Consider the following 72,089-nt stretch of genomic DNA (forward strand, 5'->3'; position numbering starts at 1 on the left):
GGTCTATCCTTGATCCTATTGGAGATTGGCATGTCATATTGTTCTCCATTCCTCATTTTTACATGCTTAGACATGCGCCCACCAATCGTTCAATAAAATGCCTTAATGACCATTTCATGTATTGTTGTGGAATTTAAGTGTGAAATGAGTTTACGCATGTATAGCCATCATTTAGAATGATTGAGCAACTTAGGTTGTTAGATCAAAATGCCAAGAGCATGAGCTAGGCTTAGAAATCTAGACCTTGTTTTGAATGCAAAATACATGAATTACATAAATATGTGAAAGTGATTGGGTGGAATTAGCCTAATTTTTGGTTGAGCTTGCTACACTATGATAGGCACTTTGCATCTAAGTAGCTGTAGAATGTTTTTTTTTTTTTAAATAATAATATGCACCAATGTGTGATTTGTTTTAATTAGTTGCTTGGTAACACTTGCAATTAGCAAAATAAACACACGCCGCCCAAAATTGACTGGCCTTTGCTTGCTTAAGATAAATGAAATAATGGTTGTGTGTTTCGTGCAAACTAACTTTTTATGGATGTGTCTTTGCAGGCAATGGCTCCAAAGAAGCTTCTCTCTAAGAGGGCAAGGAAGGATGCCGCGAGAAAAGGATCTAGTGCGACTCCACAAGCGGACATAGAATTTGACGGACACCGGTTCCGAAGTGAGTAACACCAACGCCACTTTGAAGCGATCAAGAGTTGGCCTTTCCTCAAGGAGAGACGGGTCTAACTAAGAGTGGGAGAATACATTGAGTTCCAGGAGGAAGTTTCTAGGAGGAAATGAACTCAACTTATAGGACCTATGACTAAATATTACTCGAAAATAGTCATGGAATTCTACACTAATGCATGGCCACAGAGGAAGGAGTCGGGGATAAGCGCTTCTAGGTGCGGGGCCAATGGGTCCCCTTTGATGAAGATGCCATTAATCAGTTCTTGGGGCATCCGTTGGTCCTGGAAGAGGGGTAATGTTACGAGTTCAGTGAGAGGAGGAGCTAGGCTTCAGGATTTGATGAGGAGGCCATAGGTCAACTGTTGTGCATTCCGGGACAGGACTTCCCACGAAGTGTGACGGGAAGACGGGTGCGGATCATGCGCACTAGCATGACCACCTTGACATAGATCTGGATGACACTGCTTCTCAACAACATCCTCCCCAGCGATCATAATTCTGATCTTCCCCTGCCGAAATGTCAGTTGGTCTATGCCATCTTGACCCAGGTTAGTATCAATGTGGCCCAGCTAATCTCGAATGCCATTTACCAATTTGTAGGGATCGCACCTCCAAGACACCCAGTGGGCCCAGAAAAGTCCAATAGAGCATTGAGATTTCCAGCCTTGATCATGGGTCTCTGCCAGTTCTATAGGGTGCCAGTTATGCCCACAAAGCTCATCAGACCTCCCATTAACAAGCCCTTCATAGAAAAGTACTGCATGCCAAGGCAGGCACAATAGCAGGGGCAGGACCATCAACAACAACTAGCCATAGATGCCACCATCCCTAGAGTCCATATCTGCTCACATGCAAAGGATGGAACTCTACATGTAGCATGTGGCTGACCAGCAGGTGACCAATCATAGGGGCCAGGTGCAGTTGAATGAGAACTTTTATCAGTATACCCTGCATCAGCAGCGCTAGAATCCCAGTCCTTACTCGTGGCCTACTTCCGAGTAGTTCGGGGCCACAGTTGCATCGCCTGGAGATAGGCCCAGTTTTCAAGTAGGGGCAGGACCCGCAGGTGCCCCAGGAGATGAAGATGGAGCTCAGGAAGATGATGACATGGCCGTTGTGATGAACTTTTTCCTTTAAGGAGGCTGAGCTGCTTGACCAGGATCGCTTAAAATTGTGAATTCGTCTTTATTTTATTTTCTTTCATTTTCAGTAGTTTGTTTGTTATTTCATTGTGATGGAACTTGTTTTTATTTTATCGCTTCCAGTATGTTGACATGTTATTTCATTGTGATGGAACTCATCTTTATTTTATCGCTTCCAGTATGTTGTCGTGTTATTTCATTGTGATGGTTTGTTTGAAATAAGAAAAAACTAAACAAAAAAAGGAATTTGTGTATGGTTTCTTTTCTTTCACGCGCCCTTTGTCCCTTTGATAGGTGTAATCTTGGGTGATAACTTTGCCTAGGTTGCAAACGTTTTTCTAAAAAAAAAAAAACAAACAAAAACTAGCATGCTTTTTAAAAAAGAAGTGATCGCCATTTTTCTTCGGAAAGTTCATAGATCAAAACACGAAAGGTTTTTTTTTGAAAAAAAGCAAATGTGCACCTAGAGGGTGAAAACAACGAAAGACTTTCCTGAATGCCAAAATGGACTCGGATGTTTGTATGACTTGATAAAAGGAGCAATCGTTGAAACACTGGTTTGGCCTGGATGTGGAAACGAACCCTAAACCTTAGTGTTTGTGTGGCCACAAAGCCTTATATTTGAGTGCCCGCATGGATGTGTGCTATGGTTAATTTTGCTTGAATTTCTAATTATCATAATAAGTGTTTCCTGGAAATGATTTGGGCATTCCTTTCTTTCTGAGCCATTGGCCAAACAGATATCCCGACATACATTATGTCCTGCCATTTGCAAGCCTTTTGAGCCAAACATCGACTTTTTGCCATAACCTTGACTTAGGATGGAAATTTCCAACCTTACCCTAGGATGAGAGAGCAGGAGCTACTTCCAAGTGAAGCTTCTATTATCTTAGGTTAGAGGTGTTCGTCAAAATGAAAAAAGAAAAGCAAAAGAAAAAAACAAAGAACAAAAACAACATGGAAAGAAAGCAAAAGAAAAAAAACAAGAAAGAGAGAGAGAGAGAGAGAGAGAGAGAGAAAGAATCAATCAATCAAAGATGGAAGAAGAGAGAAGGAAAATAGAAAAGAAAAACAAGTTCTTTGGACCAGACAATGTCTAAAAAATGTGCAGAATTGTCGGAAAGAAAAAAATAAAAGAGAAGAGCAATAGTTATCACATGCTTTAGTTACAAACCAAATCTTTGTGTCTGCCCTCCTGTTCCACACCAAACAAAAGAGAAAGGGAAACAGAAAGAGAAAAGGCCGAAACAACCAAAGCCAAATTTCCTACCAAAGTCCAACCTTATAAAGACCTATTGATCCATGATGATTATGCATATTATCTATGATTTGATGGGAAATGACTTGCAAAGTCAATTTATGACATATCTGTGGTTTGGAATTAAGATGAAACACTTGCTTGTGTGAGACTTTATACACCTTGAGTGGTTTTCCTCTATTCGGTTGGACCCAATGTTTCTTCTAATGTTTATTTAGGAAAAAAAATGCTAATGTCTTAAATCTCATTTTTGGTTATGAGAAATTCTATCTGCATGCTTCCATTTCCCATTAGTCACATTGTTTTTCTTCAGAAAAAAATGTATGTTGTTCTAATTGGTTTAGGGATTTGTTTCTTTGCTAAGCGTGTTCACGTTTTAGTGAAAGATTTCAAAGACTATCAAAGCCTTTTGTTTTGCAGAAACTTCAATGTCTTTTGCCTTTACATTTCAAAGACTATCAAAGTCTTTTGTCTTACAAAGACTTCAATGTCTTCTGCCCTTTACATTTCAAAGACTATCAAAGTCTTTTATCTTGCAGAGGCTTCAATGTCTTCTGCCTTTACATTTCAAAGACTATCAAAGTCTTTTGTCTTGCAGAGACTTCAATATTTTCTGCCCTTTACATTTCAAAAACTATCAATGTCTTTGGTCAAGACTTCAACATTTTCTTTACATTTTAAAGACTTTAATGTCTTTTGTCAAGACTTCAACGTCTTCTTTACATCTCAAAGACTCGAATGTCTTTTGTCAAGACTTTAACATCTTCTTTACATTTCAAAGACTTCAATGTCTTTTGTCAAGATTTCAATGTCTTCTTTACATTTCAAAGACTTCAATGTCTTTTGTTAAGACTTCAACGTCTTCTTTACATTTCAAGACTTCAAAGTCTTTTGTTTGGTGCTCTTGATACTTCATACATTTATTCTTTTGACAAGTTTCACTGCTTTGGTTTTCGCCAGTTGCCGGTTGGATAGCAAGATCGTTGGGATGAAATTAGCGTCCTTATCTTTACTTACCTTTTCATTTTCAATAACAGATAAGTAAAGAGGGGCAATTGTCAGACCCTAATTTCGTCTGGGCACTATCATTTGCTAAAGTTTTAATTCTCGCTAGCTGAATTGAGCTGTTCGACACCAGTTGCCACACAAGACAAAATATTATTCGACGTTTCGGTAAAGAATGTGGAAAATACCCAAAAGGGAGGGCAAAAGGGTCATTTTAAGCTTTTTCTAACCCCTGGCTTGCCTAGGCCCCCAAATAGCTTAGGGTTGAAGTAACCAGCTCGCCTGGGTGAGCAAGGTTACTTCAGATTGAAGCAACAGCTCGCCTGAGCGAGTTGCAGATCCACCAAACACCCTTATTTCCTATAAATAAGTGAGGGGGGCTGAAAAAGGGGTTCAACTTTCAAACATTGAAAGGTTTCAGTGAAATTTAAAGAGATGAAGAAGAAAGAAGAGAAAAATGAGGCTGAGGTGCTACTGAATTGCGATCATAATCGACTTCTACATCGTTCGGTGTTATTCGTTCGTCATTCAATTAGTATTTATTTTAAGGATTTGGATACAATCTATGCACCCTAAGGGGTCCTCTTTGTTGCTTTGCACATCGTCATCTCATTCTTCTACCATCAGTAATCTCTTTTCTTCTTGTAAAGTGAGTTTTGACCGATCATTTACATCACAAATCGTCTTTTAATGAGATTGAAAGTAAATAAGTGAGACCAAGATGAATACACATGAATTGAGTTTTTATCCATAAAAGTCGCTTGAATCCGTTCAAGGTCCAATGCCTTAACGGTCTCTTTTATTTTTGTTGGTTAAAATGAACCTTTCAAAAGTTTAAAATCAACTCAACACATGACTTTTTTTTTTCTTGTAAAGAACTACGTAGGTCTGAGTTCCTCATCGCACTTGAGGATACGTAGGAGCAAGGGCAACGCTCTTGTCGACCCCAAAAAAGGTAAAAACATAAAAAAGGGAAAATAAATAAATATTGAAGTCATGATTTTTCACATTCAATTAAAAGTTGTCGTCCCTCGTGACGGACGCGTGTGGGGTGCTAATACCTTCCTCGCACGTAAACAACTCCCAAACTCTTATTTTTAAAATTTGCAGACCCCTTTTTGGTTTTTCTAACGTTTTCCTCGAATAAACGTTGGTGGCGACTCCCACGTGTTTTTATTTTTTGGAAGATGCACCCTTGAATCTCGCCTCGCCCTCCCGCCGAAGGGTAGGTTGCGACAACACAAAAATCAAATGACCATGATTAGTAAGAAAAAATTAACAAATATCACAATCATACACAAACATCCATTAGTCCAACATACACTCAACAAGTACTCATCATCCGTCCATAATTTCAATCAATCATGCTCAATATGATATATGCACCTGACCTCAACTCTCAAATGCAATGTGGTACCTTTTGTTAGGAAATAGCCTAAGTGTGTCCACACAACACTCTCTCTTATGAAAACTAGGTAGTAAATGTCGAGGTCACCCTGTCATGCACAAGCAACTCCCTCCCAATTGGTGATCAACTTGTGTCTCAAGGGAGTTCCAAACCAAGTGACATGCCCCAAAGAACAAGTACTCCCTTTCATCAGAAACTACAAGTACTTACCGACAAAGTTTATATGCAATATGAAGTATGAAACCATTAATGCATTGATCGTGAATAATTTAAGATTTTAAACCATTCCCCTCTAGAGATGATTAAAACACTTTAATCACTCTATTTCCTCCACCAAGGATATACATCATGGTCATTGCACCCTGTCGCAACCTACCCTTTTGCGGGTGAGCGAGGCGAGGCTCACGGGTGCGTCTTCCAAAGGAGGAAAATGCGTGGAGTCGCCACCAACGTTTATTTGTGGAAAACATCGGAAAAACCGAAGGAAACCAGTCATGAAGAATATTCCAGATTCGGGAGTTGTATTTACGTTTGAGGAAGGTATTAGCACCTCTCACGTTTGTCCCAAAGGACAACAACCTTAAATTAGAATTCTGTGAAATTGTGTACCTAAACTTTTATTTCTTTTTTATTTTTGAGGTCGACAAAAGTGGGGCTCTTGCTCCTACGTACCCTCCATCGAAGAGGAAATCAGACCTATGTAGTTGTTTCTTTTTAAGGGTGAATCAAGCGATTCTCTTTACTTGGAAGGTGGACATTTTAAGGCGTTGGACCTTAAAAATGATCCATTTTACTTGGTAAGAAAAAGTGAGGTATTGAACCTTAAAATCCTTTTTAGTGATTTTTTTTTTGCGGACGAGCTTGACTTTGCGAGTTGATTTTAGCCTTAGTTCCACTTTAGTTATTAGTCAATTCAATTAAGAAAGAGAAATCCCAAAGAGAAACGTCCGATTGATTTTTTTTGCTTTATTTTACTAAAATATATTTTTTGATTATTATAATATTATTTTTACCTCTTTTTGGTTTCCAACGTGGTTACGGCATGACCGAACGGTCGGATTCCATTTTAACAGAAATTAATGGATATACAAATCAAATGATCGGTGGAAATTTATTTTATTTTTTGATTAGGCGAGAAAACGACTTAAGTAAATGACTAAAGCACGCCAAAAGGGGGTATGAAAAGTAAATGAAACGAGAATAAAAGTACACGAAACAAATGGGGACCACCACAGGTACATAGAATGAATTGAAAAGTTCGATTTCGGGAACTTACCGGTTGAAGACCAAAGAACGACAAAGAACGAACGTCGAACGACGAAGAACGGTTGAAAATCTTCGCGAAATCACCCACGGAAACGTTACGGAAGCGCCTCGGCTTGGATTTTCTTCACGGAAACAATTTTCCCCACTAATTTCAAGTGAATACGAAGTGCCAAGAAGGCTGAACCCCTTCCTTCTTCACTCCTCCCTCTATTTATAGCAAAATATGGGAGGAGCTTGCCACCCAGCTCGCCCAGGCGAGCCAGGTTGCTTCCTCCAGAAGCAACCGCCTTCTGGAGGAAGAATCTGGAAGGCCCAAGTGGGCTTGGTTGCTATTTGCACCCCCTATTTTACAAAATACACCCCCTTTGCTTTTTTGGTGATTCTTTTTCCGTAACGTTACGAAACTTTGCAAATTTCGTAATGATACTTGTTTTCTTTCCGCAAGGTTATGGAACCTTATGGGTCATGTAATTACTCCTTTTTTAGCTTTCAGAATGTTACGGAAACTCACGGATTGCGCAACAACACTTCCTTTTGATTTCCGACACGTTATGGAATTTCACAGATTGCGTAACAATGCTCCCTTTTGATTTCCGGCATGTCTCGGAACTTCACGTAATGTGCAACAAAGGGTGCCAAGTACCTCAAAGCGGTCAATTAAAGGTTGCATGCCATCAAACAATAGTCCCCGAACGAAATTAGGGTTTGACAGTTGCCCCATATTTCCCGGTCACCGGAGGCTCCGCGCTTGATAACGGAGGACACATGAACAGCGCTAGGCAATCAATTCATGGGTCTCCAAACAAGATTTGAGGGTGGAGGATAGGCGAATAGTGCTAGGCAATCAATTCGCGGGGCTCCAGACTCGATGGTGGAGGACACATGAACAGCGCTAGGCAATCAATTCATGGGTCTCCGAACAAGATTTGAGGGTGGAGGATAGGTGAATAGTGCTTGGTAATCAATTCGCGGGACTCCTGACTTGATGGTGGAGGACACATGAACAGCGCTAGGCAATCAATTCATGGGTCTCCGAATAAGATTTGAGGGTGGAGGATAGGCGAACAGCGGTAGGTAATCAATTCGTAGGGCTCCAGACTCGATGGTGGAAGACACATGAGCAGCGCTGGGAAATCAATTCATGGGTCTCCGAATAAGATTTGAGGGTGGAGGATAGGCGAACAGCGCTAGGCAATCAATTCGCGGGGCTCCAGACTCGATGGTGGAGGACACATGAACAACGCTAGGCAATCAATTCATGGGTCTCCGAATAAGATTTGTTGGCAGGACCGAATTGTCCACCGGGTTTTTTCCACCTAAAAAGGCAAACATGCTTTTAGCAAAGAAAAATAAATCATTCACGAGAGCACCATATCTTAGAGAAACAATATACCCATGCCAAAGGTAATTTTCCACGTAACCGAAAATGAAAGGCAGGATGTCAGCATTTAGCTTTTAAATGAACATTCAGGGGAAACGTCGGGTCAAACTAAAACTGGGAATAAATCACCCATAGTGTATAAAAACTCACACAGGCAAGTGTTTTACCCTAATCCCAAACCATAACTGCACCATGACTTTATTTTGCACACGATTTCCTATCGAACCAAAAGATCACACGCACGATCACGGATCGATAGGATTTTCTCGAGGGTAGTGTTTTTGGAGAGGAAGCTGGGTGTTTCGGTCTTTCCCTCTTTGTTTATGTGGGGCGGGATACCGCCAGTCGGGAACGATCTCGAATGGCAATCCCAAAGGAAGAACCACTAAAAAAATGGGTTTTCCTTTTGTCGGCGGTCTTTTACCTCGCCGAAAATTTATCTGGTCTGAAGATCCTCTGTTCTCTTTCTTTTATTGACCGGGAGTTATTCTGTTTTTCCTCCGATCTTTTCCTCTTTACTTTCTTCCGATCTTTGATCGGGAATCCTTCTTTTCCTTTCTTCTCATTTCTTCCTTTTCTTTCTTTTCATTTCTTCCTTTGGGAATTCGGGTTTTAGCATCCGTTATTTGCTCTCCCTTGAGGAGATTATACTGTCCTTTTCTTCGGGGGAAAGGATGAGGATTCTTTTCATAGGCCAAGGTTCAAAGTAGCCTAAGGTTGTGTCTCAACATGGTCTTTTCATCATGCGAGCCCGATCTTGATATCTGGGGCAAAACAAATTCGTGTGTCAAGGTGTCGGTCCCGGGTTGAATTTCCATATCATTTCCACGAGGTACGCGTAACAATGATGATTTGGGAACAACGTGCAAAATTAGTCATGGCTACAGCTAGGTGGATACCCAAGCATCCAGTTTATGGCATTGTGATACTAAGGCTTGGGATTTACACAAGTAGACCCAATATTTCCAAATTATGTTCTTTCATCGGTTCAATGAATCCATTCACTCTTATCTCGGTTATTCTGGAAAATGAACTCTTAGCGTCAGTCTCTTGTTTCCAAAAGATATGTTTGCTCTCTACAAATGATTTATGCTTCCTATGACCATAACATGCCGACCCTCGAGGTCTTTCTTTCTTTTTCTTTTTGTTTCATTTTTTTATGTTTACAAAAAACTATACATCCATTGCCATCTATGAGAAAAGCTTTTCTTTGTACACCTACATTCCTATACATGATGAACTTTTTTCTGTATACACACGCATTAAAACTCTTTCTCTTTACATCAACACGGTCTATATACAAACTATATTCCTGTTCAAAGATGTCTTTTTCATTTTTTCCAACACACACTCGTAGTTTATACAAAAAATTTCTTTATATACACTCGTTGCTCACACACAAGAATTCCTTTTCACACATTATTTACACAAAAAAAAATCCTTCTATACATTTTTTTCTTTTACATATAAAAAACTCTTTTCTTTTCTTTATATATATAAACACAACATTTGTTCACAACGCTCCTTTCTTTTTATCTTTTTTTTTTGGCATTATCATGATTTTTGTTCATTTTATTTTTGGGACGACGTTCCTAAATGAAAACTCTACACGGTTCCGGAATTTCAAAAAACACTATCGACAATAACGAAGTAAGCACTAACGCAACAGTCCAAACAACATGTATGCACAAAACAAGAGACAATCGAAAAAACAAAACAAACGTTAGTCCCCCAAGTCATAGAAACAAGATAACATACAAATGATAAATGATGGAACATGCGGATTTGGGGATCCCACGGTCATGTGGCTCCGCATGCCACCGGACTATTGGGTCACGGTAACAAAAGGTGGGGTGGTTGACAAAAGCAGGGCTTTTGCTCCAACGTATCCTCAATTTGTGATGAGGAACTCAGACCTACGTAGTTCTTGATAACTGTGAGACTAAAAATAGTCTCAGTGTTTTCTTCACTAAAATGCGAACATGCTTTAGTAAAGAGACAAAAAACTTCCAACTGATCAGAGCAACATATGCTTTTTGGATGAAAAACAATGTGTCTATCGGGGAAGGAGAGTATGCTGATGAAATTTTCTCATAACCGTAAATGAGATTTTGGATGTTAGCATTTTGTTTCTAAATGACCATTTAGAGGAAGCACTGGGTTCAACAAAAATAGAAGAAAAATCACTCAAAGTGTATCAACCTCACACAGATAAGTGTTTTATCCTAATTCTGAACCATAGATATGTCATGACTTGATTTTGGAAATCATTTCCTATCAAATCAAAGATTACATGCGTGATCATGGATCAATAGGACTTTTTCTTGGGAATAGTTTGTAGGTGGGGAATTTGGCTTTGAGTGTTTTTGCCTTTTCCTCTTCTGTTTTGTTTAGTGCGTGGCGAGAAAGTCACTAGCGCACAAGATTTTGTTGGCAATCAAAGGGAGAGGACCACTTTAGGTCGTGGTTTCCTTTTTCTTGTTTACTTGGTGACAATTCTGTATTGTTCAGATATTGTCTGGTCCAAAGACCTCTCTGGATGTTTCTTCTATTTTCTTCCGATCCTTGATCGGGAATTTTCTTTCCTTTTTTGCTTTCTCCCACTCTTTTGATTGGGAATTTTCCTTTTCTTTTTTTTTTGTTGTTTTCCGAGGGCAAGGATTGACATTCTCACCCTGGGTCAAGGTTTATGATAAGTTAGGATTTTGGCTCAAGGCTTGTAGAACGGCTAGTCATGATATATGTCAGGGTTTGGCCAGTGGTTCGGGGATAAAGGGGATGTCCTACATTATTTCCATGATACACATGCAACAATGATGATTAGGAAATTTTATGCAAAACTGGTCATGCATGCACCCATGTGGACACTCAAGCATCAAGTTTTTATGGTCATGTGACACTAGGGCTCAGGATTCATTTTCCCTATTTTAAGTCAACCCAGTGTTTCCAAAATATGTTCTTTTATCAAATCATTCATTCATTCGAGTCCACTTTGGGCGTTCGGGAAAATTTTCACAGCATTCACCCTTCAGGTGTATACACATTTTTTCAAAAATTGGTTAAGATCAGTAAAATCTTTCAAAGAAAAGTTGGAAATTATCTCTTTTCACAAGCATGTTGTTTTTTAGCTAGACAACTTTTTATTTTTATTTTTTTATTTTCTTTTTTCCTTCCTTCTTTTTCTTTTCTTGCTCGCTCTTTTTGCTCTCTTTTTTTTCCATGAGGTATTTTGCTACCTAAACATACGTATATTTTTGTGAGGTATTTTGCTATATACATGCGTGTCCAAGGTATCTTGCTACCTAAACATACATATATATGTTTTGTGAGATATTTTTGCTATATACATGCATATCCAAGGTATCTTGCTACCTAAACATACATTATATATATATATATATATATATATATATATATATATATATATATATATATATATATATTTACATACATGCATATCTAAGGTATTTTCACTACCTAAACATACATACATATATATATATATATATATATATATATATATATATATATATATATATATATATATATATATATATATATATATATATTGTGAGGTATGACTACCTTCCGAGCTTGTGCTTGTTTTATTTAAATTCCTAGGATCATGAGCAACTAGGTGTGTCCAGCTATGACTTGAGAAACAAAAGTGATCAAATAACAAGTGGAGATTTAAAAGGTACTAGGTTACCTCCTAGTAGCGCTTCTTTAACGTCTTGAGCTGGACGCCTTATTACTTGTCGGTCACAGACCTAGTACTTTGCTTACCTTTGGCTTTGGACTTGGTCGCCTGTTGGATCGAGTGGCCTCAGAATAATTAAGAAGGGGGGGGGGGGGGTTGACTTAATTATTCCTAAACCTTTACTAATTAAAAAATTATTCTTTTAAGGCTTTTACTAATTTGTTAAGAGAATGAGGAGTAGAAGAGAAACTTAACAGAAAGTAAAAGCGAAAATTAAATGCACAGCGGAAAGTAAAAGAGTAGGGAAGAAGGAAACAAACACACAAGAGTTTTTATACTGGTTCAGCAACAACCCGTGCCTACATCCAGTCCCCAAGCGACCTGAGGTCCTTGAGATTTCTTTCAACCTTGTAAAAATCCTTTTACAAGCAAAGATCCACAAGGGATGTACCCTCCACTAGAACTGATCCACAAGAGATGTACCCTCTCTTGTTCTCAGTCAAACCCAAGTAGATGTACCCTCTACTTGTGCCACAAAGGATGCCAATGTGTTGAGACAAAGATCTTAGGCTGTTAAACCTTTGATACTTTGTGAATGGGGATACAAAAGAATTCTCAGGCGGTTAGTCCTTTGAACACTTTTGTATTAGGGAAAGGGAAGAATCAAAAGAATTCTCAGACTGTGTCATTTTGAATTCTTTGACAAGGGAGAAGTGAGACACAAAAGAATTCAGGCGGTTAGTCCTTCGTTCTTTTGGAAAAGGGAGAAGAGAGACACAAAAAGAATTCAGGCGATTAGTCCTTGGCGAATTCTTTTTGGCAAAGGGAGAAGAGAATGAAAAGGATGAATAGCACAAGTTTTCAAGGTTTAGAAAAACCAGAAAACTTCAGAAAGCTTTTGGTACAAAGAAGAAGAAGAAGTTCAAAGAGTCAAGGCTTGTAAAGGATTGATTGGAAAAGTAAAGTATTCAAGATTGTTGAAATTCAAAACAAAGCCTTGCTTTTATAGACTCTCCATGTCTGGTCAAGAAGACCATTCAGAAGAGTTATAACTTTTAGAAAAACTTAAAACCCATTTGAAAAAGTCAAAACCTTTTTGAAGAGTTACACCTTTTGATTTTTTCAGAAATAGTCACTGGTAATCGATTACCAAATTAGTGTAATCGATTACACAAAGCTTTTAAGTGAAAGGATGTGACTCTTCACCTTTGAATTTGAATTTCAACGTTCAACGGCACTGGTAATCGATTACCAAAACATTGTAATCGATTACAGCCTTTTGAAAATAATTTGAACGTTGTAAATTCAGTTTTGAAAACTTTTTCAAACTCATTTTGCTACTGGTAATCGATTACACCAATATGGTAATCGATTACCAGAGAGTAAAAACTCTTAGGTAAAGGTTTTGTCAAAAACTCATGTGCTATTCAAAGTTTTGAAAAAACTTTTTAATACTTATCTTGATTGAGTCTTTTCTTCATTCTTGAATCTTGAGTCTTGAATCTTGATCTTGATTCTTGAGATCTTGAATCTTGAATCTTGATTCTTGATTCTAGGCTTTCTTCTTGAGTCTTGATTCTAGGCTTTCTTCTTGAGTCTTGAATTCTTCATGATTCTTGAACTTTTGACTTGTTCTTGATTCACTTGCGTTGTTCTTTGATCTTTGAGATTTTTGTTCATCACCTTTGTCATCATCTTTTATTGTCATCATTGTTATCATCAAAACACCTTTGAATCACATTCACCATGAAGCTTTGCTTCTACATCGCCTATTGGTCGGCCATGTGACGTAGGCAATGCTCTAACCTTTTTGTGGATGAGCTGAGGTGAACTCTAGAGGTCGTGGTGGTGCGTCTGTTGCCCGTTGTAGGCCATCCCCAGGCTACTGGGGTGTTTCGCCCTGCACTTGCCTGGGGGTGCTGTACTTCTTGATGAAAGCTCGATTAGTAGGGGGCCTGATGACCTTGCTGGGGGCAACAGGCACCCCGTAGAATCGACAGAGGCCCGTAATCAGAGCTGGCAACTCCAAGACCCTGTTGGACTTCTCCGGGTCCACAGGGTGTCTTGCGGGCGTGATCCCTACAAACAATAGATGACATCAGAAATCAGTTGAGAGATGTGCCTACTTACCTATGTCACGATGGCATGAACTTGCTGGGGGGGACAGGCACCCTGTAGGACTGAAAGAGGCCCGTAACCAGAGCTGGAAACCCCAGGGCCCTGTTGGACTTCTTCGGGTACACTGGGTGTCTTGCAGGCGCGATCCCTGCAAACAATAGATGACATTAGAAATTAGTTTAGCCGCATGCATACTTACCTATGTCGGAACGACACAGACCAACTGATACTTCCACAGGGGGAGATCAACATTGCGGTCGTTGGGCAGAATGTTGCTAAGTAGCAACGTCATCTATATCTTGTGTAAGAGTGGTCATGTTGGCACGCATGATCCACACTCGTCTCTTTGCAGCAGCACGGGTGAAATCTTGCCCCAGTATGTATAGTAGCTGCGTGATAGCCTTCCTCTCTGGTTGTGCTCGCACAGTTGGTCGCCCTCCAATATCAGGGGGTGGCTCAGGAACTAATAAAAGGAAACTACTGGCCCCTTAACCGGGAGCGCAAGTCTCGGTTAAGCATCTAAGGGCAAAGGACCCTAAATTCTCTTAAGGTGTGGATATGGAACACACTGAAAATGAGGATGCATAGCCCTCTCAAGGCGAGGGCGTGCAGCCCTTTGAAGGCGAGGGCGTGTAGCCCTCTGAAAGGGAGGACGTGTGGTCCTCTAAAGGCGAGGACGCATAGTCCTCTGAAAGTGAGGATGTGCAGTCCTCTGAAGGTGAGGGTACTAGTACCCAAGGGTCCGCCCTTATGAGAAAGCAAGAGATTGACTCATTGAGAGGGCCGGTCATTCCAAATTCAAAAGATTGGACATTAGATGTAGGAAATCTATGCAGTTAACATGAATTTTAGGGATGCAGATGCATGCAACCTTTGTCGTGAAATTTGTTAAATGTGGACTTTATATGAAACAATGCAATGTAATGGAAAGTTGTACAATGTACATGACATTCTTTCCCTATTTTGTGAATTTGATTTTGGTTTTTTTTTTTTGGAAAACACAGATTGATTGTCCTTTTGAAAGAGGCGATAATTCATGCAACCTTATCCTATCTTTGCAAATCTCTCCGGGAACTCCCTTAGAGTGTTTGTTTTGTTTGATTTAGTCACTTGACCATTTTGGAGTGACGGCAATGGAGCCATTTGACATTTAATCAATCCATTGAAATTCCAGGGTTTGTCCCCCCCTTTTTTTGTTTAAAAAAAACATCGACGGGTGAGAACTTTTGATCTGCCCCTATGTTCACTTGAGGCTCATGCACGATGCCCCTCATTGCCCCAGTGTAGGGCTTTGAGGTACCAATCGTTGCCTTTCGTCATGACCTTGTAGCAGGGAACCTATTGGGTGAGAACTTTTAATCTGCCTCTAGGTTTGCTTGAGGTTCATGCACGGTGCCCTTCATTTCCCCAGTGTAAGGCTTTGAGGTAACCATCATTGTCTTGTTTTCACAACCTCGTAGTGGGGAAGAACGAAAGAAGTAGTTGATTCTTGCAAAAAGAATTTTCCAAGAACGAGAAATAGTTGAAGGATTTTTTTCAGTTGATGGATTAAGTCAAATGACTCCTATGTAGAAGCAAGATGTTTTGATGATGCTAAAGGATCAAGTGCTTCTAAGACAAGAATCCAAGAATCCAAGAAAATCAAGATATATGATCAAGTTGATCTCTAGAATCTTAGAAAGAAGTTTCCAAAGCAAAAGGTTTGGCCAAAGAATTCTATCTAAATCATTTTAAATTGAGATTCACTCTCTGGTAATCGATTACCAGCACCTGAAAATGTTTATCACAGTCACTAGAAATTTGAATTCAAAATTTATAGTGTGTAATTGATTACGCATGGATGGTAATTGATTACTAGCAGTTTATTGAATGTTTTAATTCAAATTTTAAAGCCTGTGATCGATTACACAAGTCTTGTAATCGATTACCAGAGGGGATTTTCAGAAAATAATTTCCAAGAGCCACATCTATTCAAATGTTTTATGAATGGCCATCAAAGGTGACTTGGAAACACGAATTTAAAGTGAGTTTTCATTGCCCAAAAAGTTTTATCCTCTCAAAAGATTAAGAGTTTTTCTGAACTGAAATGTCTTATCCTCTCAAAAAGATTCCTTGGTCAACCACTTGCATATTCAATAAGGAATTTTGATTGATCTTCATTGTACAATCTATCTCTTTTAAGAGAGATTTCTTCTTCTATTCTTCTTATTTCTGAAAAGGGATTAAGAGGCCATGGGTCTCTTGTTGTAGAGGATTCCTGAACACAAAGGAAGGGTTGTCCCTGTGTGGTTCAGACTTTGTAAAAGGAGTTTTACAAAGAGAGTGGAAAATCTCAAGTGGGTTGCTTGAGGACTGGAAGCAGGCACAAGAAGTGGCCGAACTAGTATAAATCAAGTTTACATTCCTCTCTTCCCTTAAACTTGTTTTATTTATTGCTATTTATCTTTTGCTTTAAAGAAGTTTATTTTGAATTGTCTTTTGAGTAATTCATGTTAAGGGTGCATTGTTAATCCGAAAAGAGAGAGTGAAAGTTTAATTGGGGAATAGTCTTTGTATCTTAATTCAACCCCCCTTTTCTTAAGGTAACTGAGGCCATTTGTCCAACATCCTATTCTTGATAACTCACTTCTCTCTAAAAAGACAAACTTTCCAGAATGATAAAATGAGGTCACATGAACGTGTTGAAAACAAAGTCAATCAAATGCTTTTTTTCTTTTTGAACTCTTTTTTTTATTTTTATTTTGAAACATATTTGTTTTGAACTTTACTCGTTGTTTTACGGCACCCCCACCAACGTGCAAGACGAGTAATCTCTAATTGAATGGTCTTGGAAGTCCAAACTCAGGAGCACAGGTCGCTTGAGCAAACAGACCAATGGCTTGCACCCACATTCCGGTAAAAGTTGAATAAGCAAAGATACGTTTGTGAGAGGATGAGGGACAAAGATATCAACTTTATCTATTTCATTTAACATTGTAACTTTGGTTTACAATAATGGTACAAACTTGAAAATCTTGATGAGTCATTAGAGACATCTAACAACAGCTTTCAAAATTGCCCCATGTGTGGCATCTCTTGTCAATGTCAGGATTTACATGTGATTCTCCTCAAATTTCAGCCTGCCCGCATCAATTAGACCTTGCACCTTATGCTTCAGGGCCCTACAATGCTCAATGGAACGCCCCGGGGCTTCTCCATGACAAGCACGCGTTGCGTTCGAGTCGTATTCTCGGAGAAATGGAGGTTGATGAACCTTGGCTGGGGTTATGGCTACCATTGAATTATCAAGTAGATATGGGAGCAAGTTAGCATAGGACACTGGAATTGGGGTGAATTCTACAGGCTTTCTCGCTGCAAAATTCATTTCTTGGTTGGTGTTTTTGGTTTGTGCTAAAGGTGGTGTTCGTCATTGGAAGTGCGGTAGACAGACTTTGTGGTTGATTTAGGGATGGCCTTTGTGGATAACTGGGCGGCGGGTAAGGAGAAGGTTTGTTATTGGCTGAGTAATGACATTGTTGGGTTGGTGGGAAACTTGGCTGTATAGGAATGGCAGTCACAGCATGGGCTTCTCCCTCATTCTCACCCTCTTCATTTGCCCTTATTTTTTTTGGCATTTATCAAAGCATGATGATCAGATTTGCCTCTTTTTAGACCCACTTTGATCCTTTCGTCGGTGAAGACCATATCATCAAAGCTTGAAGGTGTGTAGCCCCCCATCTTTTCATAGTAGAATACTGGTAATGTGTCTACTATCATTGTCATCATTTTTTCTCCGTCATTGAGGTGCCACTTGAGCTACCAGGTCTCTCCACCTTTGGGCGTATTCTTTTGAAAGATCCGTGCCCCCTTTTTGCACATGTTCTGTAGTTACATCCTACCCGAAGACATTATACTGACACTGCCTAACAAAGGCAACCACTAGGTCCTTCCAAGAATGGACTCGGGAAGGTTCCAAGTTAGTGTACCAGGTAACAGCTACCCCAGTAAGACTTTCTTGGAAGACTTGTTGTAGAATGCAAGAGGTGTAGCTGGGGGTGATACTGAGGGCCCTCCAAAGGGTTTTGTAGGGGTATACCACCAACTGCTTGCCCTTCAGTGGCATATCCGAGGCAAGGCTCGAAGTCGGCTAGATTGTGGTGGGGAATTTCATGTGTCTCCCCCGCGGTTTAAGAGACATGTGCATGATCAGTTTGGGGTTGTTGGCTCTCAATGGGTATAGGAGTGGAGTTATTGACATTCTTATTGGGAGTGTACGCCACATTGGGTGGCGTATAGTTGAGAGGCAAGCCATATGGCGGGAAGGCGTGCTCGTTTTGAATTTGCACGTCATGGGGGCCGCCCGTACTTCCCAAATCTTTGACTACCATAGCTGAGGTTGGATGATTCATTTGGTTGAGGCCAGATGGGGGCATCGGGTTCACCTTAGCAACAGTGCTGGTAGCGGCAACTGCAATCGCATTGGCTTCCATTATCTTCTTCATGATCATCATGGCCTCCATCATCGTGGCCATTTGCTCTTTCACAGCCTCCATGTTGGCCTTCATCTTCTCTTGTACCTTCTCTACTTCACCCATTACTCTAGCTCTAGCACAGGTTCGGTGAGGGCATCGTAAAGCATGTTTTTTTTATAACAATGATTAAGTTCATTTTATTTTTTAAGGAAAGAATGTAATGAGCAATGCAACCAATGAAAGCATGGATGTATGCGAATGATGCATAGTTGAAGTATTGCGAATTTTTACGCAGGACATGGGGTCGAATCAATTCAGATTTTCAACATGGTCCATGACATCTTTGTCAAGGTGAAGCTGGAAGTAACAAGGATATCAACAATCCTAAACGTGTTTGGCAGTAGACGAAGCAATGATGTAACACGATCCATCTTTTGCCCCAAATTTTGCAAGATGGTTACTTCCATACTTCAACTTGAGTCGATGAACATTTTCGTAAAAGCACGAGCTTGGTTCAACCCCATAACCCAGGGAATGGCAATGTTGATCGCCAATACTTTAACAACATTTCATAGGGATGAAAGACTCAGGAATACGCATGCTATGCATGGAAAATGTAATTATGAGATTGAGATGCCCGAAGAGACATCCTTTCTTAGTTAACCACGCATTAGGTACCATGCTCAATCATTTTGTTTTGTTGTTTGTGTTTTTTTATTTTAGAAATGGGTTTATGATCCCAACATGGTTGGCTCATGGTACCTAACACATGCAACTAAGAATGCATCATGAATTTTCATGCTTCCTTTTTTTTTGTTTTTGTTTTGTAGAGGAAAACACAAGGATCATGTATGAGCAAACATGTAGAACAAAAAGTATGTTGAACGCATATGCATGATGATGCAATGACTCATGCAAAATGTGAGGTTGGAATGTGATAACGGACAAATGCAGGAATGATATGTTCATTATGATGCTGAAGAGATGTTCATGCGATGCATGATATGAATGCATTTACGGACACGAGAGCCCGGAAAATCATCTTTCCTTACTTGCGCATTTGGGGGCGCAGTGCCCCATGTGTGCAATTAAGAAGACGATATGGATCTTCCAACTTCCCATGACAAAAGATGAGACCAATATACAACGCGTGCGTGACGACATGATGTAAACGCGCAAAAGAATAACACGGGGATGCACATAGTACGACAATATCCACAAATAATTACAAGCAAAGGCGTACATGACATTTAGGACTACATGCATGGCAGTGTTCAAAATGGTACGCAGCGTGTTTGCTCTGTGCCCCTTTTGGGGACCTATAGGATAATATCTAGGGGTCTCTAATAACTACTCCCAACGATCCATATCGCACGTGGCTATTTTCAAGAGGTATCATCACTCAAGATAATAATATTGCGGCGGTATGGAATACCAGCGACAACACATTATAAAGAGAGAAAGCTCTAGACGAGGTTTCACTATTATCAAGCAAGTCGGAGACCTAGCATGACCATAGATTCACCTCCACTCCTTAGATTTCCATGAACCCGGGTATAGGGCCCCTTTTTTACTCAAACCCGTGGGTGCCTAGAATGCGGTGTAAAAATGTGGAAAAGAAAACATTTATTATTTTTACACAGTTCAAGAAAAAATGCACACACAAACTTTCATAATTCCACACTTTCCTAAAGTAGGCCTAACTCACAAAAACAGTCCCCAGTGGAGTCGCCAACTGTCGCAACCTACCCTTTTGCGGGCGAGCGAGGCGAGGCTCACGGGTGCGTCTTCCATAGGAGGAAAATGCGCGGAGTTGCCACCAACGTTTATTTGTGGAAAACGTCGGAAAAACCGAAGGTCATGAAGAATATTCCAGATTCGGGAGTTGTATTTCCATTTGAGGAAGGTATTAGCACCTCTCACGTTTGTCCCAAAGGACAACAACCTTAAATTAGAATTCTGTGAAATTGTGTACCTAAACTTTTATTTCTTTTTTATTTTTGAGGTCGAAAAAAGCGGGGCTCTTGCTCCTACGTACCCTCCATCGAAGAGGAAATCAGACCTACGTAGTTCTTTCTTTTTAAGGGTGAATCAAGCGATTCTCTTTACTTGGAAGGTGGACATTTTAAGGCGCTGGACCTTAAAAATGATCCATTTTACTTGGTAAGAAAAAGTGAGGTATTGAACCTTAAAATCCTTTTTAGTGATTTTTTTTAGGACGAGCTTGACTTTGCGAGTTGATTTTAGCCTTAGTTCCACTTTAGTTATTAGTCAATTCAATTAAGAAAGAGAAATCCCAAAGAGAAACGTCCGATTGATTTTTTTTGCTTTATTTTACTAAAAGATATTTTTGATTATTATATTATTATTTTTACCTCTTTTTGGTTTCCAACGTGGTTACGACATGACCGAACGGTCGGATTTCATTTTAACAGAAATTAACGGATATACAAATCAAATGATCGGTGGAAATTTATTTTATTTTTTGATTAGGCGAGAAAACGACTTAAGTAAATGACTAAAGCACGTCAAAAGGGGGTACGAAAAGTAAATGAAACGAGAATAAAAGTACACGAAACAAATGGGGACCACCACGGGTACATAGAATGAATTGAAAAGTTTGATTTCGGGAACTTACCAGTTGAAGACCGAAGAAAGACGAAGAACGAACGACGAAGAACGGTTGAAAATCTTCGCGAAATCACCCACGGAAACGTTACGGAAGTGCCTCGGCTTGGATTTTCTTCACGGAAACAATTTTCCCCACTAATTTCAAGTGAATACGAAGTGCCAAGAAGGCTGAACCCCTTCCTTCTTCACTCCTCCCTCTATTTATAGCAAAATAGGGGAGGAGCTTGCCACCCAGCTCACCCAGGCGAGCCAGGTTGCTTCCTCCAGAAGCAACCGCCTTCTGGAGGAAGAATCTGGAAGGCCCAAGTGGGCCTGGTTGCTATTTGCACCCCCTATTTGACTAAATACACCCCTTTTGCTTTTTTTGGTGATTCTTTTTCCGTAACGTTACGAAGCTTTGCGAATTTCGTAACGATACTTGTTTTCTTTCTGCAAGGTTACGGAACCTTACGGGTCATGTAATTACTCCCTTTTTAGCTTTCGGAATGTTACGGAAACTCACGGATTGCGCAACAACACTTCCTTTTGATTTCCGGCACGTTACGGAATTTCACGGATTGCGTAGCAATGCTCCCTTTTGATTTCCGGCATGTCTCAAAACTTCACGTATTGTGCAACAAAGGGTGCCAAGTACCTCGAATCGGTCAATTAAAGGTTGCATGCCATCAAACAATAGTCCCAGACGAAATTAGGGTATGACACACCCCTATGTACATACACAACATAGATCATCACAATGACATTTTCAACATCATTAACATCTCAGCTCAATGTCATTCTCAACATCAACATCATCTCATCTCAATGACATTATCAACAACAACAACAACAACAACATCATCTCATATCTACATAATCATCAATAACAACATCATCTCATATCAATATTATCATAAACACCATCATCGTTTCATATGAATTATTATTAATATCATCTTCAATAACAACATCATTCTTTATCAACATTATCATAAACGTCAACGTCACCTCATATCAATTAATATCATCAATAACAATATCATCAGTAAATCACATTCCGCACATACATACATATATAGTTCATGCCTGATATTCACACTCCCCAGGTCTTCAGACAACACAAGTCTAATAAAAACAATAATGTCATTTATCAATGACAGATGTATCACATCCCATTAGTCAAAAACATTGTTTTTCTTGAAAACCAAAATGCAATAGGGATAGACATACATCCCCAGAGTTAGGTTCCCTGACCCCAACTATGGTATCAAAGGTCGTAAATTATAATATATTCCCCTCACATATCATGAGCTCTCTGTCAGTTCCTCTTTGCGTCACTCAAAGGCCTATCTTGTTCACGTTCTTCAGTCCAAACACAAGGTTCTATATACCAAATTGAAGGAAATTTGGTATAGATTTAAAAAACAATGTTAATAAAAAACATTCGGGGTCAATTACCCCTGTCAAAACATAGAGGGTTAAGGGGTGTTTCAAATTCTACTAAAAGGAGACATCCTTTTGAAATTCTGATCAAGCCAATGTGACCGGGGTTCAGCGAAGGTCATGAAAATAACATCAATTTTATAAAAAGATAACTTTTACAACATCTCATATTAAAGGGTTTTTCAAAGGAAGTGTGAAAACATCCTATTACACTACCCAAAACACAAGAGACACTAAGAGACACTCAAACTAACTAGGAGAAAGGCTTAGAAGTCAAGATTACCTCAGAAGCTACGAAAGAAAGGATTGAGGAATTGTTCACCACTGAATCCTTGAGGTGGATTATGAGGATTCCGATCTGATTAAAATATTCCTCTCGGTGTGGTGGAAGAGGAGTTTCTAGGGTGGTTTCGACAGATTTTAGAGAGAAAGAGGCGTGAAATCGTATTTTTCATGCTGAAAAACATTTATAATCTGCAGATTTCGCTTAGCGAGCTCGTTTCGCTAAGCGGGAATCCACTTTTGGTGCTAAGCATGACTTTTCGCACTTAGCCCAATTCTTCTCGGGTTTGGATTTGTGCTGAGTGAAAAAATTCACGCTGAGCACAATTCCTCTTGCACTAAGCACGACAATTCGCACTCAGCGCAATTCCCCCTTGGGTTGGGATTGCGCTTAGCACGCTTCTCGCGCTAAATGAGAAATAAAAAATTGTATTTTGTAAATCGCAACGGTCAAACTTTGCAGAAATTTGTTAAAAACCTACAGTCAAAATTTGAAGATGATCCAACGGTTAACAAATCGAAGATCGTGGTTTTACCGGAATAGGTTTAGGTAAAATTTGAAATCTCATAATATCAACTTAGGTCAATAAAACTCCACACAACTTAGCATCCACATCAAGCAAATCACACATGACTAATTCACATCATACTCAACCCATTCAAGTCAAACATATAATCAAATAACATGATAAATACAATTAAACATCAATTTATAGTTAATGAAATTTCAGGGCGTTACAGAAATTGTCTTTACTCTCATTTTGTCATGGATTATATCCATTCCGGTTGCAGGCAACATTTCAGCTAAAAGAAAAATGAGAGAAGATACGTTACTATTTGATGTTTCTAATTTGTTTCTAATTATTTACCACTTAAGAAAATCACATTACAGAATTGTTGTATACTTTTTAATCTGTATTATTTGGTGTTCACAAGTCACTTCGGTATATATATATATATATATATATATGAGGAGAGATCAACTTACACCAAGAGTAAATCGACCAGGTTGATTTTCATAACACTGATTGCAAGACTTGTAACATGTTTGATAAAGTTTATTAGCCGAATTAATCACTTCCTTTTTAAAATTCCTATAAATTTGATCAATACAAGCCTTTTTTTCCTTCAAAATATGCTAAACCAAACATTCAAGTATAATAACAATTTGGTTTTCAAATTTCAATGTTGTCCAGTATCTACATGTTTCACGCTTTATGCCTAAGAAAGATCATCACAAAAACCTGGCAGAAATAAATTTTGCAATTGCCATTCTTTATGTTAAACTAGGTGACTCAATTCCAAACCAGGAACCCCATAAATGTCTTCTCCCTGCATAAATGAAACAACACTTAGACCAAATATTCTAATGCTTAATTAAAATGTAGAAAGCCATCAGATTCAGGGTGATATGATGTACACATTCAAAGTTTCATTCCACTCAGGCAAAAAAGTTCTTGCCAGAACTTGCTTATGAATAAAGGATCCCAGTTTGACACGATTTTGCATGGGAATCCTTGGAGCTTATAAACCATGTCTAAGAACAATAGGGCAACTTTGAAATCGATATGCTTCTGCGACAGGCACCGAAATGAGCCCCCTTGGAATATCTGTCCACAACGACCAAGATGGTGGTGAAACTGTGTGATTGGATAAGGCCATTGATGAAGTCTAATGAAAGGTCTTCCCAAACTATTGACAATGTTGGAAGAGGTTGAAGTAAGCTGATGGGCTTCTTGGTCTCATATTTCATCTGTTGACAAACAGAGAATTGAGAACGACACACATCCTTTTGCATACCATTCCAAAAAAATTCTCTTGACGACGGTGGAGAGTTTTCGCGACACCCATGTGTCCACCCAAAGGAGTGGTGTGGAATTCGTCCAATAGAGATGTGGTTAAAAGATTATCTAATGGCAGCCAAATCTTCCCCAAAAAGAAAATGAGGTCTCTGTTAATGGTAAAGCTTGGGTAAGCGTTAGGATGAAGACGAATGTTATGGAGAAGTTCGCCGAACTCCGTGCTATCTTGAAGGGATTTACGAATTGTGTCCAAAAAAAGGTAACGTAAAGAAAAACATTGACCCTCAAGTCGGGAGATGCGTAATAAAGCTTCCGCCGCGAAGTTTTCGGAGTCGGGATGATATTGCATGGAATAATCGTACCCCTATAACTTGGAAAGGTGTGTTTGTTGTTTGGGAGCGCAAATGATTTGAGACATAAGTTCTTTCAGGCTTCTATGATCGGTGATGATAATGAAAGGATGTCCCAGAAGGTAATATAACAACTTGTTCCTTTGTTTTTTTTAAATAAATAAATAAATAAAAGAATAAGAATTAGGTCATCATATTTCCCACTATATAAAGCAACTTTTAGCCCCAAAATAGTTTTACAAAACATTAATGTTCCTTTTTCTCTGGAAGTGCGATGAGTTAAAATGATTTTGAAAGTAATTGAAATTTTGAAAACAATTAAGCAGTTGTGTGTATTGCATAGTTCATGGGTAGAGGTTGTGTGTTAAAATGATTTTTGGGTTGGACCTGAATCAGGAGGGAGAGGTCCTGACAAACACCTCAGAGTCTAGGCTTGGAGGTAAATACACTCAGTTTGAGTGCTCCTTTAATCTTGTGATGATCCCACATGATTGGAGCATTCTTGCAAAATATAGTGACCCTGACTGGTCTCCCTATGATTTCACTTGGTGAGAGTTACCTGACTTACCCATTGTGAGGCATGTCTTGTCATGTACTCCTAAGCGCTTGACGAGGTTTCTCACTGAAAATGCTATCACATTGCATGTAGGCTTGAATCTAGTGTATCTGTTGCATAATGCTTGTGTTTGACTTTTATTGAGTTAACGATTGAGGTTTTGGTGTTATTTTTTGGAGTATGTGAACTTGAATAAGTGTGAATAATATGTATGATTTTGTGAAGTGATGTTGTTTATGTAAATTCAACACTAAGTATTATATGTTTCACATGCTCTAGTGTTTTATTATATATGAATGTGAAAAAAAGATAACTCATTCCCAGTGTGTGTTTGTGTTTGGGCTGAATGCCATTTTGTTTTAGGTGAGCCAACATATGATGAGTTCCATGTTAGAGATGGAGAGGCTTAGTCCTTGCCAGGGAAATGCTTTGATAATTATGACATCGGGGCATGGGGTTTTATTTCATATGTTACAATTCCATGAACAGTATAGTTCTTTTATGTTTTCCGCTATCAGTTTGACTTATTTTCATTCAGAATGGACGACCTTGTTTTGGGTTTATTATGTAACTGGACAAGTTCTATTATGATGTTAGAAAAGTAAGTGTGGATGTTTTACCCATTTGAAATGCTTTTATTTAAATTTGTTTTAAAATTTTTAATTAATTTCGCATTCTTAATCCTTTTATTATTAGTACATATATGTGTGGGGTAGAGGGTGTCACATTTAGTGGTATTAGAGCAGGTCGGACCTTTCGACCATGTGTGTTATGAGATTTCTATGTTTCCTTACTTTGATGTATTATTGTGCTTTGTTTTGTTATGTTCAAAGGTTTACTCTATTGTGTTGGTACATTTCTCAAAGTTTTTGCTTCTTGCTTGACATAAGAAGTAATGGCTGTGAGAAATGAGCGAGAGTGACTTCTTATCGAGGCCCTGAACAACTTGGCGCAAGTTATGGCCAATTAGGGAGGTGGTGGAGGAGTAATTGCTTACTAGGGTTTGGACCACTTTTAGAGGAATGACCCACCAACCTTCAAGGGGGGTATGATCCTTAGGGTGTTGAGGCTTGGTTGAAGGAGATTGAGAATATTTTCCAGGTGATGGATGTAGAAGCAAGCTTCATGATGATGAATCAAGTTGATTCAAGTAGTTTTGATGATGACAAGGATGATGACAAAAAGCCCAAAGAATGATTTCAAGATTGAGTCAACAAGTTCAAGATCAAGATTAATTTCAAGTTTCATGAGAAGAAATCAAGAAGATCCAAGAATCAAGAGAGGAAATCAATAAGACTTCACAAGGGAAGTATTGAAAAGATTTTTCAAAAAACAAACATAGCACAGTTTTCTTTTTCAACAGAGTTTTTCTCAAAATTTTCTAAGTTACCAGAGTTTTTACTCTCTGGTAATCGAATACCAGTTTCCTGTAATCGATTACCTGTGGCAAAGTTTGATTTCAAAAGCTTTTAACTGAATTTGCAATGTTCCAATAGTTTTTTAAATGGTGTAATCGATTACAATATATTGGTAATCGATTACCAGTGTATCTGAACGTTGAAATTCAAATTCAATTGTGAAGAGTCACATCTTTTCATAAAATGCTTTGTGTAATCGATTACATGGTTTTGGTAATCGATTACCAGTGACAAGTTTTGAATAAAAATCAAGAGATGTAACTCTTCCAATAGTTTTCTCAAGATTTTCTCAAGGTTATAACTCTTCCAATGGTTTTCTTGACCAGACACGAAGAGTCTATAAAAGCAAGACCTTGACTTGCATTTTAAGAACTTGATATAACTTTTTACACAACTTTTTGAACATCTTCTTGAACTTCTTCTTCTTCTTCTTCTTCCTTTGCCAAAATCTTTCTAAATTTTTCTGGTTTCCAAACCTTGAAAACAAAAGTGTGCTATTCATCTTTTTCATTCTCTTCTCCCTTTTCCAAAAAGAATTCGACAAGGACTAACCGCCTGAATTCTTTTTGTGTCTCTCTTCTCCCTTTTCCAAAAGAACAAAGGACTAACCGCCTGAATTCTTTTGTGTCTCCCTTCTCCCTTTTCAAAGAATTCAAAACGACACAGTCTGAGAATTCTTTTGATTCTTCCCTTTCCCTTAAACAAAAGATTTCAAAGGACTAATCGCCTGAGATATCTTTTGTTTCCCCTTCACAAAGTTTCAAAGGACTAACCACCTGAGAACTTTGTCTTAACACATTGGAGGGTACATCCTTTGTGGTACAAGTAGAGGGTACATCTACTTGGGTTGTTGTAACTGAGAACAAGAGATGGTACATCCACTTGGTTGTTCAAAGAGAACAAGGGAGGGTACATCCCTTGTGGATCTTTGCTTGTAAAGGCTTTTACAAGATTGAAAAGAAATCTCAAGGACCGTAGGTCACTTGAGGACTGGATGTAGGCACGAGTTGTTGTTGAACCAATATAAAATTTTTGTGTTTGTCTTCTTCTTCCCTACACTCTTTAATTTCTGTTGTGCACTTTAATTATCGCTTTTACTTTTGGTTAAGTTTCTATTTTTGTTCTTTACTTTCTTAACTTTGTAGTAAAAGCCTAATTGAATCTAGTAACATTAAGAAGGATAAGTTTTTTTTTATTAGTAAAGGTTCACTAATAATTAATTCAACCCCCCCTTCTTAATTATTCTGAGGCCACTTGATTCAACAACAGAGTATTAGGACCAACAAAAGGTGTTGTTTGATACTCACATGATGGACGATAAGGTAGGGGAGAACACTCGCCCACGTTTGGAGGGAGCATGTGGTGTTGTTGTCCCATGGGGGACTTTCAGACAGACTTTTCTAGAGATGTATTTTTCAGAAGATGTGAATCACAGGAAGGATATGGAGTTCCTCAAGCTGAAACAGGGGAGCATGACAGTGGAAAAGCATGCAGCAAGGTTTGAGAACCTGGTCCAAATGTGTGAAGTTCATAAATGGTCTCCGATCAGAAGTGAAGATGATGGTGGATAGTCACAACATCCAAAACTTCGCATAGCTAACCAACATGTGTAAGATCTTTGACGAGGATCACCGGGAGTAGGTCGCATTCTATAGGAATGCCAATGCCAATCATGGGAAAGAGAAGAAGCCTATGACTCACAGTCATGTTAAGTCGTATTCTACCCTTCCTGGGCAATATGGCAACCATTTTGGGGGACAGAGGACCAATGGATTCCAACTCGCCAGTGGAGGACTTCACTCAGCTAGTGGGAGTTCCCAGCCAGTTAAAAGGGTGTCTCAGCCTACTAGTAGAAGTTGCGGTGGTAGTGGTGCTCCTGCTGCACTTGCTATGCCATCCTAATGTGCTAAGTGTGGTAAGATTGGTCATTTTTCTCGTGAGTGCCTAGATAGTAACATGACTTGTTTCAATTGCTGAGGTAAGGGCCACATCAGTCGTAGTTGCTTGCATCCTAGGAGGGAGAAAAGTAGTGAGAGTCTGAATAACCAAAATGGATGATTGAGGACCACAATGATGCAATCCTACCCCCCAAGGGTATTGGATAGAAGACTCCAAGAAGATTGGATAGAGATGCAGGAGAAGGCCTTAGGGTTCTCATGAGCCTTAGGGTAGATTTAGGGCCTATGGGCTAAGTATGAGCCCACTTTTCTTTGTAAATATCAAAATAGGTTGTCCTTCTTTTGCGCCTTGTATTTTGGCCATTTTAGGTTTGTAAGGTACCCTACAAATTAAGTGCACCCTACCCTACAAATAAAGGGCACCCTAGTAGTATAGGGTTTTAGCCTCGTATTTTAGGGCATTTTGAGTAGTCTTTGTAGTAAGGATTTTTTTTTTGTATTTTGGCATGAGGGTGAGCTTAGCTATTGTAGGGGTGTGAGTAGCCCCCCTCTAGCTTCTCAAGGAAGCTTTCTTCCTTGCTTTCCAATAAAGCTACCTTCCTTGCTTCTCAAGGAAGCTTCCCATTGTATTTTCATGTATTTTTACATGGAGTGAGCTTTAGCTATTGCAGGGGTGTGAGTAGCCCCCCTCTAGCTTCTCAAGGAAGCTTTCTTCCTCTAGCTTCCTAAGGAAGCTACCTTCCTTGCTTCTCAAGGAAGCTTCCCATTTGCTAGGCTATAAATAGAAACATGTGTAACACTTGTCATAACTTTGATGAATGAGAAACTTGTGAGACACACTTCAAAGTTCAACCTCTCTCCCTATTCTCCTTCAATTTCCACGCCCCCCTTCTCTCTCTCATTCTCTTCCTCTATGGAAGCTTCCACTCTAAGCTTCTTATCCAAGGCACTCTTTTGGTGATGAAGCTTCTCCTTCCATGGCTTATTCTTTAGTGGATGACACCTCCTCTCACCTCTTATCCTTTATCTTCCGCTGCAACTCCATGGCTAAAAATCACCATTGAAGGACCTTATTGAAGCTCAAAGATCCAGCCTCTATAGAAGATTCTCAAGCAAGCTTCTATCACACAAGGAGAGTGTATGCTCTTAGTGGTGCTGATGTCGCACAGTCTGATGATCTTATCCAAGGTATGTGTTTCATAAGTCAAGCTCCCTTGGTTGTATTGTATGATTCAGGTGCGACACATTTGTTTATTTCTCGTGTCTGTGTTGAAAAGATGGCTTTGCCTGTGTCTCCTTTGAAATTTGACTTAATTGTGGATACACCTACTAGTGGGTCTGTTTTAACTTCTGATGTGTGCTTGCAATGTCCTATCTTAATTTCTGAAGATAATTTCTTATTGATTTGGTTGTTACCTTTGAGTCAAATCGATGCTATTCTTGGTATGGACTGATTATCTTCCAACCACATCTTATTAAACTATTTTGAGAAATGTGTTTTCTTTCCCGAGTCTGGTGTGACTGAAGGTGATATATTTTTGCCTGCTAACTAGGTTGAGGCATCTTTGAGGGAGGATGCATAGGTATACATGATCTTAGCTAGTATGAGTGTTGAGACCAAAACCCTTGTGAGTGATATACCCTTAGAAGGGAGTTTCCAAAGGTGTTTAAGGAGGTGCTTGGATTACCACCTGAGAGAGAGGTTGAGTTTTCCATAGACCTAGTGCCCGGTACTGGACCTATACCCATAGCACTTTATATGATGTCCCCTGTAGAGCTGAGCGAGCTTAAGAAATAGTTAGATGAGCTCTTAGAGAAATAGTTTGTGAGGCCTAGTGTGTCACCCTAGGGAGCGCCAGTGTTGTTAGTTAAGTATAAGGATAGGACAATGAGGCTATGTGTAGACTATCGTCAACTGAACAAGGAGACAATTAAGAATAGGTACCCTTTACCTAGGATAGATGACCATAGACCAATTAGTGGGGGCTTGTGTGTTTAGTAAGATAGATCTCAGGTCAGGTTACCACCAGATTAGAGTGAAGTCTGAGGATATTCCGATGATTGCCTTTAGGACCCGTTACGACCATTATGAGTACTTGGTTATGCCTTTTGGTGTGACCAACGCCCCTGGTGTGTTTATGGACTACATGAATAAGATCTTTCATCCCTACCTAGATAGTTTTGTGGTGGTCTTCATCGATGATATCTTGGTGTATTCCAAGACTAGGGAGGAACATGAGGAGCATCTAAGGGTTGTGTTGCAAACCCTCAAGGATAACATACTGTATGCTAAGTGTCATACCCTAATTTCGTCCGGGGATTATTACTTGATGACATGCAACCTTTGGTTAGCCGCTTTGAGATACTTGGCGAACTTTGTTGCACAATAAATGAAGTCCCGAGACGTCTCAGAAATCAAAAGGAAGCAGGCTTGCGCGATCCGTGAAATTCCGTAATGTGGCGGAAATCGAAAAGAGGTGTTTTTGCACAATCCGTGAGTTTTTGTAACTTCTTCGAAAGCTAAAAAAGAGTAAATACATAATTCGTAAGGATTCGTAACCTTGCGGAAGGAAAATAAGTATCGTTACGAAATTCGTAAAGTTTCATAACGTTACGGAAAAAGAATTACCAAAAAAATAGAAGGGGGTGCATTTAGTAAAAAGGGGGTGCAAATAGAAATCTGGCCCACTTGGGCCTTCCAGATTCTTCCTCCAGAAGGCTGTTGCTTCTGGAGGAAGCAACCTTGCTCGCTCGGGCGAGCTGGGTGGCAAGCTTCTCCCCTATTTTGCTATAAATAGGGGGAGAAGTGAAGAAGAAAAGGGTTCAGCCCCTTAGGCACTTCTCTCTCTCTCGAAATTGCTGAGGAAAATTATTTCCGTGAACAAAATCCAAGCCGAGGCGCTTCCGTAACATTTCCGTAACGTTTCCGTGAGTAATTACGCGAAGATTCTCAACCGTTCTTCAAGATTCATCGTTCGTTCTTCGTTTTCTTCAGTCTTCAACGGGTAAGTACCTCAAACCAAGCTTTTCAATTCATTCTATGTACCCGTGGTGGTCCACATTTTGTTTCATGTATTTTTATTCCCGTTTTCATTTGCTTTTTATACCCCCTTTTGACGTGCTTAAGCCATTTATTTAAGTCATTTCTCGCTTAATCTAAAAATAAAATAAATTTCCACCGATCGTTTGAATTGTATCATCCGTTAATTTTGGTTAAAATGAATTCCGACCGTTCGGTCATGCCGTAACCACGTTGGAAATAAAAAAAAGAGGTAAAATAATAATATAATAATAAAAAAATACCTTTTAGTAAAGTAAAGCGAAAAATCAATCGGACGTTTTCTCTTTGGGATTTCTCATTCTTAATTGAATTGACTAATAACTAAAGTGAAATTAAGGCTAAAATCAACTCGCCTAGTCAAGCTCGTCCACAAAAATAGGGTTTTGAAAGTTTATCATTTCAGTTTCTTACCAAGTAAAATGGATCATTTTTAAGGTCCAACGCCTTAAAATGATCACCTTTCAAAGTAAAAAAGTCACTTGATTCACGCGTAAGAAAGAACTACGTAGGTCTGATTTCCTCTCCAAAGGAGGGTACGTAGGAGGAAAAGCCCCGCTTTTGTCGACCTCAAAAAATAAAAAGAAATAAAAGTTAAGGTAACACGATTTCCACAATTCTAAAAATAGGTTGTTGTCCTTCGAGACAAATGTGAGAGGTGCTAATACCTTCCTCAAGTGTAAATACAACTCCCGAACTTAGAATTTTCATTTTGACCGGTTTCCTTCAGTTTTCCCAACATTTTCCACAAATAAACGTTGGTGGCGACTCCGCGCATCTTTCCTCCTTTGGAAAGCGCACCCGTGAACCTCGCCCTCGCTCGCCCGCGAAGGGCACGTGGCGGCAGTTGGCGACTCCACTGGGGACGATTTTTGTGAGTTAGGCCTATTTTAAGGAATTGTGGATTTGTGAAACTTCGTGTGTGCATTTGTTGAACTGTGTAAAATGTAAATAACTATTGTCTATTTCGCATTCTTTACGCTGCATTCTAAGCACCCACGGGTTTGAGTAAAAAAGGGGCCCTATACCCGGGTTCATGGGAATTTAAGGAGTGGAGGTGAATCTATTATCATGTTAGGTCTCCGACTTGCTTGATAATAGTGAAACCTCATCTAGAGCTTTCTCTCTTTATAATGTGTTGTCGCTGGTATTCCATACCGCCACAATATTGTTATCTTGAGTGATGATACCTCTAGAAAATAGCCGTGTGAGTTATGAATTGTTGGGGAATAGTTATTAGAGACCCCTAGATATTGTCCTATAGGTTCCCAAATAGGGGCAAAGAGCAAACACGCTCCGTGCCATTCGTTCTCATGCATTTTTTTGGTAAATAGCACCAGTTTATAGTTTTGCTAGTGATGTTTGGTTTCTTTAGAGTAATACGTAACCTTTTTAATACTACGTTGAGGCGCCATCATGCCCAAAACGTAGCATTAAAGTTGGATCTCTGCAGTCTCGTATGTGTGAATTACCCTTTTGTGTTGTTTTCTTTCCGTTTCATGCATGTGCATCTGCATCATACCATCACACATGCGTTGTATGTGGGTCTCGTCTTTTGTCATGGGAAGCCGGAAGATCCATATCGTCTTCTTAACTGCACACATGGGGCACTGCGCCCCCCAAATGCGCAATAAGGAGAGATAATTTTTCGAGATCTCATGTCCGTAAATGTATTCATATCATGCACCGCATAAACATCTCTTGTCCGTTATCACATTCCCATTTTGCATGAGTCATTGCATCATCATGCATATGCGTTCAACATACTTTTTGTTCTACATGTTTGCTCATACATGATCCTAGTATTTTCCTCTACAAAACAAAAACAAAAAAAGGGAAGCATGAAAATTCATGATGCATTCTTAGTTGCATGTGTTAGGTACCATGAGCCGACCATGTTGGGATCATAAACCCATTTCTAAAATTAAAAGAAAACACACAAACAACAAAACAAAATGATTGAGCATGGTACCTAATGCGTGGTTAATTAAGAAAGGATGTTTCTTCGGGCATCTCGATCTCATAATTACATTTTCCATGCATAGCATGCATATTCCCGAGTCTTTCATCCCTATGAATTGTTGATGAAGTATTGGCGATCAAAATTGCCATTCCCTGGGTTATGGGGTTAAACCAAGCTCGTGCTTTTACGAAAAGGTTCATCGAGTCAAGTTGAAGTATGGAAGTAACCATCTTGAAAAAATTGGGGCAAAAGATCGTGTTACATCGCTGCTTCGTCTACTGCCAAACACATTTAGGGCTGCTGATGTCCCTGTTACTTCTAGTTTCACCTTGACGAAGATGTCATGGACCATGTTGAAAATCTAAATTGATTCAACCCCATATCCAGTGTACAAATTCGCAATACTTCAACTATGCATCATTCGCATACATCCATGTTGTTCATTGGTTGCATTGCTCATTGCATTCTTTCCCTGAAAAAAAAGAACTTAATCATTGTTATAAAAAAGAAAAAAAAACATGCTTTACGGTGCCCTCACCGAACTTGTGCTAGAGCTAGAGTAATGGGTGAAGTAGAGGAGATACAAGAGAAGATGAAGGCCGACATGGAGGCCATTAAAGAGAAAATGGCCACAATGATGGAGGCCATGATGAGCGTGAAGAAGATAATGGAAGCCAATGCGGTTGCAATTGGCGCTACCAGTGTTGTTGCTAAGGTGAACCCGACGTCCCCATCCGGCATCAATGAATCATCCAACCTCAGATATGGTAGGCAAAGATTTGGGAAGTATGGGCGGCCCCCATGATGTGCAAATTCAAAACGAGCATGCCTTCCCGCCATATGGCTTGCCTCTCAACTATACGCCACCCAATGTGGCGTACACTCCCAATAAGAATGTCAATAACTCCACTCCTATACCCATTGAGAGCCAGCAACCCCAAACTGATCATGCACATGTCTCTTAAACCGTGGAGGAGACACATGAAATTCCCCATCACAATCTAGCCGACTTCGAGCATTGGCTCGGATATGCCACTGAAGGGCAAGCAATTGGTGGTATACCCCTACAAAACCCTTTGGAGGGCCCTCAGTATCACCCACAACTACACCTCTTGCATTCCACGAAAAGTAAAAACCCTCATGCTATGGCAGAAATGGGAAAGCTGGATCATCTAGAGGAAAGGCTTAGGGCCATTGAAGGATGTGAAGATTATTCCTTTGCTAACCTAGAAGAGTTGTTCCCAATACCCAATATCATCACCCCTCTCAAGTTCAAGGTGCTGGACTTTGACAAGTACAAGGGGATTACTTGCCCCAAGAACCATCTAAAGATGTGTTGTCGGAAGATGGGGGCATACGCAAAAGATGAGGAATTGTTGATACATTCCTTCCAAGAAAGTCTTACTGGGGTAGTTGTTACCTGGTACACTAACTTGGAACCTTCCCGAGTCCATTCCTGGGAGGACCTAATGGTTGCCTTCGTTAGGCAGTGTCAGTATAATGGCTTCGGATAGGATGCAACTACAAAATATGTGCAAAAAAGGGGGCACGGATCTTTCAAAGAATACGCCCAAAGGTGGAGAACCTGGCAGCTCAAGTGGCACCTCAATGACGGAAAAAACGATGACAATGATAGTAGACACATTGCCAGTATTCTACTATGGAAAATGGTGGGTTACGCACCTTCAAAGCTTTGCGGATTTGGTCTTTGCCAGTGAAAGGATCGATGTGGGTCTGAAAAAAAGGCAAATTTAGTCATCCTGCTTGGACGAATGAGAAAACTGGGGCAAATGAAGAGGGTGAGGATGAAGGAGAAGCCCGTGCTGTGACTGCTATTCCAATACAGCCAAGTTTCCCACCAACCCAATAATGTCATTACTCAGCCAATAACAAACCTTCTCCTTACCCACCGCCCAGTTGTCCACAAAGGCCATCCCTAAAACAACCACAAAGTCTACCTACCGCACTTCCAATGACAAACACCACCTTTAGCATAAACCAAAACACCAACCAAGAAATGAATTTTGCAGCGAGAAAGCCTGTAGAATTCACCCCAATTCAAGTGTCCTATGCTGACTTGCTCCCATATCTACTTGATAATTCAATGGTAGCCATAACCCCAACCAAGGTTCATCAACCTCCATTTCTCTGAGAATACGACTCGAACGCAACGTGTGCTTGTCATGGAGAAGCCCCGGGGCATTCCATTGAGCATTGTAGGGGCCTGAAGCGTAAGGTGCAAGGTCTAATTGATGCGGGCTGGCTGAAATTTGAGGAGAATCGCGTGTAAATCCTGACATTGACAAGAGATGCCACACATGGGGCAATTTTGAAAGTTGTTGTTAGATGTCTCTAATAACCCATCAGGATTTTCAAGTTTGTACCATTATTGTAAACCACAGTTACAATGTTAAAAGAAATGGATAAAGTTGATATCTTTGTCCCTCATCCTCTCGCAAACGCATCTTTGCTTATTCAACTTTCACCAGAATGTGGGTGCAAGCCATTGGTCTGTTTGCTCAAGCGACCTGTTCTCCTGAGTTTGGATTTCCAAGACCGTTCAATCAGAGATTACTCGTCTTGCACGTTGGTGGGGGCGCCATAAATCAACAAGTAAAGTTCAAAACAAATAAGTTTCAAAATAAAAATAAAAAAGGGAGTTCAAAAAGAAAAAAAAAAGCATTTGATTGACTGTGTTTTCAAGACATTCATGTGACCTCATTTTATCATTCCGGAAAGTTTGTCTTTTTAGAGAGAAGTGAGCTATCAAGAATAGGATGTTGGATAAATGGCCTTAGTTACCTTAAGAAAAAGGGGGGTTGAATTAAGATACGAAGATTATTCCCCAATTAAACTTTCACTCTCTCTTTTCGGATTAACAATGCACACAAGGACAACCCTTCCCTTGTGTTCAAGAATCCCCTACAACAAGAGACCCACGGTCTCTTAATCCCTTTTTAGAAATAAGAAGAAGAGAAGAAGAAATCTCTCTTAAAAGAGATAGATTATACAATGAAGATCAATCAAAAGTCCTTATTGAATATGCAAGTGGTTGACCAAGGAATCTTTTTGAGAGGATAAGACATTTTAGTTCAGAAAAACTCTTAATCTTTTGAGAGAATAAAACTGTTTGGGCAATGAAAACTCTCTTTAAATTTGTGTTTCCAAGTCACCTTTGATGGCCATTCATAAACCATTTGAATAGATGTGACTCTTGGGAATTATATTCTGAAAATCCCCTCTGGTAATCGATTACAAGACTTGTGTAATCGATTACATGCTTTAAAATTTGAATTAAAACGTTCAATAAACTGTGGGTAATCAATTACCATCCATGCGTAATCAATTACACATTATAAATTTTGAATTCAAATTTCTAGTGACTGTTGTAAACATCTTCAGCTGCTGGTAATCGATTACCAGAGAGAAAATCTCAATTTGAAATGATAGAATTCTTTGGTCAAACCTTTTGTTTGTTTTCAATTTGGAAACTTCTTCCTAAAGATTCTGGAGATCAACTTGATCACATATCTAGATTCTTGTCTTAAATAAAACTTAGAAGCACTTGATCCTTTAGCATCATCAAGACATCAAAACATCTTGCTTCTACATAGGAGTCATTTGACTTAATCCATCAACTGAAAAATCCTTCAACTATTTCTCGTCCTTGGAAAATTATTTTTGCAAGAATCAACTGCTTCTTTCATTCTTCCTCACTATGAGGTTGTGAAAACAAGACAACAATTGGTACCTCTAAGCCCTACACTGGGGCAATGAAAGGCACCATGTAAAAACCTCAAGCGAACCTAGGGGCAGATTAGAAGTTCTCACCGAATAGGTTCCCAGCTACAAGGTCATGATGAAAGATAACAATTGGTACCTCAAAGCCTTACACTGGGGCAATGAGGGGCATCGTGCATGAGCCTCAAGTGAACATAGGGGCAGATCAAAAGTTCTCACCCATCGATGTTTTTAAACAAAAAAGGGGGGAGACAAGCCCTGGAATTTCAATAGATTGATTAAACGTCAAACGGCTCCATCCCCGTCACTCCAAAATGGTCAAGTGACTAAATCAAACAGAACATACACTCTAAGGGAGTTCCCTGAGAGATTTGCAAAAGATAGGATAAGGTTGCATGAATTATCACCTTTTTCAAAAGGACAGTCAATCTGTGTTTTCCAAAAAGATTAAATCAAAATCAAAATGACAAAATAGGGAAAGAATGTCATGAACATTGTACAACTTTCCATTGCATTGCATTGTTTCATATGAGGTCAGCATTACCAAATTTCACGACAAAGGTTGCATGAGTCTGAATCCCTAAAAATCATGTTAACTGAATAGATTTCCTACATCTCGTGTCCAATCTTGGTGGATGACCGGCCCTCTCGATGAGTCAATCTCTTGCTTTCTCATAAAGGTGGACCCTTGGGTACTAGTACCTATCACCTTTAGAGGACTATATGTCCTCACCATTAGAGGACTACACATCCTCGCCTGCAGAGGGCTGCACGCCCTCGCCTTTAGAGGGCTACGCGTCCTCATTTTCAATGTGCTCCATATCCACACCTTAGGAGAATATAAGGTCCTTTGCCCTTAGATGCTTCACCGAGACTTGCGCTATCGGTTAAGGGGCCAGTAGTTTCCTTTTATCAGTTCCTGGGCCACCCCTTGATATTAGAGGGCGACCAACTGTGCGAGCACATCCAGAGAGGGAGGCTATCACGCATCTACTATGCATACCGGGGCATGATTTCACCCGTGCCGCTGCAAAAAGACGAGTGTGGATCATGCGCACCAACATGACCACTTTTACATGGATATGGATGACGTTGCTATTTAGTAACATTCTGCCCGGCGACCACAATGCCAATCTCCCCCTGCAGATGTATCGGTTGGTCTGTGCCGTCATGACATAGGTAAGTATGCACATGGTTCAATTTATTTCTGATGTCATCTATTGTTTGCAGGGATCGCGCCCACAAGACGCCCAGTGGGCTCGAAGAAGTCCAACAGGGCCATGTGGTTTCCAGCTCTGGTTACGGGCCTCTGTCAGTCCTACAGGGTGTCCGTTCCCCCAGCGAGGTCATGCCATCGTGACATAGGCAAGTATACAGATCTATCAACTGCTTTCTGATACCATCTATTGTTTGCAGGAATCGCACCCACAAAGACACCCAGTGGACCCGGAGAAGTCCAACAGGGCCCTGGGGTTTCCAGCTCTGGTTACGGGCCTCTGTAGTCCTACAGGGTGCCCGTTCCCCCCGGCAAGGTCACGTCATCATAGGTAAGTATGCACATCGCTCGACTGATTTCTGATTTCATCTATTGTTTGCAGGGATCGCGCCTGCAAAACTCCCAGTGGACCCGAAGAAGTCCAACAAGGTCTTGGAATTGTCAAGCTCTAATTACGGGTCTCTGTCAGTTCTACGGAGTGCCTGTCACCTCCAGCAAGGGCATCAGGTCCCCTACTAATCGAGCTTTCATCAAGAAGTATTGCGTCTCCAGGCAGGTGCAGGGCGAAACACCACAGCAGCCTGGGGATGGCCGGCAGCGGGCAGTAGACGCACCGCCATCACCTCTAGAGTTCACCTCAGCTCATCCACAAAAAGGTTAGAGCGTTGCTTACGACCCATGGCCGACCAATAGGCGACCAAGTCCAAAGCCAAAGGTAAGCAAAGTACTAGGTCCGTGAACGACAAGCCATCAAGCGTCCAGCTCAAGACGTTAAAGAAGCACTACTAGGAGGCAACCTAGTACCTTTTAAATCTCTGCTTGTTATTTGATCACTTTTTGTTTCTCAAGTCATAGTAGGACATACCTAGTTGCTCATGATCCTAGGAATTTAAATAAAACAAGCACAAGCTCGGAAGGTAGTCATACCTCACAAAAAATATATATATGTATGTTTAGGTAGAAAGATACCTTGGATATGCATGTATGTAGCAAAAATACTTCACAATATATATATATATGTATGTTTAGGTAGCAAGATACCTTGGATATGCATGTATATAGCAAAAATATCACACAAAACATATATATGTATGTTTAGGTAGCAAGATACCTTGGATATGCATGTATATAGCAAAAATATTATACGTATGTTTAGGTAGCAAAATACCTCATGGAAAAAAAAGAGAGTAAAAAGAGAGCGAGCAAGAAAAGAATAAGAAGAAGAAAAAATATAAAAAATATATATATATAATAAAGGTTGTCTAGCTAAAAAAACAACATGCTTTTGAAAAGAGATGACTTCCAACTTTTCTTTGAAAAAATTTGTTGATCATAACTAGTTTTTGAAAGAATGTGTATACACCTGAAGGGTGAATGCTGTGAAAATTTTCTTGGACGCCCAAAATGGACTCGAATGAATGCACAAATTGATAAAAGAATGTATTTTGGAAACACTGGGTTAACTTAAAATAGGGAAAATGAATCCTGAGCCCTAGTGTCACATGACCATAAAAACTTGATTCTTGAGTGTCTACATGGGTGCATGCGTGACCAGTTTTGCATAAAATTTCCTAATCATCATTGTTGCATGTGTATCATGGAAATAATGTAGGACATCCCCTTTATCCCTGAACCGCTGGCCAAATCCTGACATGTATCATGACCAGCCGTTCTACAAGCCTTGAGCCAAAATCCTAACTCACCATAATCCTTACCCTTGGAAGAAAACACAAAGAGAAGGAAAATTTCCAATCCAAGAAAGGGAGAAGACACAAAAAAAATAAGAGAGAATTCCCAATCCAAGAAAGGGAGAAGACACAAAACAGAATGAAAATTCCCAATGAAAGAGTGGGAGAAAGCAAAAAAAAAAAAAGAAAGGAAAATTCTCGATCAAGGATCGGAAGAAAACAGAAGAAGATATGCAGAAAGGTCTTCGGACCAGATAATATCTGAACAATAAAGAATTGTCACCAAGTAAACAAAAAAGAAAGGAAACCACGACCCAAAGTGGCCCTCTCCCTTTGATTGCCAACCAAAATCCTGTGCGCTAGCAACTTTCTCGCCACGCACTAAACAAAAACAGAAAAGGAAAAGGCAAAAACACTCAAAGCCAAATTCCCCACCTAAAAACCATTCCCAAAATAAGTCCTATTGATCCATGATCACGCATGTAATCTTTTATTTGATAGGAAATGATTTGCAAAATCAAGTCATGACATATCTATGGTTCGGAATTAGGATAAAACACTTACCTGTGTGAGATTGATACATTTTGAGTGATTTTTTCCTATCTTTGTTGGACCCAGTGTTTCCTCTAAATGGTCGTTTAGAAATGAAATGCTAACATCCAAAATCTCATTTACGGTTATGAGAAAATTTCATCAGCATACTCTCCTTCCCCGGCAGACACATTGTTTTTCATCCAAAAGCATATGTTGCTCTAATCAGTTGGAAGTTTTGTCTCTTTACTAAAGCATGTTAGCATTTTAGTAAAGAAAACAACGAGACTATTTTTAGTCTCACAATTATCAAGAACTACGTAGGTCTGAGTTCCTCATCACAAATTAAGGATACGTAAGAGCAAAAGCCCTGCTTTTGTCGACCACCCCACTTTTTGTTACCGTGACCCAAGAGTCTGGGGGCATGCGGAGCCACATGACCGTGGGATCCCCAAATTCGTATGTTCCATCATTTATCATTTGTATGCTATCTTTTGGACTAATGTTTGTTTCGTTTTGATTGAATTTTGTTTTGTACATACATATCGTTTGAGTTGTTACGTCGGTACTTGTTTCGTTGTTGTCAATAATGTTTGTAGAAATTCCTGAATCGCGTAGAATTTTTTATTATTTTAGGAATGTCGTCCTAAAAATAAAATGAACCAAAATCATGATAAAAAAGGAGAGAAGTGTAGTGAATAAATGTCTGCGTATATAAAGAAAAAGGAAAATGTGCATAGAAGGGTTTTTATAAAAAAAAAATGCGTGGAAAGGAATTCTTGTGTGTGTGAGCAACGAGTGTATATGAAGAAACTTTTGTATGAACCATAAGTGTGTGTGGGGAAAAATGAAAAAATATTTGAACGTAAATAGGGTTTGTATATAGACCGTGTGGCGTAAAGAGAAGAGTTCTAATGCGTGTACAGAAACAGTTTGTCATGTATAAAAATATAGATGTACAAAGAAGGTTTTCCTCATAAAGGACCACATGTGTATAGTTTTAGTGAACATATATAAAAATAAAACAAAAAGTAAAGAGAAAGAAAGACCGCGAAGGTCGACATGTTATAAATCATTCGTAAAGAGCAAACGCATCTTCTGGAAACAAGGGACTGATGCTAAGAGTTTATTTTCCGGAATGAACCGAGATAAGGATGGATGAATTCATTGAACTGATGAAAGAACATAACTTGGAAACATTGGGTCTGTCTGTGTAAATTCCCAACCGTAGTATCACAATGCCATAAATGGGATGCTTGAGGGCCCACCTGGCTGTAGCCATGACTAATTTTGCACGTTGTTTTCAAATTATCATTATCACGCGTGCCTTATGGAATAATGTGGAAGTTCGACCCGAAATCGATGCCTTGACACTCAAATTTGTCTCACCCCAGATATCAAGATTGGGGTTCCCACGATAAAAGATCCCATTGAGACACAACCTTAGACCTCTTTGAACCTTGGCCTATCAAAAGAATCCTCCTCCTTTTCCCAAAAGCAAAGGACAGCGGAATCTCCTCAAGGGAGAGCAAATAGAATGCTAAACCCGATTTCCCAAAAGAAAGGGATGGGGAAGGAAAAGTGAAAAGAAAGAAAAGGAAGAAATGGAAAGAAAGAAAAAGAAAAAGATGAAAATAAAGAAAAGAACAAAAGAAAGAGAAGGAAGGATTCCCGATCAAAGATCGAAAAGAAGTGAAAAGGGAAAATAAGCAATTCTCGATCAATGAAAGAAAGAGGACAGAAATTCCTCAAGCCAGATTGCCACTCAAAATCATTCTCGACTGGCAATATCCCACCCCACATGAACAAAGAGGAAAAGACCGAAACACCCCGCTTCCTCTCCAAAAACACCACCTTCAAGAAAATTCTATTGGTCCGTGATCGTACGTTTGATCTTTGATTCGATAGGAAGTCGTGTGCAAAATAGAGTCATGGTGCAGTTATGGTTTGGGAATAGGATAAAACACTTGCCTTGTGAGTTTTATACACTATGAGTGATTTATTTTTAGCTTAGCCCGATGTTTCCCCTGCATATTCATTTGAAAGCTAAAAGTTGGCATCCTGCCCTTCACTCTCGGTTACAAGGAAGATTACCTGTGGCACAAGTATATTGTTTCTCTAAGATATGGTGCTCTCGCGAATGATTTATTTTTCTTTATAAAAAGCATGTTTGCCTTTCAGGTGGAAGAACCCGGTAGACCGTTTGCTCCTGCCAACCACCCTTTTTCGGAGCCACATGAATGTTATTGCTTAGGGCTGTTCAGGTGTCCTCCACTTCCGAGTTTGGAGCTGTGTTTCATGATTGCCTAAGTGAGGACCCTCAAGGCAATCCTCCATTATCACCCTTTTTCGGAGCCACATGAATGTTATTGCTTAGGGCTGTTCATGTGTCCTCCACTTTCGAGTTTGGAGCTGAGTTTCATGATTGCCTAAGTGAGGACCCTCAAGGCAATCCTCCATCCTCACCCTTTTTCGGAGCCACATGAATGTTATTGCTTAGCGCTGTTCATGTGTCCTCCACTTTCGAGTTTGGAGCTGTGTTTCATGATTGCCTAAGTGCGGACCCTCAAGGCAATCCTCCATTCTCCACCTTTTTTCGGAGCCCCATGAATGGCATTGCCTAGTGCTGTTCATGTGTCCTCCATTATCAAGCGCGAAGCCTCTGGTGACTGGGAAACACGTTATTCTGTTGTTTTCCGGATCGGTTCCTTCGCCAAATATGTGTATATGTATATTATATTCGTTGTTCTTGTTGTTGTTTGTATTTTGTTTTATGCAGAAGAAAAGAAAGAAGGAGTAGAGATGAGAGTCGTCATCACGGAAAGGGCAAGACAGACGAAATCAGTGTCCTATCTTTGCTTTCCTATTATCTCCGATGAGAGGTAAGTAAAGAGGGGCAACTGTCATACCCTAATTTCGTCCGGGGATTATTACTTGATGACATGCAACCTTTGGTTAGCCGCTTTGAGATACTTGGCATCCTTTGTTGCACAATAAATGAAGTCCCGAGACGTCTCAAAAATCAAAAGGAAGCAGGCTTGCGCGATCCGTGAAATTCCGTAATGTGGCGGAAATCGAAAAGAGGTGTTTTTGCGCAATCCGTGAGTTTCCGTAACTTCTTCGAAAGCTAAAAAAGAGTAAATACATAATCCGTAAGGATTCATAACCTTGCGGAAGGAAAATAAGTATCGTTACGAAATTCGTAAAGTTTCGTAACATTACGGAAAAAGAATTACCAAAAAAATAGAAGGGGGTGCATTTAGTAAAAAGGGGGGTGCAAATAGCAATCTGGCCCACTTGTGCCTTCCAGATCCTTCCTCCAGAAGGCTATTGCTTCTGGAGGAAGCAACCTTGCTCGCCTGGGCGAGCTGGGTGGCAAGCTTCTCCCCTATTTTGCTATAAATAGGGGGAGAAGTGAAGAAGAAAAGGGTTCAGCCCCTTAGGCACTTCTCTCTCTCTTGAAATTGCTGAGGAAAATTATTTCCGTGAAGAAAATCCAAGCCGAGGCGCTTCCGTAACGTTTCCATGAGTAATTACGCGAAGATTCTCGACCGTTCTTCAAGATTCATCGTTCGTTCTTCGTTTTCTTCAGTCTTCAACGGGTAAGTACCTCAAACCAAGCTTTTCAATTCATTCTATGTACCCGTGGTGGTCCACATTTTGTTTCATGTATTTTTATTCCCGTTTTCATTTGCTTTTTATACCCCCTTTTGACATGCTTAAGCCATTTATTTAAGTCATTTCTCGCTTAATCTAAAAATAAAATAAATTTCCACCGATCATTTGAATTGTATCATCCGTTAATTTTGGTTAAAATGAATTCCGACCGTTCGGTCGTGCCGTAACCACGTTGGAAATCAAAAAAAGAGGTAAAATAATAATATAATAATAAAAAAATACCTTTTAGTAAAGTAAAGCGAAAAATCAATCGGACGTTTTCTCTTTGGGATTTCTCATTCTTAATTGAATTGACTAATAACTAAAGTGAAATTAAGGCTAAAATCAACTCGCCTAGTCAAGCTCGTCCACAAAAATAGGATTTTGAAAGTTTATCATTTCAGTTTCTTACCAAGTTAAATGGATCATTTTTAAGGTCCAACGCCTTAAAATGATCACCTTTCAAAGTAAAAAAGTCACTTGATTCACGTGTAAGAAAGAACTACGTAGGTCTGATTTCCTCTCCAAAGAAGGGTACGTAGGAGCAAAAGCCCCGCTTTTGTCGACCTCAAAAAATAAAAAGAAATAAATGTTAAGGTAACACGATTTCCACAATTCTAAAAATAGACTGTTGTCCTTCGAGACAAACGTGAGAGGTGCTAATACCTTCCTCAAGCGTAAATACAACTCCCGAACTTAGAATTTTCATTTTGACCGGTTTCCAGGTAGTGGCCTATGCTTCCCAAAAACTCAAGATTCATGAGAGGAATTATCCCACGCACGATCTCGAGCTGGCAGCTATAGTGTTTTCTCTTAAGCTTTGGAGGCATTATCTTTATGGATCTAAATTTGAGGTGTTTAGTGACCATAAAAGCCTTAGATACCTATTTGATCATAAAAAGCTTAACATAAAACAGTGGAGATGGTTAAAGTTCCTTAAGGATTATGATTTTGAACTTAGCTATTACCCAGGTAAAGCCAATGTACTAGCTGATGCCTTGAGTAGGAAATCCCTTCATATGTCTACTTTGATGGTTAAAGAGTTAGACCTCCAAGAAAAGTTTAGAGACACGAGTTAAGCATGTGAGATCACTTCTGGTAGCATTATGTTGGGTATGTTAAGAATCACCAGTGAGCTCTTGAGCGAGATCCGTGAGGGTCAGAAATCTGACCCATTCTTGTCAGCCCAGTTAGAGTACATAGTTGTAGGGAGAGTGAGTATTTTTAGAGTGGGGCCTGATGGAGTCTTGAGATTCCAGGATAGGGTGTGTGTTCCTAGTGTACCCGAGCTTAGGAGAGCGATCTTGGAGGAGGGCCATAGAAGTAGTCTGAGTATCCACCCGGGAGCGACTAAGATGTACCAGGACCCTATGCAGATGTTTTGGTGGCTGGGTGTCATACCCTAATTTCGTCCGGGGACCTTTGCTTGGTGGCATGCAACTTGTGTTTGGTCATTTTGAGGTGCTTGGCACCCATCATTAGGCAATTCGTGAAGTTCCGTGACGTGCCGGAAATCAAAAGAAAGTATTGATGCTCAATCCGTAAGGTTCCGTGACACACGGGAAGTCAAAAGGAAGCATCGTTGCACAATTAGTGAGGTTCTGTAACATTCCGTAAGTCAAAAAAGGGATGATTATGTAATCCGCAAGGTTCTGTAACATTACGGAAAGAAAACAAGTATCATTACGAAATTCGTAAATTTTCGTAACTTTACGAAAAAAAGAATCACCAAAAAAAAGGCAGGGGCGTATTTAGTAAAAATGGGGGTGCAAATAGCAACCAAGCCCACTTGGGCCCTCCAGAAGATTCCTCCAGAAGGCGGTTGCTTCTGGAGGAAGCCACCTTGCTCGCCTGGGCGAGCTGGGTTGCAAGCTTCTCCCCCATTTTCTTATAAATAGGAGGAGAAGTGAAGAGGAATTTCGTTTAGCCCTCCTGGTAATTCAGAATCACTTAAAATTAGTGAAAAAAATTGGTTCCGTGAAGAAAATCCAAGCCGAGGCGCTTCCGTAACGTTTCCGTGGGTGATTTCGTGAAGGTTTTCGGCCGTTTTTCGACGTTCTTCATTCGTTCTTCGTCGTTCTTCGGTCTTCAACCGGTAAGTTCCCTAAATCGAACTTTTCAATTCATTCTATGTACCCTTAGTGGTCCTCATTTGCTTTTACGTGCTTTCATTTACATTTCCTTTACTTTTCGTACCCCCTTTTGACGTGCTTTAGTAATTTGCTTAAGTTATTTTCTCGCCTAATCAAAAAATAAAATAAATTTCCACCAATCATTTGAATTGTAATATCTGTTAATTTCTGTTACAATGAATTCCGACCGTTCGGTCATGCCGTAACTGCGTTGGAAACCAAAAAGAGGTAAAATAATAGTATAATAATCAAAAATATCTTTTAGTAAAATAAATCAAAAAGAATCAATCGGACGTTTTTCTTTGGGATTTCTCCTTCTTAATCGAATCGATTAATAACCAAAGTGAAACTAAGGCTAAAATCAATTCATAAACTAAACTTTTGACATTGCCTAAAAAAGCCATTTTCAAAGGTCCAACACCTTGAAATGGTCTTTCTCACTTCTATTGGTTTAAATGTGGATTTCTAAAAACCCTAAATCAATATGTAACTTTATCACTTCCTTCAAAAATAGAGAAATCATTAAATGGTCCAAAGCCTTAATGTTTTTCTCATCTTTTCAAAAGAATCGAAAGATTGTTTAATGGTCCAACGCCTTAAATGGTTTTTCATTCAATAAAAACATGTTTTGCAAAAAGGGTAAAAACAACTTAACCCAAACACTTTGTTCCGAAAGAACGACGTAGGTCTGATTTCCTCATCACAATTGAGGAATACGTAGGAGCAAAGGGAAACACCCATGTCGACCACAAAAAGAGAAAAAATATAAAAAGGGTATAAAGGATATAAGGACATAAAAGGGAACGTAAAAATCAAAGTCATGTTTGCACATTCGATTAAGGGCTGCCGTCCCTTGTGACGAACGTGTGGGGTGCTAATACCTTCCCCGGGCGTAAATACAACTCCCGAGCCTTTCACTTAAAAGTTCGTAGATCGCGTCTTTTCTGGTTTTTGCGACGTTTTCCTCAAATAAACGTTGGTGGCGACTCCGCGCGTATTCCTTTCATGGAACACGCATCTCGCAAGTCTCGCGTCGCCCTCCCGCCGAAGGGTAGGTTGCGACAATTGGCGACTCCACTGGGGACTGTTTTTAGAGAGTTAGGCCATTTAATCTAGTGCAATGTTTTACCATGACTTACTCCTTTGTTGGTTTCCCTTCATTATGTTCTTGTATATATAACTCTTTGATGCTTTTAGTGCATTTTTTGTATGCTTGAGGTAAATATTTATTCATTTGATGCACACAAACACTAACACTATTTGCACACACGGTGAGTTGAAAAAGGGCCCTATACCCGGGTTCGTGGGAACATAAGGAGTGGAGGTGAATCTGTGATCATGCTAGGTCTTCGACTTGCTTGATTACAGTGAACCCTCATCTAGAGTTTTTCTCTTTGAAAACATATTATTGCTAGTAGTCCCTACTGCTGCAGTATGTTCTTCGAAGGGGATGATACCTCTAGAAACCATCAAGAGAGATATGACTACCTTGGGGGTTATCACTAAAAGCCTAGTTAGCTCTCTCCCTTATAGGTCCCTTAAATAGGGGCACGGAGCAAACACGCTGCGTGCCATTTTTCACACTGCCATGCATAAGTATCATATACCCTTTTGCTTATATTCAGTGAGTATTGTCATACTATGTACATTCCTGTGTTGCGCCTTTCGCATATGCATCGCACACGGGTTCTGTCTTGATCCCCTCTGTAGACAAATCAACGGAGGGTCCATGTCACCTTCTTAAATACATACATTGGGCACTTTGTTACCCCGAGACGTTGTATCTAAAAAGGAGACAATTTCCCGGGCTCCCGCATTCATAAATTGCATTTGTGTCATATGCATCTCTTCATGCATTCATCCATTCCACCCATGATAGATGTCGGAGTTTTGATTCGCACCGATTTTGTTTTACTTTAGTAAAACATAGGATCAAGTCAAACACCTTTGCTTAAAAATAGGTTCTATCAAGTCAAGGTCAAGAGCCTAGGGACCACTAGTCTAAAGGAGTTAGGGTAGTTAATGGGTCAACTCCAGCGGCAAGCTTTTCGCAAAGCTTACGGTAAAATCTGGGACCTAGCCATGGTAGAAGTCTCCACCGAGTCCATTGCCTCCCTCGCCCAGTATTATGATCAGCCGTTGAGGTGCTTCACTTTTTGGGCACTTCCAGCTATCACCTATGGTAGAAGAATTTGAAGAGATCCTAGGATGCCCTCTAGGGGGGAGGAAACCATACCTCTTCGCAGGGTTCTATCCCTCATTAGCTAGAATTTCCAAGATTGTCCAAATCTCGACGCAGGAATTAGACCACAGGAAGCAAGTTGAAAATGGGGTGGTTGGAATACCAAGAAAATATTTGGAGGAAAAAGCAAGAATCTTGGAAGGTAAAGGCGAGTAGGCCCCGTTCATAGATATTCTCGCACTGTTGATTTTCGGAGGAGTCCTCTTTCCAAATGTGGATGGGTTGGTGGACCTGGCAGCGATCGACGTTTTTCTCGCCTATCATAACCACAAGGAAAGTCCGGTTGTCGCTATGCTAGCCGACCTATATGACACCTTTGACCGAAGATGTGAAAAGAACAATACAAGGATTGTTTGCTGTACTCCAGCTCTTTATGTATGGTTAGTCTCGCACCTTTTTCGCCAAGAAGTGAGGCATGCTTGCCCATTAGAAAGCCACCGTTCATGCACAGAGAAAGGAAGGGCGAATTGGGATCAACTCTTAGCAAGCAAAGAAGGAGCATCTGTCAACTGTTTCCCTCGATGGAAGGAATGAAGAACCGAAGTTCTTATTTCATGCGGAGGATTTCCAAATGTTCCCTTGATGGGGACAAGGGGTTGCATCAGCTACAATCCCGTTCTTGCTATAAGACAACTTGGCTATCCTATGAGAGGAGCACCACTAGAGGAAGAGATCGTGCCTGTCATTTCATGAGGTCAATAAGACCAATGTGGAGACACTTCAGAAGGTCTGCAAGGCATGGGAGGTGTTGCAAAAGAAAGACAAGGAACTCAGAGGCAGTAACAATGGGCCCATCGGTGGCTACCGTGAGGGGTTGAAAGCCCACGTGCAAGGTTTGGATTGGCTCCCAAGTCTGAGAGCCACTAAAAGGGAGGAAGACGAGGCACCGGAGGAAGACGAAGGGGTGTAGGCCCTTGGGACAGAACTCAAGCAAGCTCAAACAGTCAAAGAAAGGTTCAAATCTGCAGCTCTTAAGATTCGAAAGGAGAATGCCGAACTGAGAGATGTAAATATAGCTACCACCGAGGCTTTGGAACAAGAGACCAAAAGGGCCCGTAGGGAAGAACATAGCCAAAACAAGTTCCGAGGGGCTCTGTGGGGCAGTAACAGCGAACTTAAACTCCAAAGAGAAGAAAGGGACCAATCACGGGTAGACAGGATGAGTTGAAGGCTTGCTCGAGGTCCAAGAGAAGTTTGTCTTAGCGTTTATGCGAGACAGAGACCAACATGTTAGCCATCATCAGCAAGTACCAAGAGGAACTAAGTCTAGCCACGGCCCACGAGCATAGGGTGGCGGACGAGTATGCCCAAGTGTACGCGGAAAAGGAAACTAGAGGAAGGGTGATCGACTCGTTACACCAAGAGGCAACCATATGGATGGACCGATTTGCTCTTACCTTGAGCGGGAGTCAAGAACTTCCCCGATTGCAAACCAAGGCCAAAGCGATGGCGGACACCTACTCCGCTCCCGAGGAGATCCACGGACTTCTCAGCTATTGTCAGCATATGATAGACTTAATGGCCCATATATTTAGAAACCGCTAGGAAGTTTGTATTGTCGCTCAAATCTTGACTAGTTATAACCTTCTGAATAAAATGAGTGTATCCCGCGTTTTTTTTACTCCAAAGATCAGTGTGAATAAAATCACTCCCGCATTTTATCTCTAGCACGCATGCATATCATGCATCACATCAGCATCTCTTCATGGCATCATAATGAACATATCGTTCCTGCATTTGTCCGTTATCATATTCCAGCATCACATTTTGCATGAGTCATTGCATCATCATGCATATGCGTTCAACATACTTTTTGTTCTACAAACTGCATACCTTTTGTTTTCATGTTTGCTCATGCGTGATCCTTGCATTTTCCTCTACAAAACAAAAACAAAAAAGGAAGCATGAAAATTCTTGATGCATTCTTGGTTGCATATATTCGGTACCATGAGCCAACCATGTTGGGATCATAAACCCGTTTCACTTAAAAATAAAATGAGTGAACATGGTACGTAATGCATGGTTAACTAAGAAAAGATGTTTCTTCGGGCATCTCAATTTCATAATTACATTCTCCATGCATAGTATGCGTATTCCCGAGTCTTTCATCCATATGAAATGTTGTTGAAGTATTGGCGATCAAAATTGCCATTCCCTGGGTTATGGGGTTGAACCAAGCTCATGCTTTTTCGAAAAAAGTTCATCAAGTCAAGTTATGGAAGTAACCATCGTGCAAAAATTGGGGCAAAAGATGAATTGAGTTACATCACTGCTTCGTTTACTGCCAAACACATTTAGGACTGTTGATGTCCTTGTTACTTCCAGTTTCACCTTGACCAAGATGTCATGAACCATGTTGAAAAATCTAAATTGATTCAACCCCATGTCCTGCGTAAAAATTTGCAATACTTCATCTGTGTATCATTCACATACACCCATGCTTTTCATTGGTTGCATTGCTCATTGCATTCTTTCCTTGAAAAAGAAAATAAAAATAAATAAATAAATAAATAAATAAATAAATAAAATAAAATAAAAATAAACTTAATCGTTATTATCAAAAAGAAAAAAAACACGCTTTACGACGCCCTTACCAAACCTGTGCTAGAGCTAGAGTAATGGATGAAATACAGAAGGTGCAAGAGCAGATGAAGGTCGACACGGAGGCCTTGAAAGAGAAAATGGCCACAATGGTAGAGGCCATGATGAGCATAAAGGAGATAGTGGAGGTTAGTGCGGCTTACCAAACCCGTGCTAGAGCTAGAGTAATGGGTGAAGTAGAGAAGGTGCAAGAGCAAATGAAGGCAGACATGGAGGCCATGAAAGAGAAAATGGCCAAAATGATGGAGGCCATAATAAGCATGAAAAAGATAAAGGAAGTCGATATGGTTGCAGTTGCCGCTACCAACGTTGTTGCTAAGGTGAACCCGATGCCCCCATCTGGCCTCAACCAAATGAATCATCCAACCTCAAATATGGTAGGGAAAGATTTGGGAAGTACGGGTGTGCAAATTCAAAATGAGCACGCCTTCCCATCATATGGCTTGCCTCCTAACTATACACCACCCAATGTGGCATACACTCTCAATGAAAATCTCAATAACTCCACTCCGATACTCATTGAGAACCAATAACCTCAATTTGATCAGGCACATATCTCTCAAACCATGGGGGAGACACATGAAATTCCCCACCACAATCTAGCTGACTTCGAGCCTTGGCTCGGATATGCCACTGAAGGGCAAGTAGTTGGTGGTATACCCTTTGAAAACACTTTGGAGAGCCCTCAGTTTCGCCCACAACCACAACCATTGCATTTTGCGGTGGGAAGAGCCCCTCCTGCTATGGCCGAAAAGGGAAAGGCGGATCATCTAAAGGAAAGGCTCAGGGCCATTGAAGGAGGTGAAGATTATGCCTTTGCTAACCTAGAAAAGTTGTTCCTAATACCCAAACATGGTCATTCCCAAGTTCAAGGTGCCGGACTTTGACAAGTACAAGGGGACTACTTGCTCCAAGAACCATTTAAAGATGTATTGTCGGAAGATGGGGGCATACGCAAAAGATGAGAAACTGCTGATACATTTTTCCTAAGAAAGTTTTACTAGGACAACTGTCACCTGGTATACTAACTTAGGAACCTTCCTGAGTCCATTCTTGGAAGGACCTAATGGTTTCCTTCATTAGGCATTATCAGTACAATTCTGATATGGCTCCGGATAGGATGCAACTACAAAAAGTGTGCAAAAAGGGGGCACGAATCTTTCAAAGAATACGCCCAAAGATGGAGAGACTTGGCAACTCAAGTAGCACCCCCAATAACAGAGAAAGAGATTATCACAATGATAGTAGACACGTGACCGGTGTTCTACTATGAAAAATGGTGGGTTACACACCTTCAAGTTTTACAGATTTGGTCTTCGCCAGCAAAAAGATCGAAGTGGGTCTGAAAAGAGGCAAATTTAATCATCCTGCTTGGACGAATGAGAAAACTGGGGCAAATGAAGAGGGTGAGGATGAGGGAGAAACCCATGCTGTGACTACCATTCCTGTACGGCCAAGTTTCCCACCAACCCAACAATGTCATTACTCAACCCTTCTCCTTACCTACTGCCCATTTATCCACAAAGGCCATCCCTAAATCGACAACAAAACCCACCTACCACACAACCAATGCTAAACACCACCTTTGGAACAAACCAAAACACCAACCAAGAAATGAATTTTGCAGCGAAAAGCCTGTAGGATTCACCACAAATTCCGGTGTCATATGCTAACTTGCTCCCATATCTACTTGATAATGCAATGGTAGCCATAACCCCTGCTAGGTTCCCTCAAACCTCCATTTTTCTGAGGATACGACTCGAACGCAACATGTGCATATTGTGGAGGAGCCCTGGGGCATTCCATTGAGCATTGTATGACTCTGAAGCATAAGGTGCAAAGTCTAATTGATGTGGGCTGGCTGAAATTTGAGGAGAATCGCTTGTTGAATCCTAACACTGACAAGCGACACCACACATGGGGCAATTTTGAAGGCTGTTGTTAGGTGTCTCTAATGACTCATCAGGATTTCCAAGTTTATGCCATTATTGTAAACCACAGTTACAATGCTAAAATGAATGAATTTGACATCCTTGTCTCTCTCATCCTTGCACAAACACATCTTTACTTATTCAACTTCCACCGGAATGTGAGTGTAAGCCATTGGTTTGTTTGCTCTAAGCGACCTGCGCTCTTGAGTGTTAACTTCCAAGATCGTTCAATCAGAGATTGCTCGTCCTGCACGTTGGTAGGGGTGCCGTAAAACAACGAGTAAAGTTCAAAACAAATAAGTTTCAAAAAAAAAAGAAAGGGAAAGCATTTGATTAACTGTGTTTTCAAGATGTTCATGTGACCTCATTTTAACATTCCAGAAAGTTTGTCTTTTTAGAGAGAAGTGAGTTATCAAGAATAGGATGTTGGACAAATGGGCTCAGTTACCTTAAGAAAGAGGGGGGTTGAATTAAGATACAAAGACTATTCCCCAATTAAACTTTCACTCTCTCTTTTCGGATTAACAATGCACCCTTAACATGAATTACTCAAAAGACAATTCAAAATAAACTTCTTTAAAGCAAAAGATAAATAGCAATAAATAAAATAAGTTTAAGGGAAGAGAGGAATGCAAACTTGATTTATACTGGTTCGGCCACTTCCCGTGCCTACGTCCAGTCCTCAAGCAACCCACTTGAGATTTGCCACTCTCTTTGTAAAACTCCTTTTACAAAGTCTGAACTACACATGGATAACCTTTCCCTTGTGTTCAGGAATCCTCTACAACAAGAGACTCTCGGTCTCTTAATCCCTTTTCAAAAGTAAGAAGAAGAGAAGAGGAAATCTCTCTTGAAAGAGATAGATTGTACAATGAAGACCAATCAAAATTCCTTATTGAATATGCAAGTGGTTGACCAAGGAATCTTTTTGAGAGGATAAGACAGTTCAGTTCAGAAAAACTCTTAATCTTTTGAGAGGATAAACTTTTTGGGCAATGAAAACTCTCTTTAAATTCGTGCTTCCAAGCCACCTTTGATGGCCATTCATAAACCATTTGAATAGATGTGACTCTTGGAAATTATTTTCCGAAAATCCCCTCTGGTAATCGATTACAAGACTTGTGTAAACGATTACAGGTTTTGAAATTTGAATTAAAATGTTAAAAAAACTGCTGGTAATCAATTACCATCCATGTGTAATCGATTACACAATATAAATTTTGAATTCAAATTTCTAGTGACTGTTATAAACATTTTCAGTTGCTGGTAATCGATTACCAAAGAGCAAATCTCAATTTGAAATGATAGAATTCTTTGGTCAAACCTTTTATTTTTCAATTTGGAAACTTCTTCCTAAGATTCTAGAGATCAACTTGATCATATGTCTTGATTTTCTTGGATTCTTGGATTCTTGTCTTGAATAAAACTTAGAAGCACTTGATCCTTTGGCATCATCAAAGCATCAAAACATCTTGCTTCTACATAGGAGTCATTTGACTTAATCCATCAACTGAAAAAATCCTTCAACTATTTCTCGTCCTTGGAAAATTCTTTTTGCAAAAATCAACTGTTTCTTTCATTCTCCCTTGCTACAAGGTTGTGAAAACAAAACAACGATGGATACCTTAGAGCCCTACACTGGGGCAATGAAAGGCACTATGCATAAACCTCAAACGAACCTAGGGGCAGATTAGAAGTTCTCACCTAATAGGTTCCTTGCTACAAGGTCATGACGAAAGATAACAATTGGTACCTCAAAGCCTTACACTGGGGCAATCAGGGGCATCGTGCATAAGCCTCAAGTGAACCTAGGGGCAAATCAAAAGTTCTCACCCATCGATGTTTTTTAAAAAAAATAAATAAATAAAAAAAGGGAGACAAACCTTGGGATTTCAATGGATTGATTAAACGTCAAACAGCTCTATTGCCATCACTCCAAAATGGTCAAGTGACTAAATCAAACAGAACATACACTTTGAGGGAGTTCCCAGAGAGATTTGCAGAAAGATAGGATGAGGTTGCATGAATTATCACCTCTTTCAAAAGGACAGTCAATCTGCGTTTTCCAAAAAAAAATTAAATCAAAATCAAAATCACAAAATAGGGAAAGAATGACATGAGCATTGTACAACTTTCCGTTACATTGCATTATTTCATATGAAGTCCGCATTTACCAAATTTCATAACAAAGGTTGCATGCATCTGCATCCCTAAAAATCATGTTAACTGCATAGATTTCCTACATCTAATGTCCAAATCTTTTGAATTTGGGATGACCGGCTCTCTCGATGAGTCGATCTCTTGCTTTCTCATAAGGATGGACCCTCGGGTACTAGTACCCTCGCCTCCAGAGGACTACACGTCCTCATTTTCAGAGGACTACACGCCCTCACCTTCCGAGGACTACATGTCATCATCTTCAGAGGACTACATGTCCTCACCTTTAGAGGGCTACACGCCCTCGGCTCCGAGGACTATACGTCCTCATCTTCAGAGGACTACATGTCCTCACCTTCAAAGGGCTACGCGCCCTCGCCTTCGTAGGACTACATGTCCTCACCTTTAGAGGACTACACGTCCTTACATTCAGTGGGCTACACGCCCTCGCCTTCAAAGGGCTGCACGCCCTCACCATTAGAGGGCTACGCGTTCTCACTCTCAGTGGGCCCCATATCCACACCTTAAGATAATTTAAGGTCCTCTGCCCTTAAAAGCTTAACCGAGACTCGCGCTCCCGGTTAAGGGGCCAGTAGTTTCCTTTTATCAGTTTCTGGGCCACCCCCCTGATATTGGAGGGCGACCAACTGTGCAAGCACAACCAGAGAGGGAGGCTATCACGCAGCTACTATGCATACCGGGGCAAGATTTCACCCATGCCGCTGCAAAGAGACAAGTGTGGATCATGTGTACCAACATGACCCCTTTTACACGGATATAAATGACGTTGCTACTTAGCAACATTCTGCCCAGCGACCGCAATGCCGATCTCCCCCTGCGGAATTATCAGTTGGTCTGTGCCGTCCCGACATAGGTAGGTATGCATTATTTCCAACTAATTTCTAATGCCATCTACTATTTGCAGGGATCGCGCCCGCAAGACACCCAGTGGACCCGGAGACGTCCAACAGGGCCCTGGGGTTTCCAGCTCTGGTTACAGGCCTCTATAAATCCTACAGGGTGCCCGTCCCCCCATCAAGTTCATGCCATCGTGACCTAGGTAAGTACGCACCTCTCCCCAACCGATTTCTGATGTCATCTATTGTTTGCAGGGATCGTGCCCGCAAAACACTCTGTGGTCCCGAAGAAGGCCAATAGGGTATTAGAGTTGTCAGCTCTAATTACGGGCCTCTGTTAGTTCTACAGAGTGCCCGTTGCCCCCAACAAGGTCATTAGGTCCCGCATTAACTGGGCTTTCATCAAGAAGTACTGCGCCCCCAGGCAGGCGCAGGGTGAAACACCACAACAGCATTAGGATGGCCGGTAGCGGGCAATAGACACACCGCCACCACCTCTAGAGTTCACCTCATCTCATCCACAAAAAGGTTAGAGCGTTGCCTACGACACATGGCTGACCAGTAGGCTACCAAGTCCAAAGCCAAAGATAAGAAAAAGTACTAGGTCCGTGACCAACAAGTCATAAGGCGTCCAGCTCAAGACATTAAAGAAGCGCTACTAGGAGGCAACCTAGTAACTTTTAAATTTTTGCTTGTTATTTGATCACCGTTTGTTTCTCAAGTCATAGTAGGACACACCTAGTTGCTCATGATCCTAGGAATTTAAATAAATCAAGCACAAGCTCAAAAGGTAGTCATACCTCACAAAATATATGTATGTATGTTTAGGTATAAAGATACCTTAGATATGCATGTATGTAAACAAAAAAAAAAAACACACTTCACAAAATATATATATGTATGTTTAGGTAGCAAGATACCTTGGATATGCGTGTATATAGCAAAAATACCACACAAAAATATACACATGTTTAGGTAGCAAAATACCTCATGAAAAAAAAAGAAAAAAAAAACAAACAAGAAAAAGAAATAAACAAATGATAAAAAAGGAAGAAAGAAAAAATAGAAAATAAGTTATCTAGCTAAATAACCAACATGCTTTTGAAAGAGATAACTTCCAACTTTTCTTTGAAAAAATTCACTGATAATAACTAGTTTTTTTTAAAAAAAATGTGTATACACCTGAAGGGTGAATGCTGTGAAAGTTTTTCCGAACACCCAAGATAGACTCGGATGAATGCACAAATTGATAAAAGAACATATTTTAGAAATACTGGGTTGACTAAAATAGAGGAAATGAATCCAGAGCCCTAAGCATCACATGACCATAAAAATTTGACACTTGAGTGTCCACATAGGTGCATGCATGACCAGTTTTGCATAAAATTTCCAAATCATCATTTTTTCATTTGTGTCATGGAAATAATGTGGGGCATCCCTTTTATCCTTGAACCAAACCAAACCCTGACATGTATCATGTCTAGTCATTCTACAAGCCTTGAGCCAAAATCCTAACTTACCATAAACCTTGACCCAGGGTGAGAATGTCAATCCTTACCCTCGGAAGCAAAAAAGAAAAGAAGGAAATTCCCAATCAAAGAGTGGGAGAAAGCAAAAAAGAAAAGAAGGAAAATTCCCAATCAAAGAGTGGGAGAAAGCAAAAAAAGAAGGAAAGAAAGCTCCCGATCAAGGATCGAAAGAAAACAGAAGAAATGTGCAGAAAGGTCTTTGGACCAGACAATATCTGAAAAATACAGAATTGTCACCAAATACACAAAAAGAAGGAAAGGAAACCACAACCTAAAGTGGTCTTCTCCCTTAGATTGCCAACCAAAATCTTGTGCGTCGGTGACTTGTTCGCCTCGCGTAAAACAAAAATAGAAAAGAAAAAGGCCAGAAAACTCAAAAGCCGAAAAACCCACCAAAAGAGCCCACTCCCAAGGGAAGTCCTATTGATCCATGATCACGCATGTAATCTTTGATTTGATAGGAAATGATTCGCAAAGTCAAGTCATGACATATCTATGGTTCGGAATTAGGATGAAACACTTACCTGTGCGAGATTGATATACTTTGAGTGATTTTCTTCTATTTTTGATTGAACCCAGTGTTTCCTCTAAATGGTCATTTAGAAACGAAATGCTAACATCCAAAATCTCATTTATGGTTATGGGGGGATTTCATCAGCAGACTCTCCTTCCCCGGTAGACGCATTGTTTTTCACTCGAAAAAGCATATGCTGCTCTAATCAGTTGGAATATTTGTCTCTTTACTAAAACATGTTTGCATTTTAGTGGAGAAAACGCCGAGACTTTTTCTAGTCTCACAAGTTATCAAGAACTACGTAGGTCTGAGTTCCTCATTTGAGGATACGTAGGATCAAGAGCTTCGCTTTTGTCGACCGCACCACTTTTTGTTACCATGACCCAAGAGCTGGTAGCCCGCGGAGACACCTTACGGTTATCCGCACCTCCTCATTCAGTGACCCCAAGTGTGATTGACGAGCAGAGGCCAATGTGGTCATCTGCGCCCTTCTCGGAGATGTCGGCATCTTCCGGTGGAGACTTTTTCAAGTCTTACAAGTTATCAAGAACTACGTAGGTCTGAGTTCCTCATTGGAGGATACGTAGGAGCAAGAGCCTCGCTTTTGTCGGACACCTTCACAAGATCTGTCATACTGACATTTGAGTCATGCTGACGGGCGGAAATACCCGAGTGGTTATCCGTATAAACATTCTTTCTGTGCTATCTGTAAGACGAAAAGCCTGATAGCACGCAGAGACTAACGTCGTCTTCTGCACCCTTCGTCAATTGCGGCCGACAAACCCGTTGACACGCGGAGATTTACGTCATCTTCCGCGCTCACAAGATCTGTCATACTGACATTTGAGTCATGCTGACGGGCGGAAATACCCGAGTGGTTATCCGTATAAACTTTCTGTGCTATCTGTAAGATGAAAAGCCTGATAGCACGCAGAGACTAACGTCGTCTTCTGCACCCTTCGTCAATCGCGGCTGACAAGCCCGTTGACACGCGAAGATTTACGTCATCTTCCACGCTCACAAGATCTGTCATACTGACATTTGAGTCACGCTGACGGGCGGAAATACCCGAGTGGTTATCCGTATAAACATTCTTTTTTGTTGTCTGTCAGACGAAAAGCCTGATAGCACGCAGAGACTAACGTCGTCTTCTGCACCCTTCGTCAATCGCGGCCGACAAGCCCGTTGTCACGCGGAGATTTACGTCATCTTCCGCGCTCACAAGATCTGTCATATTGACATTTGAGTCACGTTGACGGGTGGAAATACCCGAGTGGTTATCCGTATAAACATTCTTTTGCTATCTGTAAGACAGAACGCTTGATAGCATGCAGGGACTGACATCGTCTTCTGCACCCTTTGTTCCCCCGGGGACAACAAGTCATTTGCATGCGGAGATATTTTATGGTCACCCGCGACTCTCGTCAACCGAGAGGAACGAAATTAGTGTCTTATCTTTACTTCCCTTTTATCTCCAATAAAAGACACGTAAAGAGGGGCAACTGTCATACCCTAATTTCGTCCGGGGACCTTTGCTTGGTGGCATGCAACTTGTGTTTGGTCATTTTGAGGTGCTTGGCACCCATCATTAGGCAATTTGTGAAGTTCCGTGACGTGCCGGAAATCAAAAGAAAGTATTGATGCACAATCCATAAGGTTCTGTGACACACCGGAAGTCAAAAGGAAGCATCGTTGCACAATAAGTGAGGTTCCGTAACATTCCGTAAGTCAAAAAAGGGATGATTATGTAATCCGCAAGGTTCCGTAACATTACGGAAAGAAAACAAGTATCATTACGAAATTCGTAAATTTTTGTAACTTTACGAAAAAAAAAGAATCACCAAAAAAAAGGCAGGGGCGTATTTAGTAAAAATGGGGGTGCAAATAGCAACCAGGCCCACTTGGGCCCTCCAGAAGATTCCTCCAGAAGGCGGTTGCTTCTGGAGGAAGCCACCTTGCTCGCCTGGGCGAGCTGGGTTGCAAGCTTCTCCCCCATTTTCTTATAAATAGGAGGAGAAGTGAAGAGGAATTTCGTTTAGCCCTCCTGGTAATTCAGAATCACTTAAAATTAGTGAAAAAAATTGGTTCCGTGAAGAAAATCCAAGCCGAGGCGCTTCCGTAACGTTTCCGTGGGTGATTTCGTGAAGGTTTTCGGCCGTTTTTCGACGTTCTTCATTCGTTCTTCGTCGTTCTTCGGTCTTCAACCGGTAAGTTCCCTAAATCGAACTTTTCAATTCATTCTATGTACCCTTAGTGGTCCTCATTTGCTTTTACGTGCTTTCATTTACATTTCCTTTACTTTTCGTACCCCCTTTTGACGTGCTTTAGTAATTTGCTTAAGTTATTTTCTCGCCTAATCAAAAAATAAAATAAATTTCCACCAATCATTTGAATTGTAATATCTGTTAATTTCTGTTACAATGAATTCCGACCGTTCGGTCATGCCGTAACTGCGTTGGAAACCAAAAAGAGGTAAAATAATAGTATAATAATAAAAAATATCTTTTAGTAAAATAAATCAAAAAGAATCAATCGGACGTTTTTCTTTGGGATTTCTCCTTCTTAATCGAATCGATTAATAACCAAAGTGAAACTAAGGCTAAAATCAATTCATAAACTAAACTTTTGACATTGCCTAAAAAAGCCATTTTCAAAGGTCCAACGCCTTGAAATGGTCTTTCTCACTTCTATTGGTTTAAATGTGGATTTCTAAAAACCCTAAATCAATATGTAACTTTATCACTTCCTTCAAAAATAGAGAAATCATTAAATGGTCCAAAGCCTTAATGTTTTTCTCATCTTTTCAAAAGAATCGAAAGATTGTTTAATGGTCCAACGCCTTAAATGGTTTTTCATTCAATAAAAACATGTTTTGCAAAAAGGGTAAAAACAACTTAACCCAAACACTTTGTTCCGAAAGAACTACGTAGGTCTGATTTCCTCATCACAATTGAGGAATACGTAGGAGCAAAGGGAAACACCGATGTCGACCACAAAAAGAGAAAAAATATAAAAAGGGTATAAAGGATATAAGGACATAAAAGGGAACGTAAAAATCAAAGTCATGTTTGCACATTCGATTAAGGGCTGCCGTCCCTTGTGACGGACGTGTGGGGTGCTAATACCTTCCCCGGGCGTAAATACAACTCCCGAGCCTTTCACTTAAAAGTTCGTAGATCGCGTCTTTTCTGGTTTTTGCGACGTTTTCCTCAAATAAACGTTGGTGGCGACTCCGCGCGTATTCCTTTCGTGGAACACGCATCTCGCGAGTCTCGCGTCGCCCTCCCGCCGAAGGGTAGGTTGCGACACTGGGTATGGAGAGAGAGGTTAATGGGTTTGTCCTTGCGTGACTAGTGTGTTAGAAGGCTAAGATAGAACACCAAAACCCTTCAAGGAAGTTGCAACCTTTAGAGATACCTGAGTGTAAGTGGGATAACATCTATATGGATTTTGTTGTGGGGTTACCTAGAACCCCTAAAAATTTAGATTCCATTTGGGTTATCGTGGATAGGTTGACGAAATCTGCTCACTTCATCCCAATTAACATAAGATATTCCTTAAAATGGTTAACTAGCTTGTACGTCAGTGAGATAGTTAGACTACATGGTGTTCCTTCTAGCATGGTCTTTGATAAAGATCCTAGGTTTACCTTTAGATTTTGGGAGAGTCTTCATAAAGCCTTAGGGACCAAGCTTAGGCTAAGTTCTACTTACCACCCATTGACTAACAGTCAAACCGAGCGCACCATCTAATCCTTAGAGGATCTCTTTAGAACCTATGTATTAGAGCAGGGGGGTTGTTGGGATAGTTTCTTACCCTTGATAGAGTTTACATATAACAATAGTTTTCACTTCAATCTAGGTATGGCACCTTAAGAGGCGTACTATGGTAGGAGATGTAGGACACCTCTATGTTGGGTAGATCTTGGTGAGAACATTGTCTTAGGACTTGAGGTGGTTCAGCAGACCACTAAAAAGGTCAAGTTAATCTAGGAGAGGATGAGAATAACCTAAAGTAGGCAGAAGAGCTACCAAGATAGGAGCAGAAATGACCTTGAATTTGTTGTAGGTGATCATGTATTCTTGAGAGTCACCCTATGGAATGGGGTTGGCAGGGTGTTGAACTGTCGTAAGCTTACACCTAGATTCATTGGTCCCTTCGAAATCCTAAAGCGTGTCGGCCCAGTTACGTATTAGGTGGCCTTGCCACCATCTCTCTCAAATCTCCATAGTGTCTTCCATATCTCTCAGCTCTAAAAATATGTTCATGATCTGTCGCATGTGATCAAGTTGGATGATGTCCAAGTGAAAGAGAACTTGATATATGAAACACTGCCATTGAGGATTGATGACCGTATGGTCAAGCAACTGAAGGGGAAGGAGATTCCCTTTGTCAAAGTGGTATGGGGAAGTGCTTCGAGCAAGGATGCCACCTGGGAATTAGAGGGCTAGATACCACCTGGGAATTAAAGATTCCCTTTGCTTAGGCTTGAAGTCATCAGCTCACCTAGGCGACTAGCTTGCTTAGGGCTGAAGCTTTTTCTTGGCCCAGGCGAGCTAGATGCTAGTCTAGGCGAGTTTAGGGTCAACAAACTCTAGGAAATGACCATTTTGCCTCTTCCTTGTGGCTTTTGTTTCTGGAACTGACAAACAACCATCAAAACCCTGCACGACCACTTGGCCTTGCGCTGTAACCAGTGCCAAACACCATAATTCGATTAGCAAGGATCAAAACATCATATTCGAATGATGAAATTAGGATCTGACAATTGCCCCTCTTTACTTATTTTATTGAAAATAAAAGATAAGTAAAGATAATGATACTAATTTCATTCGAGCGATCTGGCTATTCAAAACCGGACGCCAGAGAAAATAAAAAAAGAAATTGAAAGAAACAAAAGGACATTGAAGTCCTATAACACCAAATAGAGGACCTTGAAGTCCTATAAAACATAAAATGGAGGGCATTGGAGTCCTATAGGGCATAAAAGCAGAGGATATTGACATTGTAAAGCATAAAATAGAAGACATTGAACTCTTTAAAAACCATAAAAGTAGAAGACATTGAAGTCTTGTAAAATAGAAGACATTGAAGTCTTTGAAAAGCATAAAAGCAGAAGACATTGAAGTTTTTGAAAAGCATAAAAGCATAAGACATTGAAGTCTTGTAAAGCATAAAACAGAAGACATTGAAGTCTAATGAAAACATAAAGACAAAGGGCATTGAGTTCTATGGAAACATAAAGACAAAGGACATTGAGTCTTGTGGAAGATAAAGACAAAGGACATTGAGTCCTATGAAAACATAAAGATGAGGACGTTGAGTCCTACGAAAGCATAAAGGCAGTGGATGTTGAATCCTATGGAAACATAAAGGCGAGGATGTTGAGTCCTATAGAAACATAAAGATAGAGGACGTTGAGTCCTATGAAAAGTAAAGGCGAGGATGTTGAGTCCTATGGAACATAAAGAGAGAGGACATTATGTCCTATGGAAACATAAAGGTGAGGACGTTGAGTCCTATGGAAACATAAAGATAGAGAACATTGAGTCCTATGAAAAATGAAGGCGAGGACGTTGAGTCCTATGAAAGCATAAAGACAAAGGATGTTGAGTCCTGCGAAAAATAAAGATAGAGAACGTTGAGTCCTATAAAAAATAAAGGCGAGGACGTTGAGTCCTATGGAAACATAAAGACAGAGGATGTTGAGTCCTATGAAAACATAAAGGGGAGGATCTTGAGTCCTATGAAAGCATAAAGACAGAGGACATTGAATCCTATGAAACATAAAGGCGAGGATGTTGAGTCCTATGGAAACATAAAGATAGAGAATGTTGAGTCTTATGAAAAATAAAGGCGAGGACATTGAGTCCTATGGAAACATAAAGACAGAGGATGTTGAGTCCTATGAAAACATAAAGGGGAGGATCTTGAGTCCTATGAAAGCATAAAGACAGAGGACGTTGAATCCTATGAAACATAAAGGTGAGGATGTTGAGTCCTATGGAAACATAAAGATAGAGAATGTTGAGTCTTATGAAAAATAAAGGCGAGGACGTTGAGTCCTATGGAAACATAAAGACGAGGATGTTGAGTCCTATGAAAGATAAAGGCGAGGAGATTGAATCCTTTGGAAATATAAAGGCGAAGACGTTGAGTCCTATGAAAGCATAAAGACAGAGGACATTGAGTCCTATGAAAACATAAAGCAAAGGACGTTGAGGCCTTTGAAACTAAAAGTAAAGAACATTGAGTTCTATGAAACATGCCAATAGGTACTAGTACCCAAGGGCTCAACCGTATAAGAAGGCAAGAGGTTGACTCTTTGAAAGGGTCACTAATCCCAAACTCAAAAGATAGGACATTGGATTTTGGAAATTGGCATATAAAGAGAAATCTATGTACTTATAGCCTAATATGGAGGATAAGTTATGGAATGCATAGGCGTGCAAATTTTGTCCTGAAATGCAGTAAATGTAGGCTTTGTATCTAGCATTGAAATACAAAAGGTTTTGTATCATGAAAACTATGCAATGCTCATGACATTCTTTCCCTCTTTTGTGATTTCTTTTGTTTGTTTGTTTTTCTTTTTTTTTTTTATGAAAAACACAGATTGACCGTCTCTTTCTGAAAGACGTGATAATTCATGCAATCTCATCCTATCTTTTGCAGATCCCTTCAGAGACTCTCTGAGAGTGTACATTTTGTTTGACTTAATCACTTGACAGTTTTGGATGACAGTAGTGGAGTCATTTGACATTTTAATCAATCAACTAAAATATTGATCCTAGGGTTCGCCCCTTTTTATTTAAAAACTTCGATTATTCTGCACAATAAGAAAATATAAGGCTTTGGGATTGATCGCATGCAGCATTCAAGGATGGCAATGGATTATTACACTTTGGTATATGATGATGGAAGCTTGCTTGTGGAGCTTCTATGGAGGCTGGATCTTTGAGCTTCAATGAGGTCCATCAATGGTGATTTTCCACCATGGAGATGCAGCGGAAGGCAAAGGAGAAGAGGAGAGGAGAGGCACCATCCACTAGGGAATAAGCCATGGAAGAAGGAACTTCACCACCAAGAATGTGCCTTGGAAAAGAAGCTTGAAGAGGATGCTTTAATGGAGGAAAAGAAAGAGAGAAGGAGGGAGCACGGAATTGAAGGAATAAAAGAGGGAGAGAAGTGGAACTTTGAAGTGTGTCTCATAAGACTTTCATTCATCAAAGTTACAACAACTGTTACGCATGCTTCTATTTATAGACTAGGTAGCTTCCTTGAGAAGCTTTCTTGAGAAAACTTCCTTGAGAAGCTTCTTTGAGAAAACTTCCTTAAGAAGCTAGAGCTTAGCTACACACACCCCTCTAATAACTAAGCTCACCTCCTTGAGAAGCTTCCTTGAGAAGATTCCTAAAGAAGCTAGAGCTTAGCTACATACACCTCTCTAATAGCTAAGCTCACCTCCTTGAGATGAGAAGCTAGAGCTTAGCTACACACCCCCTATAATAGCTAAGCTCACCCCCATTCCAAAAATACATGAAAATACAAAAAAAAGTCCCTACTACAAAGACTACTCAAAATGCCCTGAAATACAAGGCTAAAACCCTATACTACTAGAATGACCAAAATATAAGGCCCAAAAGAAGGAAAAACCTATTCTAATATTTTCAAAGAAGAGTGGATCCAACCTTGACCCTTGGGCTCAAAAATCTACCCTGAGGTTCATGAGAACCCTAGGGCCTTCTTTAGTAGCTCTAGCCCAATTCTCTTGGATTCTTCTATCGAATACCCTTGGGGGGTAGGATTGCATCATCCCCTCGACCTTGGAAAGGATTTGACCTCAAATCCCCATGTTCATCAAACTCTGGGCTCCTTCCCTTGACACCTGTAAAGAGAATAAAAACATATATATTAGTGGTGTTGGGTATGTTAGAGGTGGGTAAGGTCTGAAACCCTTTTCATAGGCATCTTCCCATGAGGGAACATGGTTCCTCACCAACTCAATGAGTGGTGCTACATGTATAGAAAATATGGGACAAACCTTTTGTAAAAGTTTGTTAAGTCATGGCAGCCCCAGATTTCCCTTATACTTGAAGGAGTAGGCCAATCAGGAATGACCTTTATTCTCTTAGGGTCTGTGGGAACCCTTTGATCACTATTTAAAAAATTAAGGAAAGTAATGCAATAAAAAGTACCTTTTTTGTATTTTCATGTTGATTATTCCTACAAAAAAAGTATGACAAACCTAAGGTGTCCCATATGAGCACCTAGGTTTGTAATAAAACCAAAAATAAGAACAAACCTACCTAATGAGTCCCTATGTACATGAATCATGAAGATGTTGGGTGTATGAATGATTTTACAAAAGAGGGTTGCAACACTCAACACATTCATCATATCACTTATTTTAGGGATTTGGTGCCTAATAATACCTATTTTGGACACCAATAAAGCACAAGGATTTAGGCTCTTACGAACCAAACCCTCATTCAACAACTTCTTTACTTGAGGAATAACCTTGAGCCTAAGAGGTGTGATAGTGCTAACAAGTATCTTTTTACAAAGGAGAAGATGTGGAGGTTTTCTAAGAGGGGAAGTTTCTCTAATATTTGTCTTTATTTCAAAATGACTTTCCTTCTTTGCTAACCTCTTGGAGGAGACACCAATCTTCTTACACTCCTCCTTAACCATTAAAGGTTGTCCTTCTTCTTGGGGGTAGATTTCTTCACTAGATTCTTCCCCTTTTGCTTCTTCACATTCACTAGAGGAAGGTGAAGTAGTAGCCTTGTCTTGACTACTATAAATGTCTTTCTTGGCCCCTCATAATCATGGTTTTCTTCGTGGCGCATTGAGAAGTAATGTGTCCTCTTCCAAGTCATTTAAAGCACTTTATGGAGCTAGTCTTCTCTTGCATACTAGCCTTAAGGGGTTTCTTTTCTATTGTCTTCCCCTTATCATCTTTGGGCTTAGAAGGTGTCACCCCTAAGATGCCTTGACCTTGGTCTTTCATTGGATAAGAGTGAGAGCCATAAGATTTTGAAGTAGACTTCCTTTTAAGTTGTTGCTCTACCCTTATTTCCCAATCTAAGTTAGCCTCTGCATTGTCCTTCCCATGGAAGTATGGGAGGTTAATGTTAGCCTCTTGAGGCTTTCTTTCCTTTTCTCTCCTATGGGAGTGAGGCCTAAGATGTGACCTATGCCTTCCTTCATAATAGTCACAAAGTTCTTCACTTAGGCTCTTGCAAGAGTTATGACTACTATAGGAGGCATGTTTTTCTTTTCTTAACTCTTTTAGTATTTTCCTTCTTTCTTCTTCCCTTATTTTCTCTTTTTCATCTTGACTTATTTCTTCCACTCTTTTTTTTCCTTTTTCTTTTCTCTCTTATTTTTCTTTCCACAACTTAATGGATCTCAACTCATCTAATATCTTATACAAGGGGTCCTTAGGAGTAGAACCCTCACCATTAACACTAGATGAAGAATGAAGTCTCATGTTGGTTTCTAAGTTGTGGTTCTTTCTTGTTGGGGGCTTGAAAACAAAAGGTAAAAGAAACTATGGTTGAAACTAGCTAAAATAAACACTAAAAGAGGTGTGAAAGATAAGGTAAAAACTAATTGGTAAAAGGCAAGCTATCTAGGCGGTTTGACAATGGAAGGTAAAGGAAATAAGCTATGAAAGTAAGCAAGAAATGTAAACCATGTAGAAGCAAGCTTCATGATGAATCAAGATTGATTCAAAGAAGTTTTGATGATAACAAAGGTGATGACAAAAAGCTCAAAGGTCAAGAATACTTCATGATAACAAAGATGATGATCTCAAAGAACACTTCAAGGTTCAAGAGGAAATTTGATTTCAAGAATCAAGAATCAAGATTCATGGTTCAAGCTTCCAAGAATCAAGATCAAGATTCAAGAATCAAGAGAAGAATTAATCAAGATAAGTATGAAATTTTTTTTCAAAAACTGAGTAGCACATGGATTTTTCTCAAAACTTGTTTACCCAAGAGTTTTTACTCTCTGGTAATTGATTACCAGATTGTTGTAATCTATTACCAATAGCAAAATGTTTTTGAAAAAGATTTCAACTGAATTTATAACTTTCCAATTAATTTCAAAATGTTGTAATCGATTACAATGTTTTGGTAATCGATTACCAGTGTGCTTGAACGTTGAAATTCAAATTCAAATGTGAAGAATCACATTCTTTCACAAAAAAGATATGTGTAATTGATTACACTGATTTGGTAATCGATTACCAGTAATAGTTTCTGAACAAATCAAAAGATGTAACTCTTCAAATAGTTTTTGACTTTTTCAAATTGGTTTTAAGTTTTTCTAAAAGTTATAACTCTTCTAATGGTTCTCTTGACCAGACATGAAGAGTCTATAAAAGCAAGGCTTTGTTTTGCATTTCAAGAATCTTGAACAACCTTTACAATACAATCCTTTAGAATCTTTGAATCTCTTTGAACTTCTTCTTCTTCTTCTTCCTTGTGCCAAAAGCTTTCCAAACCTTGAAAACTTGTGTTATTCATCTTTTTCATTCCCTTCTTCCTTTGCCAAAAAGAATTCGTCAAGGACTAAACGCCTGAATTCTTTTTGTGTCTCTCTTCTCCCTTTTCCAAAAGAACAAAGGACTAAAAGCATGAATTCTTTTGTGTCTCCCTTCTCCCTTGTCATAGAATTCAAAATGACATAGTTTGAGAATTTTTTTGATTCTTCCCTTTCCCATATACAAAAGATTTCAAAGGACTAACCGCCTGAGAATTCTTTTGTATCCCCATTCACAAAGTTTCAAAGGTTTAACCGCCTGAGATCTTTGTCTTAATACATTGGAGGGTATATCCTTTGTGGTACAAGTAGAGGGTACATCTACTTGGGTTTGACTGAGAACAAGAGAGGGTACATCTCTTGTGGATCAGTTCTAGTGGAGGGTACATCCACTAGGTTGTTCAAAGAGAACAAGGGAGGGTACATCCCTTGTGGATCTTTGCTTGTAAAAGGATTTTTACAAGGTTGAAAAGAAATCTCAAGGACCGCAGGTCACTTGGGGACTGGATGTAGGCACGGGTTGTTGTCGAACTAGTATAAAAACTCTTGTGTGTTTGTCTCCTTCTTCCCTACTCTTTTAATTTCCACTGTGCATTAAATTTCCGCTTTTACTTTTGGTTAAGTTTCTCTTCTACTATTTATTCACTTAACAACATAGTAAAAGCCTTATAAGAGTAATTTTTTAATTAGTAAAGGTTTAGAGATAATTAATTCAACCCCCCTTCTTAATTATTCTGAGGCCACTTGATCCAAGAAACCAGGCGAATCCTAAGAGTGTTTGGATGACCACATTCAAGGTTCCCAACAAAACACTCAATATCCTAAGGAAAAATTGTCTAAAATTATTACACACAAATGGAAGTAGGGTGACCAATTGGAGGCTCCCAACTTACTTCCAATGAAAGGCCTTCTTGTTACAAAATTTGAAAGCAATGAAGGTAAGTAAATTGTCAATTACAAAATTACAAAAAGGTCCTCAATTTTGGTGGTTGTTCTCTCTTTGGTGATTCACTCAATTTGGAGTGCTTCTTAGTCCAATAGCTCTTAAGGTGGTTGGCCCCTTGCTTCTTGACTCAAATTCTTCAAGGGATGGCACGAATCCTCTTTTCCAATTCCCAATATGGCAACTCACAAACAAGGAAACAAAGAGACAAGCAATAACCAATGACCAAGAAAAATGAAATGAAAGCTAAACCAATGGATTTTTAACAAGACAATTTTTCAAGGATTATTCAACACTTAAAGCAATGACAAGGACATAGAAGCAAGCTAGGACTTAAAGAGAAACTTAGAATGGCTCTAGAGTAGAGTAAAAAAAACTAAAAAAAAGACTCAACAAACCTCTAGCTTTGGCACTTGTTTTCACACTAATTTTTAATTGAAATTTCAGAACTAAGATTGGTATAAAATAGGCACCAATTATAGAATAAATTTTGAGCCAAAACACCAAGCTTCTATGGAGGCTGGATCTTTGAGCTTCAATGAGGTCCTTCAATGGTGATTTTCCACCATGTAGAGGCAGCGGAAGGCAAAGGAGAAGAGGAGAGGGGAGGCACCATCCACTAGGGAATAAGCCATGGAAGAAGGAGCTTCACCACCAAGAATGTGCCTTGGATAAGAAGCTAGAAGAGGATGCTTTAATGGAGAAAAAGAAAGAGAGAAGGGGGGAGCACGAAATTGAAGGAATAAAAGAGGCAGAGAAGTGGAACTTTGAAGTGTGTCTCATAAGACTTTCATTCATCAAAGTTACAACAAGTGTTACCCATGCTTCTATTTATAGACTAGGTAGCTTCCTTGAGAAGCTTTCTTGAGAAAACTTCCTTGAGAAACTTCTTTGAGAAAAATTCCTTGAGAAGCTAGAGCTTAGCTACACACACTCCTCTAATAACTAAGCTCACCTCCTTGAGAAGCTTCCTTGAGAAGATTCCTAAAGAAGCTAGAGCTTAGCTACACACACCTTTCTAATAGCTAAGCTCACCTCCTTGAGTTGAGAAGCTAGAGCTTAGCTACACACCCCCTATAATAGCTAACCTCACCCCATTCCAAAAATACATGAAAATACAAAAAAAAAGTCCCTACTACAAAGACTACTCAAAATGCCCTGAAATACAAGGCTAAAACCCTATACTACTAGAATGGCCAAAATATAAGGCCCAAAAGAAGGAAAAACCTATTCTAATATTTACAAAGAAGAGTGGATCCAACCTTGACCCTTGGGCTAAAAAATCTACCATGAGGTTCATGAGAACCCTAGGGCCTTCTTTAGTAGCTCTAGCCCAATCCTCTTGGATTCTTCTATCCAATACCCTTGGGGGGGTAGGATTGCATCATATGACCAAGTGAAACTTTCCTAACTTAAGGTCATAGAGTGATGCCAAGGGTCTGTTGATCCCTCTTAAACTTAATTACATAGGTTGATCATGATAGAATATATATATAACGAAGGCTACCCTTGGATTCGAAAGGAATCCTAAGGAGTTTGCATGAGAGACTAACATCCTATGTACCCTACTATAACAATTGTCTTTGGGAATCTCCCACAAGCTCCTGGTCAAATAAGTTTTCTTCTCAAACGTGCAAGTGCAAACCTTGGGGTTTTTGGCAATCACAAGCATGTGTGGGTTCTATTCCAAAATCCTAACTCAAAAGAAAAATTAGTCTTTCCTTGATCCACATGGACTTTATTGGGCTTGTAACATGGTCAGGGGTAAGAAGGCTATGAAAGAAAGGATTATAGATGCCCAAAGAGTGTTGAAGGGTTATATTGAGTAAGAACCTTGAGAGCATTGCTTGTACTTTTATTCATTTCAACTTTTTGGGTTGGGCTTTACTTCATTAGTCTTATACATTAATCCTTATTGCACTTTTGTGCCTTTTAAAATTTAGAGGACTCTTTTCTTCTTCATTTTTTTTTTGCTTCACTCACATTTGGCGGATTTTCTTTCTACCTTTT

The sequence above is a fragment of the Glycine soja genome, chromosome 19 (genome assembly GCF_004193775.1).
Source record: "Glycine soja cultivar W05 chromosome 19, ASM419377v2, whole genome shotgun sequence".
In the NCBI taxonomy this organism is placed as follows: Eukaryota; Viridiplantae; Streptophyta; class Magnoliopsida; order Fabales; family Fabaceae; genus Glycine; species Glycine soja.